At 52.5% G+C, this 72089-nt stretch overlaps 1 long non-coding RNA gene across 1 annotated transcript; it reads right to left on the bottom strand.

The window, feature by feature from the left end:
* Positions 1–43158: 43158 nt before the first annotated feature.
* Positions 43159–71321, bottom strand: LOC307181184. The gene is made up of 4 exons (XR_013826085.1): positions 71240–71321; positions 69656–69741; positions 47896–47960; positions 43159–44331 (listed from the first exon to the last, which is right to left on the bottom strand). It is a non-coding gene; the product is annotated as an uncharacterized lncRNA (long non-coding RNA).
* Positions 71322–72089: the final 768 nt, after the last annotated feature.

The raw sequence follows: 72089 nt of genomic DNA, 5'->3' as shown, positions 1-72089 counted from the left end.
CGAACCCTGACCCTAACCCTTCCCCGAAGCCTGACCCTCACCCGTCCCCTAATCCTAAGCCATACGCTAACACTAACCCGCGCCCTCACACGCACGCTCCCCCTAAAGCGTTGCCGTACCCTCACCTGGACCCTAAACCGTCCCCGTCCCCTAACCCTAACCCTAGCCCGAACCCTAACCCTAACCCTTCCCCGAAGCCTGACCCTCACCCGTCCCCTAATCCTAAGCCATACGCTAACACTAACGCGCGCCCTCACACGCACGCTCCCCCTAAAGCGTTGCCGTACCCTCACCTGGACCCTAAACCGTCCCCGTCCCCTAACCCTAACCCTAGCCCGAACCCTAACTCTAACCCTTCCCCGAAGCCTCACCCTCACCCGTCCCCTAATCCTAACCCGTACGCTAACACTAACCCGCGCCCTCACACGCACGCTCCCCCTAAAGCGTTGCCGTACCCTCACCTGGACCCTAAACCGTCCCCGTCCCCTAACCCTAACCCTAGCCCGAACCCTAACCCTAACCCTTCCCCGAAGCCTGACCCTCACCCGTCCCCTAATCCTAACCCGTACGCTAACACTAACCCGCGCCCTCACACGCACGCTCCCCCTAAAGCGTTGCCGTACCCTCACCTGGACCCGAAACCGTCCCCGTCCCCTAACCCTAACCCTAGCCCGAACCCTAACCCTAACCCTTCCCCGAAGCCTGACGCTCACCCGTCCCCTAATCTTAACCCGTACGCTAACACTAACCTGCGCCCTCACACGCACGCTCCCCCTAAAGCGTTGCCGTACCCTCACCTGGACCCTAAACCGTCCCCGTCCCCTAACCCTAACCCTAGCCCGAACCCTAACCCAAACCCATCCCCGAAGCCTGACCCTCACCCGTCCCCTAATCCTAACCCGTACGCTAACACTAACCCGCGCCCTCACACGCACGCTCCCCGTAAAGCGTTGCCGTACCCTCAGCTGGACCCGAAACCGTCCCCGTCCCCTAACCCTAACCCTAGCCCGAACCCTAACCCTAACCCTTCCCCGAAGCCGGACCCTCACCCGTCCCCTAATCCTAACCCGTACGCTAACACTAACCCGTGCCCTCACACGCACGCTCCCCCTAAAGCGTTGCCGTACCCTCACCTGGACCCTAAACCGTCCCCGTCCCCTAACCCTAACCCTAGCCCGAACCCTAACCCTAACCCTTCCCCGAAGCCTGACCCTCACCCGTCCCCTAATCCTAACCCGTACGCTAACACTAACCCGCGCCCTCACATGCACGCTCCACCTAAAGCGTTGCCGTACCCTCACCTGGACCCTAAACCGTCCCCATACCCTTACTCTAACCCTAGCCCGAACCCTAACCCTAACCCTTCCCCGAAGCCTGACCCTCACCCGTCCCCTAATCCTAAGCCGTACGCTACCACTAACCCGCGCCCTCACACGCACGCTCCCCCTAAAGCGTTGCCGTACCCTCACCTGGACCCTAAACCGTCCCCGTCCCCTAACCCTAACCCTAGCCCGAACCCTAACCCTAACCCTTCCCCGAAGCCTGACCCTCACCCGTCCCCTAATCCTAACCCGTACGCTAACACTAACCCGCGCCCTCACACGCACGCTCGCCCTAAAGCGTTGCCGTACCCTCACCTGGACCCGAAACCGTCCCCGTCCCCTAACCCTAACCCTAGCCCGAACCCTAACCCTAACCCTTCCCCGAAGCCTGACCCTCACCCGTCCCCTAATCCTAAGCCGTACGCTAACACTAACCCGCACCCTCACACGCACGCTCCCCCTAAAGCGTTGCCGTACCCTCACCTGGACCCGAAACTGTCCCCGTCCCCTAACCCTAACCCTAGCCCGAACCCTAATCCTAACCCTTCCCCGAAGCCTGACCCTCACCCGTCCCCTAATCCTAACCCGTACGCTAACACTAACCCGCGCCCTCACACATACGCTCCCCCTAAAGCGTTGCCGTACCCTCACCTGGACCCTAAACCGTCCCCGTTCCCTAACCCTAACCCTAGCCCGAACCCTAACCCTAACCCTTCCCAGAAGCCTGACCCTCACCCGTCCCCTAATCCTAACCCGTACGCTAACACTAACCCGCGCCCTCACACGCACGCTCCCCCTAAAGCGTTGCCGTACCCTCACCTGGACCCGAAACCGTCCCCGTCCCCTAACCCTAACCCTAGCCCGAACCCTAACCCTAACCCTTCCCCGAAGCCTGACCCTCACCCGTCTCCTAATCCTAACCCGTACGCTAACACTAACCCGCGCCCTCACACACACGCTCCCCCTAAAGCGTTGCCGTACCCTCACCTGGACCCGAAACCGTCCCCGTCCCCTAACCCTAACCCTAGCCCGAACCCTAACCCTAACCCTTCCCCGAAGCCTGACCCTCACCCGTCCCCTAATCCTAAGCCGGACGCTAACACTAACCCGCGCCCTCACACGCACGCTCCCCCTAAAGCGTTGCCGTACCCTCACCTGGACCCTAAACCGTCCCCGTCCCCTAACCCTAACCCTAGCCCGAACCCTAACCCTAACCCTTCCCCGAAGCCTGACCCTCACCCGTCCCCTAATCCTAAGCCGTACGCTAACACTAACCCGCGCCCTCACACGCACGCTCCCCCTAAAGCGTTGCCGTACCCTCACCTGGACCCTAAACCGTCCCCATCCCCTAACCCTAACCCTAGCCCGAACCCTAACCCTAACCCTTCCCAGAAGCCTGACCCTCACCCGTCCCCTAATCCTAACCCGTACGCTAACACTAACCCGCGCCCTCACACGCACGCTCCCCCTAAAGCGTTGCCGTACCCTCACCTGGACCCTAAACCGTCCCCGTCCCCTAACCCTAACCCTAGCCCGAACCCTAACCCTAACCCTTTCCCGAAGCCTGACCCTCACCCGTCCCCTAATCCTAAGCCGTACGCTAACACTAACCCGCGCCCTCACACGCACGCTCCCCCTAAAGCATTGCCGTACCCTCACCTGGACCCTAAACCGTCCCCGTCCCCTAACCCTAACCCTAGCCCGAACCCTAACCCTAACCCTTCCCCGAAGCCTGACCCTCACCCGTCCCCTAATCCTAACCCGTACGCTAACACTAACCCGCGCCCTCACACGCACGCTCCCCCTAAAGCGTTGCCGTACCCTCACCTGGACCCTAAACCATCCCCGTCCCCTAACCCTAACCCTAGCCCGAACCCTAACCCTAACCCTTCTCCGAAGCCTGACCCTCACCCGTCCCCTAATCCTAACCCGTACGCTAACACTAACCCGCGCCCTCACACGCACGCTCCCCGTAAAGCGTTGCCGTACCCTCACCTGGACCCGAAACCGTCCCCGTCCCCTAACCCTAACCCTAGCCCGAACCCTAACCCTAACCCTTCCCCGAAGCCTGACCCTCACCCGTCCCCTAATCCTAAGCCGTACGCTAACACTAACCCGCACCCTCACACGCACGCTCCCCCTAAAGCGTTGCTGTACCCTCACCTGGACCCGAAACCGTCCCCGTCCCCTAACCCTAACCCTAGACCGAACACTAATCCTAACCCTTCCCCGAAGCCTGACCCTCACCCGTCCCCTAATCCTAACCCGTACGCTAACACTAACCCGCGCCCTCACACATACGCTCCCCCTAAAGCGTTGCCGTACCCTCACCTGGACCCTAAACCGTCCCCGTTCCCTAACCCTAACCCTAGCCCGAACCCTAACCCTAACCCTTCCCAGAAGCCTGACCCTCACCCGTCCCCTAATCCTAACCCGTACGCTAACACTAACCCGCGCCCTCACACGCACGCTCCCCCTAAAGCGTTGCCGTACCCTCACCTGGACCCGAAACCGTCCCCGTCCCCTAACCCTAACCCTAGCCCGAACCCTGACCCTAACCCTTCCCCGGAGCCTGACCCTCACCCGTCCCCTAATCCTAAGCCATACGCTAACACTAACCCGCGCCCTCACACGCACGCTCCCCCTAAAGCGTTGCCGTACCCTCACCTGGACCCGAAACCGTCCCCGTCCCCTAACCCTAACCCTAGCCCGAACCCTAATCCTAACCCTTCCCCGAAGCCTGACCCTCACCCGTCCCCTAATCCTAACCCGTACGCTAACACTAACCCGCGCCCTCACACATACGCTCCCCCTAAAGCGTTGCCGTACCCTCACCTGGACCCTAAACCGTCCCCGTTCCCTAACCCTAACCCTAGCCCGAACCCTAACCCTAACCCTTCCCAGAAGCCTGACCCTCACCCGTCCCCTAATCCTAAACCGTACGCTAACACTAACCCGCGCCCTCACACGCACGCTCCCCCTAAAGCGTTGCCGTACCCTCACCTGGACCCTAAACCGTCCCCGTCCCCTAACCCTAACCCTAGCCCGAACCCTAACCCTAACCCTTCCCCGAAGCCTGACCCTCACTCGTCTCCTAATCCTAACCCGTACGCTAACACTAACCCGCGCCCTCACACACACGCTCCCCCTAAAGCGTTGCCGTACCCTCACCTGGACCCGAAACCGTCCCCGTCCCCTAACCCTAACCCTAGCCCGAACCCTAACCCTAACCCTTCCCCGAAGCCTGACCCTCACCCGTCCCCTAATCCTAAGCCGGACGCTAACACTAACCCGCGCCCTCACACGCACGCTCCCCCTAAAGCGTTGCCGTACCCTCACCTGGACCCTAAACCGTCCCCGTCCCCTAACCCTAACCCTAGCCCGAACCCTAACCCTAACCCTTCCCCGAAGCCTGACCCTCACCCGTCCCCTAATCCTAAGCCGTACGCTAACACTAACCCGCGCCCTCACACGCACGCTCCCCCTAAAGCGTTGCCGTACCCTCACCTGGACCCTAAACCGTCCCCGTCCCCTAACCCTAACCCTAGCCCGAACCCTAACCCTAACCCTTCCCCGAAGCCTGACCCTCACCCGTCCCCTAATCCTAAGCCGAACGCTAACACTAACCCGCGCCCTCACACGCACGCTCCCCCTAAAGCGTTGCCGTACCCTCACCTGGACCCTAAACCGTCCCCGTCCCCTAACCCTAACCCTAGCCCGAACCCTAACCCTAACCCTTCCCCGAAGCCTGACCCTCACCCGTCCCCTAATCCTAAGCCGTTCGCTAACACTAACCCGCACCCTCACACGCACGCTCCCCCTAAAGCGTTGCCGTACCCTCACCTGGACCCTAAACCGTCCCCGTCCCCTAACCCTAACCCTAGCCCGAACCCTAACCCTAACCCTTCCCAGAAGCCTGACCCTCACCCGTCCCCTAATCCTAACCCGTACGCTAACACTAACCCGCGCCCTCACACGCACGCTCCCCCTAAAGCGTTGCCGTACCCTCACCTGGACCCTAAACCGTCCCCGTCCCCTAACCCTAACCCTAGCCCGAACCCTAACCCTAACCCTTTCCCGAAGCCTGACCCTCACCCGTCCCCTAATCCTAAGCCGTACGCTAACACTAACCCGCGCCCTCACACGCACGCTCCCCCTAAAGCGTTGCCGTACCCTCACCTGGACCCTAAACCGTCCCCGTCCCCTAACCCTAACCCTAGCCCGAACCCTAACCCTAACCCTTCCCCGAAGCCTGACCCTCACCCGTCCCCTAATCCTAAGCCGTACGCTAACACTAACCCGCGCCCTCACCCGCACGCTCCCCCTAAAGCGTTGCCGTACCCTCACCTGGACCCGAAACCGTCCCCGTCCCCTAACCCTAACCCTAGCCCGAACCCTAACCCTAACCCTTCCCCGAAGCCTGACCCTCACCCGTCCCCTAATCCTAAGCCGTACGCTAACACTAACCCGCACCCTCACACGCACGCTCCCCCTAAAGCGTTGCCGTACCCTCACCTGGACCCGAAACCGTCCCCGTCCCCTAACCCTAACCCTAGACCGAACACTAATCCTAACCCTTCCCCGAAGCCTGACCCTCACCCGTCCCCTAATCCTAACCCGTACGCTAACACTAACCCGCGCCCTCACACATACGCTCCCCCTAAAGCGTTGCCGTACCCTCACCTGGACCCTAAACCGTCCCCGTTCCCTCACCCTAACCCTAGCCCGAACCCTAACCCTAACCCTTCCCAGAAGCCTGACCCTCACCCGTCCCCTAATCCTAACCCGTACGCTAACACTAACCCGCGCCCTCACACGCACGCTCCCCCTAAAGCGTTGCCGTACCCTCACCTGGACCCGAAACCGTCCCCGTCCCCTAACCCTAACCCTAGCCCGAACCCTGACCCTAACCCTTCCCCGAAGCCTGACCCTCACCCGTCCCCTAATCCTAAGCCATACGCTAACACTAACCCGCGCCCTCACACGCACGCTCCCCCTAAAGCGTTGCCGTACCCTCACCTGGACCCTAAACCGTCCCCGTCCCCTAACCCTAACCCTAGCCCGAACCCTAACCCTAACCCTTCCCCGAAGCCTGACCCTCACCCGTCCCCTAATCCTAAGCGATACGCTAACACTAACGCGCGCCCTCACACGCACGCTCCCCCTAAAGCGTTGCCGTACCCTCACCTGGACCCTAAACCGTCCCCGTCCCCTAACCCTAACCCTACCCCGAACCCTAACTCTAACCCTTCCCCGAAGCCTGACCCTCACCCGTCCCCTAATCCTAACCCGTACGCTAACACTAACCCGCGCCCTCACACGCACGCTCCCCCTAAAGCGTTGCCGTACCCTCACCTGGACCCTAAACCGTCCCCGTCCCCTAACCCTAACCCTAGCCCGAAACCTAACCCTAACCCTTCCCCGAAGCCTGACCCTCACCCGTCCCCTAATCCTAACCCGTACGCTAACACTAACCCGCGCCCTCACACGCACGCTCCCCCTAAAGCGTTGCCGTACCCTCACCTGGACCCGAAACCGTCCCCGTCCCCTAACCCTAACCCTAGCCCGAACCCTAACCCTAACCCTTCCCCGAAGCCTGACGCCCACCCGTCCCCTAATCTTAACCCGTACGCTAACACTAACCCGCGCCGTCACACGCACGCTCCCCCTAAAGCGTTGCCGTACCCTCACCTGGACCCTAAACCGTCCCCGTCCCCTAACCCTAACCCTAGCCCGAACCCTAACCCAAACCCATCCCCGAAGCCTGACCCTCACCCGTCCCCTAATCCTAACCCGTACGCTAACACTAACCCGCGCCCTCACACGCACGCTCCCCCTAAAGCGTTGCCGTACCCTCACCTGGACCCTAAACCGTCCCCGTCCCCTAACCCTAACCCTAGCCCGAACCCTAACCCTAACCCTTCCCCGAAGCCGGACCCTCACCCGTCCCCTAATCCTAACCCGTACGCTAACACTAACCCGCGCCCTCACACGCACGCTCCCCCTAAAGCGTTGCCGTACCCTCACCTGGACCCTAAACCGTCCCCATCCCCTAACCCTAACCCTAGCCCGAACCCTAACCCTAACCCTTCCCCGAAGCCTGACCCTCACCCGTCCCCTAATCCTAACCCGTACGCTAACACTAACCCGCGCCCTCACATGCACGCTCCCCCTAAAGCGTTGCCGTACCCTCACCTGGACCCTAAACCGTCCCCATACCCTTACTCTAACCCTAGCCCGAACCCTAACCCTAACCCTTCCCCGAAGCCTGACCCTCACCCGTCCCCTAATCCTAAGCCGTACGCTACCACTAACCCGCGCCCTCACACGCACGCTCCCCCTAAAGCGTTGCCGTACCCTCACCTGGACCCTAAACCGTCCCCGTCCCCTAACCCTAACCCTAGCCCGAACCCTAACCCTAACCCTTCCCCGAAGCCTGACCCTCACCCGTCTCCTAATCCTAACCCGTACGCTAACACTAACCAGCGCCCTCACACACACGCTCGCCCTAAAGCGTTGCCGTACCCTCACCTGGACCCGAAACCGTCCCCGTCCCCTAACCCTAACCCTAGCCCGAACCCTAACCCTAACCCTTCCCCGAAGCCTGACCCTCACCCGTCCCCTAATCCTAAGCCGGACGCTAACACTAACCTGCGCCCTCACACGCACGCTCCCCCTAAAGCGTTGCCGTACCCTCACCTGGACCCTAAACCGTCCCCGTCCCCTAACCCTAACCCTAGCCCGAACCCTAACCCTAACCCTTCCCCGAAGCCTGACCCTCACCCGTCCCCTAATCCTAACCCGTACGCTAACACTAACCCGCGCCCTCACACGCACGCTCCCCCTAAAGCGTTGCCGTACCCTCACCTGGACCCGAAACCGTCCCCGTCCCCTAACCCTAACCCTAGCCCGAACCCTGACCCTAACCCTTCCCCGAAGCCTGACCCTCACCCGTCCCCTAATCCTAAGCCATACGCTAACACTAACCCGCGCCCTCACACGCACGCTCCCCCTAAAGCGTTGCCGTACCCTCACCTGGACCCGAAACCGTCCCCGTCCCCTAACCCTAACCCTAGCCCGAACCCTAACCCTAACCCTTCCCCGAAGCCTGACCCTCTACCGTCCCCTAATCCTAAGCCATACGCTAACACTAACGCGCGCCCTCACACGCACGCTCCCCCTAAAGCGTTGCCGTACCCTCACCTGGACCCTAAACCGTCCCCGTCCCCTAACCCTAACCCTAGCCCGAACCCTAACTCTAACCCTTCCCCGAAGCCTGACCCTCACCCGTCCCCTAATCCTAACCCGTACGCTAACACTAACCCGCGCCCTCACACGCACGCTCCCCCTAAAGCGTTGCCGTACCCTCACCTGGACCCGAAACCGTCCCCGTCCCCTAACCCTAACCCTAGCCCGAACCCTAACCCAAACCCATCCCCGAAGCCTGACCCTCACCCGTCCCCTAATCCTAACCCGTACGCTAACACTAACCCGCGCCCTCACACGCACGCTCCCCCTAAAGCGTTGCCGTACCCTCACCTGGACCCTAAACCGTCCCCGTCCCCTAACCCTAACCCTAGCCCGAACCCTAACCCTAACCCTTCCCCGAAGCCGGACCCTCACCCGTCCCCTAATCCTAACCCGTACGCTAACACTAACCCGCGCCCTCACACGCACGCTCCCCCTAAAGCGTTGCCGTACCCTCACCTGGACCCTAAACCATCCCCGTCCCCTAACCCTAACCCTAGCCCGAACCCTAACCCTAACCCTTCCCCGAAGCCTGACCCTCACCCGTCCCCTAATCCTAACCCGTACGCTAACACTAACCCGCGCCCTCACATGCACGCTCCCCCTAAAGCGTTGCCGTACCCTCACCTGGACCCTAAACCGTCCCCATACCCTTACTCTAACCCTAGCCCGAACCCTAACCCTAACCCTTCCCCGAAGCCTGACCCTCAGCCGTCCCCTAATCCTAAGCCGTACGCTACCACTTACCCGCGCCCTCACACGCACGCTCCCCCTAAAGCGTTGCCGTACCCTCACCTGGACCCGAAACCGTCCCCGTCCCCTAACCCTAACCCTAGCCCGAACCCTAACCCTAACCCTTCCCCGAAGCCTGACCCTCACCCGTCTCCTAATCCTAACCCGTACGCTAACACTAACCCGCGCCCTCACACACACGCTCCCCCTAAAGCGTTGCCGTACCCTCACCTGGACCCTAAACCGTCCCCGTCCCCTAACCCTAACCCTAGCCCGAACCCTAACCCTAACCCTTCCCCGAAGCCTGACCCTCACCCGTCCCCTAATCCTAAGCCGGACGCTAACACTAACCCGCGCCCTCACACGCACGCTCCCCCTAAAGCGTTGCCGTACCCTCACCTGAACCCTAAACCGTCCCCGTCCCCTAACCCTAACCCTAGCCCGAACCCTAACCCTAACCCTTCCCCGAAGCCTGACCCTCACCCGTCCCCTAATCCTAAGCCGAACGCTAACACTAACCCGCGCCCTCACACGCACGCTCCCCCTAAAGCGTTGCCGTACCCTCACCTGGACCCTAAACCGGCCCCGTCCCCTAACCCTAACCCTAGCCCGAACCCTAACCCTAACCCTTCCCCGAAGCCTGACCCTCACCCGTCCCCTAATCGTAAGCCGTTCGCTAACACTAACCCGCACCCTCACACGCACGCTCCCCCTAAAGCGTTGCCGTACCCTCACCTGGACCCTAAACCGTCCCCGTCCCCTAACCCTAACCCTAGCCCGAACCCTAACCCTAACCCTTCCCAGAAACATGACCCTCACCCGTCCCCTAATCCTAACCCGTATGCTAACACTAACCCGCGCCCTCACACGCACGCTCCCCCTAAAGCGTTGCCGTACCCTCACCTGGACCCTAAACTGTCCCCGTCCCCTAACCCTAACCCTAACCCTAGCCCGAACCCTAACCCTAACCCTTTCCCGAAGCCTGACCCTCACCCGTCCCCTAATCCTAAGCCGTACGCTAACACTAACCCGCGCCCTCACACGCACGCTCCCCCTAAAGCGTTGCCGTACCCTCACCTGGACCCTAAACCGTCCCCGTCCCCTAACCCTAACCCTAGCCCGAACCCTAACCCTAACCCTTCCCCGAAGCCTGACCCTTACCCGTCCCCTAATCCTAACCCGTACGCTAACACTAACCCGCGCCCTCACACGCACGCTCCCCCTAAAGCGTTGCCGTACCCTCACCTGGACCCTAAACCATCCCCGTCCCCTAACCCTAACCCTAGCCCGAACCCTAACCCTAACCCTTCCCCGAAGCCTGACCCTCACCCGTCCCCTAATCCTAACACGTATGCTAACACTAACCCGCGCCCTCACACGCACGCTCCCCCTAAAGTGTTGCCGTACCCTCACCTGGACCCGAAACCGTCCCCATCCCCTAACCCTAACCCTAGCCCGAACCCTAACCCTAACCCTTCCCCGAAGCCTGACCCTCACCCGTCCCCTAATCCTAACCCGTACGCTAACACTAACCCGCGCCCTCACACGCACGCTCCCCCTAAAGCGTTGCCGTACCCTCACCTGGACCCTAAACCATCCCCGTCCCCTAACCCTAACCCTAGCCCGAACCCTAACCCTAACCCTTCCCCGAAGCCTGACCCTCACCCGTCCCCTAATCCTAACCCGTACGCTAACACTATCCCACGCCCTCACACGCACGCTCCCCCTAAAGCATTGCCGTACCCTCACCTGGACCCGAAACCGTCCCCGTCCCCTAACCCTAACCCTAGCCCGAACCCTAACCCTAACCCTTCCCCGAAGCCTGACCCTCACCCGTCCCCTAATCCTAAGCCGTACGCTAACACTAACCCGCACCCTCACACGCACGCTCCCCCTAAAGCGTTGCCGTACCCTCACCTGGACCCGAAACCGTCCCCGTCCCCTAACCCTAACCCTAGCCCGAACCCTAACCCTAACCCTTCCCCGAAGCCTGACCCTCACCCGTCCCCTAATCCTAACCCGTACGCTAACACTAACCCGCGCCCTCACACGCACGCTCCCCCTAAAGCATTGCCGTACCCTCACCTGGACCCTAATCCGTCCCCATCCCCTAACCCTAACCCTAGCCCGAACCCTAACCCTAACCCTTCCCCGATGCCTGACCCTCACCCGTCCCCTAATCCTAACCCGTACGCTAACACTAACCCGCGTCCTCACACGCACGCTCCCCCTAAAGCGTTGCCGTACCCTCACCTGGACCCTAAACCGTCCCCGTCCCCTAACCCTAACCCTAGCCCGAACCCTAACCCTAACCCTTCCCCGAAGCCTGAACCTCACCCGTCCCCTAATCCTAAGCCATACGCTAACACTAACGCGCGCCCTCACACGCACGCTCCCCCTAAAGCGTTGCCGTACCCTCACCTGGACCCTAAACCGTCCCCGTCCCCTAACCCTAACCCTAGCCCGAACCCTAACTCTAACCCTTCCCCGAAGCCTGACCCTCACCCGTCCCCTAATCCTAACCCGTACGCTAACACTAACCCGCGCCCTCACACGCACGCTCCCCCTAAAGCGTTGCCGTACCCTCACCTGGACCCTAAACCGTCCCCGTCCCCTAACCCTAACCCTAGCCCGAACCCTAACCCTAACCCTTCCCCGAAGCCTGACCCTCACCCGTCCCCTAATCCTAACCCGTACGCTAACACTAACCCGCGCCCTCACACGCACGCTCCCCCTAAAGCGTTGCCGTACCCTCACCTGGACCCGAAACCGTCCCCGTCCCCTAACCCTAACCCTAGCCCGAACCCTAACCCTAACCCTTCCCCGAAGCCTGACGCTCACCCGTCCCCTAATCTTAACCCGTACGCTAACACTAACCCGCGCCCTCACACGCACGCTCCCCCTAAAGCGTTGCCGTACCCTCACCTGGACCCTAAACCGTCCCCGTCCCCTAACCCTAACCCTAGCCCAAACCCTAACCCAAACCCATCCCCGAAGCCTGACCCTCACCCGTCCCCTAATCCTAACCCGTACGCTAACACTAACCCGCGCCCTCACACGCACGCTCCCCCTAAAGCGTTGCCGTACCCTCACCTGGACCCTAAACCGTCCCCGTCCCCTAACCCTAACCCTAGCCCGAACCCTAACCCTAACCCTTCCCCGAAGCCGGACCCTCACCCGTCCCCTAATCCTAAACCGTACGCTAACACTAACCCGCGCCCTCACACGCACGCTCCCCCTAAAGCGTTGCCGTACCCTCACCTGGACCCTAAACCGTCCCCGTCCCCTAACCCTAACCCTAGCCCGAACCCTAACCCTAACCCTTCCCCGAAGCCTGACCCTCACCCGTCCCCTAATCCTAACCCGTACGCTAACACTAACCCGCGCCCTCACATGCACACTCCCCCTAAAGCATTGCCGTACCCTCACCTGGACCCTAAACCGTCCCCATACCCTTACTCTAACCCTAGCCCGAACCCTAACCCTAACCCTTCCCCGAAGCCTGACCCTCACCCGTCCCTTAATCCTAAGCCGTACGCTAACACTAACCCGCGCCCTCACACGCACGCTCCCCCTAAAGCGTTGCCGTACCCTCACCTGGACCCTAAACCTTCCCCGTCCCCTAACCCTAACCCTAGCCCGAACCCTAACCCTAACACTTCCCCGAAGCCTGACCCTCACCCGTCCCCTAATCCTAAGCCGAACGCTAACACTAACCCGCGCCCTCACACGCACGCTCCCCCTAAAGCGTTGCCGTACCCTCACCTGGACCCTAAACCGTCCCCGTCCCCTAACCCTAACCCTAGCCCGAACCCTAACCCTAACCCTTCCCCGAAGCCTGACCCTCACCCGTCCCCTAATCCTAAGCCGTTCGCTAACACTAACCCGCACCCTCACACGCACGCTCCCCCTAAAGCGTTGCCGTACCCTCACCTGGACCCTAAACCGTCCCCGTCCCCTAACCCTAACCCTAGCCCGAACCCTAACACTAACCCTTCCCAGAAGCCTGACCCTCACCCGTCCCCTAATCCTAACCCGTACGCTAACACTAACCCGCGCCCTCACACGCACGCTCCCCCTAAAGCGTTGCCGTACCCTCACCTGGACCCTAAACCGTCCCCGTCCCTTAACCCTAACCCTAGCCCGAACCCTAACCCTAACCCTTCCCTGAAGCCTGACCCTCACCCGTCCCCTAATCCTAACCCGTACGCTAACACTAACCCGCGCCCTCACACGCACGCTCCCCCTAAAGCGTTGCCGTACCCTCACCTGGACCCGAAACCGTCCCCGTCCCCTAACCCTAACCCTAGCCCGAACCCTAACCCTAACCCTTCCCCGAAGCCTGACCCTCACCCGTCCCCTAATCCTAACCCGTACGCTAACACTAACCCGCACCCTCACACGCACGCTCCCCCTAAAGCGTTGCCGTACCCTCACCTGGACCCGAAACCGTCCCCGTCCCCTAACCCTAACCCTAGCCCGAACCCTAACCCTAACCCTTCCCCGAAGCCTGACCCTCACCCGTCCCCTAATCCTAACCCGTACGCTAACACTAACCCGCGCCCTCACACGCACGCTCCCCCTAAAGCATTGCCGTACCCTCACCTGGACCCTAATCCGTCCCCATCCCCTAACCCTAACCCTAGCCCGAACCCTAACCCTAACCCTTCCCCGATGCCTGACCCTCACCCGTCCCCTAATCCTAACCCGTACGCTAACACTAACCCGCGTCCTCACACGCACGCTCCCCCTAAAGCGTTGCCGTACCCTCACCTGGACCCTAAACCGTCCCCGTCCCCTAACCCTAACCCTAGCCCGAACCCTAACCCTAACCCTTCCCCGAAGCCTGAACCTCACCCGTCCCCTAATCCTAAGCCATACGCTAACACTAACGCGCGCCCTCACACGCACGCTCCCCCTAAAGCGTTGCCGTACCCTCACCTGGACCCTAAACCGTCCCCGTCCCCTAACCCTAACCCTAGCCCGAACCCTAACTCTAACCCTTCCCCGAAGCCTGACCCTCACCCGTCCCATAATCCTAACCCGTACGCTAACACTAACCCGCGCCCTCACACGCACGCTCCCCCTAAAGCGTTGCCGTACCCTCACCTGGACCCTAAACCGTCCCCGTCCCCTAACCCTAACCCTAGCCCGAACCCTAACCCTAACCCTTCCCCGAAGCCTGACCCTCACCCGTCCCCTAATCCTAACCCGTACGCTAACACTAACCCGCGCCCTCACACGCACACTCCCCCTAAAGCGTTGCCGTACCCTCACCTGGACCCGAAACCGTCCCCGTCCCCTAACCCTAACCCTAGCCCGAACCCTAACCCTAACCCTTCCCCGAAGCCTGACGCTCACCCGTCCCCTAATCTTAACCCGTACGCTAACACTAACCCGCGCCCTCACACGCACGCTCCCCCTAAAGCGTTGCCGTACCCTCACCTGGACCCTAAACCGTCCCCGTCCCCTAACCCTAACCCTAGCCCAAACCCTAACCCAAACCCATCCCCGAAGCCTGACCCTCACCCGTCCCCTAATCCTAACCCGTACGCTAACACTAACCCGCGCCCTCACACGCACGCTCCCCCTAAAGCGTTGCCGTACCCTCACCTGGACCCTAAACCGTCCCCGTCCCCTAACCCTAACCCTAGCCCGAACCCTAACCCTAACCCTTCCCCGAAGCCGGACCCTCACCCGTCCCCTAATCCTAACCCGTACGCTAACACTAACCCGCGCCCTCACACGCACGCTCCCCCTAAAGCGTTGCCGTACCCTCACCTGGACCCTAAACCGTCCCCGTCCCCTAACCCTAACCCTAGCCCGAACCCTAACCCTAACCCTTCCCCGAAGCCTGACCCTCACCCGTCCCCTAATCCTAACCCGTACGCTAACACTAACCCGCGCCCTCACATGCACACTCCCCCTAAAGCATTGCCGTACCCTCACCTGGACCCTAAACCGTCCCCATACCCTTACTCTAACCCTAGCCCGAACCCTAACCCTAACCCTTCCCCGAAGCCTGACCCTCACCCGTCCCCTAATCCTAAGCCGTACGCTAACACTAACCCGCGCCCTCACACGCACGCTCCCCCTAAAGCGTTGCCGTACCCTCACCTGGACCCTAAACCGTCCCCGTCCCCTAACCCTAACCCTAGCCCGAACCCTAACCCTAACCCTTCCCCGAAGCCTGACCCTCACCCGTCCCCTAATCCTAAGCCGAACGCTAACACTAACCCGCGCCCTCACACGCACGCTCCCCCTAAAGCGTTGCCGTACCCTCACCTGGACCCTAAACCGTCCCCGTCCCTTAACCCTAACCCTAGCCCGAACCCTAACCCTAACCCTTCCCCGAAGCCTGACCCTCACCCGTCCCCTAATCCTAAGCCGTTCGCTAACACTAACCCGCACCCTCACACGCACGCTCCCCCTAAAGCGTTGCCGTACCTTCACCTGGACCCTAAACCGTCCCCGTCCCCTAACCCTAACCCTAGCCCGAACCCTAACCCTAACCCTTCGCAGAACCCTGACCCTCACCCGTCCCCTAATCCTAAGCCGAACGCTAACACTAACCCGCGCCCTCACACGCACGCTCCCCCTAAAGCGTTGCCGTACCCTCACCTGGACCCTAAACCGTCCCCGTCCCCTAACCCTAACCCTAGCCCGAACCCTAACCCTAACCCTTCCCCGAAGCCTGACCCTCACCCGTCCCCTAATCCTAAGCCGTTCGCTAACACTAACCCGCACCCTCACACGCACGCTCCCCCTAAAGCGTTGCCGTACCCTCACCTGGACCCTAAACCGTCCCCGTCCCCTAACCCTAACCCTAGCCCGAACCCTAACCCTAACCCTTCCCCGAAGCCTGACCCTCACCCGTCCCCTAATCCTAACCCGTACGCTAACACTAACCCGCGCCCTCACACGCACGCTCCCCCTAAAGCGTTGCCGTACCCTCACCTGGACCCTAAACCGTCCCCGTCCCCTAACCCTAACCCTAGCCCGAACCCTAACCCTAACCCTTCCCCGAAGCCTGACCCTCACCCGTCCCCTAATCCTAAGCCGTACGCTAACACTAACCCGCGCCCTCACACGCACGCTCCCCCTAAAGCGTTGCCGTACCCTCACCTGGACCCTAAACCGTCCCCGTCCCCTAACCCTAACCCTAGCCCGAACCCTAACCCTAACCCTTCCCCGAAGCCTGACCCTCACCCGTCCCCTAATCCTAACCCGTACGCTAACACTAACCCGCGCCCTCACACGCACGCTCCCCCTAAAGCGTTGCCGTACCCTCACCTGGACCCTAAACCGTCCCCGTCCCCTAACCCTAACCCTAGCCCGAACCCTAACCCTAACCCTTCCCCGAAGCCTGACCCTCACCCGTCCCCTAATCCTAAGCCGAACGCTAACACTAACCCGCGCCCTCACACGCACGCTCCCCCTATAGCGTTGCCGTACCCTCACCTGGACCCTAAACCGTCCCCGTCCCCTAACCCTAACCCTAGCCCGAACCCTAACCCTAACCCTTCCCCGAAGCCTGACCCTCACCCGTCCCCTAATCCTAAGCCGTTCGCTAACACTAACCCGCACCCTCACACGCACGCTCCCCCTAAAGCGTTGCCGTACCCTCACCTGGACCCTAAACCGTCCCCGTCCCCTAACCCTAACCCTAGCCTGAACCCTAACCCTAACCCTTCCCAGAAGCCTGACCCTCACCCGTCCCCTAATCCTAACCCGTACGCTAACACTAACCCGCGCCCTCACACGCACGCTCCCCCTAAAGCGTTGCCGTACCCTCACCTGGACCCTAAACCGTCCCCGTCCCTTAACCCTAACCCTAGCCCGAACCCTAACCCTAACCCTTCCCTGAAGCCTGACCCTCACCCGTCCCCTAATCCTAACCCGTACGCTAACACTAACCCGCGCCCTCACACGCACGCTCCCCCTAAAGCGTTGCCGTACCCTCACCTGGACCCGAAACCGTCCCCGTCCCCTAACCCTAACCCTAGCCCGAACCCTAACCCTAACCCTTCCCCGAAGCCTGACGCTCACCCGTCCTCTAATCTTAACCCGTACGCTAACACTAACCCGCGCCCTCACACGCACGCTCCCCCTAAAGCGTTGCCGTACCCTCACCTGGACCCTAAACCGTCCCCGTCCCCTAACCCTAACCCTAGCCCGAACCCTAACCCTAACCCTTCCCCGAAGCCTGACCCTCACCCGTCCCCTAATCCTAACCCGTACGCTAACACTAACCCGCGCCCTCACATGCACGCTCCCCCTAAAGCGTTGCCGTACCCTCACCTGGACCCTAAACCGTCCCCATACCCTTACTCTAACCCTAGCCCGAACCCTAACCCTAACCCTTCCCCGAAGCCTGACCCTCACCCGTCCCCTAATCCTAAGCCGTACGCTACCACTAACCCGCGCCCTCACACGCACGCTCCCCCTAAAGCGTTGCCGTACCCTCACCTGGACCCTAAACCGTCCCCGTCCCCTAACCCTAACCCTAGCCCGAACCCTAACCTTAACCCTTCCCCGAAGCCTGACCCTCACCCGTCTCCTAATCCTAACCCGTACGCTAACACTAACCCGCGCCCTCACACACACGCTCCCCCTAAAGCGTTGCCGTACCCTCACCTGGACCCGAAACCGTCCCCGTCCCCTAACCCTAACCCTAGCCCGAACCCTAACCCTAACCCTTCCCCGAAGCCTGACCCTCACCCGTCCCCTAATCCTAAGCCGGACGCTAACACTAACCCGCGCCCTCACACGCACGCTCCCCCTAAAGCGTTGCCGTACCCTCACCTGGACCCTAAACCGTCCCCGTCCCCTAACCCTAACCCTAGCCCGAACCCTAACCCTAACCCTTCCCCGAAGCCTGACCCTCACCCGTCCCCTAATCCTAAGCCGTACGCTAACACTAACCCGCGCCCTCACACGCACGCTCCCCCTAAAGCGTTGCCGTACCCTCACCTGGACCCTAAACCGTCCCCGTCCCCTAACCCTAACCCTAGCCCGAACCCTAACCCTAACCCTTCCCCGAAGCCTGACCCTCACCCGTCCCCTAATCCTAAGCCGAACGCTAACACTAACCCGCGCCCTCACACGCACGCTCCCCCTAAAGCGTTGCCGTACCCTCACCTGGACCCTAAACCGTCCCCGTCCCTTAACCCTAACCCTAGCCCGAACCCTAACCCTAACCCTTCCCCGAAGCCTGACCCTCACCCGTCCCCTAATCCTAAGCCGTTCGCTAACACTAACCCGCACCCTCACACGCACGCTCCCCCTAAAGCGTTGCCGTACCCTCACCTGGACCCTAAACCGTCCCCGTCCCCTAACCCTAACCCTAGCCCGAACCCTAACCCTAACCCTTCCCAGAAGCCTGACCCTCACCCGTCCCCTAATCCTAAGCCGAACGCTAACACTAACCCGCGCCCTCACACGCACGCTCCCCCTAAAGCGTTGCCGTACCCTCACCTGGACCCTAAACCGTCCCCGTCCCCTAACCCTAACCCTAGCCCGAACCCTAACCCTAACCCTTCCCCGAAGCCTGACCCTCACCCGTCCCCTAATCCTAAGCCGTTCGCTAACACTAACCCGCACCCTCACACGCACGCTCCCCCTAAAGCGTTGCCGTACCCTCACCTGGACCCTAAACCGTCCCCGTCCCCTAACCCTAACCCTAGCCCGAACCCTAACCCTAACCCTTCCCCGAAGCCTGACCCTCACCCGTCCCCTAATCCTAACCCGTACGCTAACACTAACCCGCGCCCTCACACGCACGCTCCCCCTAAAGCGTTGCCGTACCCTCACCTGGACCCGAAACCGTCCCCGTCCCCTAACCCTAACCCTAGCCCGAACCCTAACCCTAACCCTTCCCCGAAGCCTGACCCTCACCCGTCCCCTAATCCTAAGCCGTACGCTAACACTAACCCGCGCCCTCACACGCACGCTCCCCCTAAAGCGTTGCCGTACCCTCACCTGGACCCTAAACCGTCCCCGTCCCCGTCCCCTAACCCTAGCCCGAACCCTAACCCTAACCCTTCCCCGAAGCCTGACCCTCACCCGTCCCCTAATCCTAAGCCGAACGCTAACACTAACCCGCGCCCTCACACGCACGCTCCCCCTAAAGCGTTGCCGTACCCTCACCTGGACCCTAAACCGTCCCCGTCCCCTAACCCTAACCCTAGCCCGAACCCTAACCCTAACCCTTCCCCGAAGCCTGACCCTCACCCGTCCCCTAATCCTAAGCCGAACGCTAACACTAACCCGCGCCCTCACACGCACGCTCCCCCTAAAGCGTTGCCGTACCCTCACCTGGACCCTAAACCGTCCCCGTCCCCTAACCCTAACCCTAGCCCGAACCCTAACCCTAACCCTTCCCCGAAGCCTGACCCTCACCCGTCCCCTAATCCTAAGCCGTTCGCTAACACTAACCCGCACCCTCACACGCACGCTCCCCCTAAAGCGTTGCCGTACCCTCACCTGGACCCTAAACCGTCCCCGTCCCCTAACCCTAACCCTAGCCCGAACCCTAACCCTAACCCTTCCCAGAAGCCTGACCCTCACCCGTCCCCTAATCCTAACCCGTACGCTAACACTAACCCGCGCCCTCACACGCACGCTCCCCCTAAAGCGTTGCCGTACCCTCACCTGGACCCTAAACCGTCCCCGTCCCTTAACCCTAACCCTAGCCCGAACCCTAACCCTAACCCTTCCCTGAAGCCTGACCCTCACCCGTCCCCTAATCCTAACCCGTACGCTAACACTAACCCGCGCCCTCACACGCACGCTCCCCCTAAAGCGTTGCCGTACCCTCACCTGGACCCGAAACCGTCCCCGTCCCCTAACCCTAACCCTAGCCCGAACCCTAACCCTAACCCTTCCCCGAAGCCTGACGCTCACCCGTCCCCTAATCTTAACCCGTACGCTAACACTAACCCGCGCCCTCACACGCACGCTCCCCCTAAAGCGTTGCCGTACCCTCACCTGGACCCTAAACCGTCCCCGTCCCCTAACCCTAACCCTAGCCCGAACCCTAACCCTAACCCTTCCCCGAAGCCTGACCCTCACCCGTCCCCTAATCCTAACCCGTACGCTAACACTAACCCGCGCCCTCACATGCACGCTCCCCCTAAAGCGTTGCCGTACCCTCACCTGGACCCTAAACCGTCCCCATACCTTTACTCTAACCCTAGCCCGAACCCTAACCCTAACCCTTCCCCGAAGCCTGACCCTCACCCGTCCCCTAATCCTAAGCCGTACGCTACCACTAACCCGCGCCCTCACACGCACGCTCCCCCTAAAGCGTTGCAGTACCCTCACCTGGACCCTAAACCGTCCCCGTCCCCTAACCCTAACCCTAGCCCGAACCCTAACCCTAACCCTTCCCCGAAGCCTGACACACCCGTCTCCTAATCCTAACCCGTACGCTAACACTAACCCGCGCCCTCACACACACGCTCCCCCTAAAGCGTTGCCGTACCCTCACCTGGACCCGAAACCGTCCCCGTCCCCTAACCCTAACCCTAGCCCGAACCCTAACCCTAACTCTTCCCCGAAGCCTGACCCTCACCCGTCCCCTAATCCTAAGCCGGACGCTAACACTAACCCGCGCCCTCACACGCACGCTCCCCCTAAAGCGTTGCCGTACCCTCACCTGGACCCTAAACCGTCCCCGTCCCCTAACCCTAACCCTAGCCCGAACCCTAACCCTAACCCTTCCCCGAAGCCTGACCCTCACCCGTCCCCTAATCCTAAGCCGTTCGCTAACACTAACCCGCACCCTCACACGCACGCTCCCCCTAAAGCGTTGCCGTACCCTCACCTGGACCCTAAACCGTCCCCGTCCCCTAACCCTAACCCTAGCCCGAACCCTAACCCTAACCCTTCCCCGAAGCCTGACCCTCACCCGTCCCCTAATCCTAAGCCGTTCGCTAACACTAACCCGCGCCCTCACACGCACGCTCCCCCTAAAGCGTTGCCGTACCCTCACCTGGACCCTAAACCGTCCCCGTCCCCTAACCCTAACCGTAGCCCGAACCCTAACCCTAACCCTTTCCCGAAGCCTGACCCTCACCCGTCCCCTAATCCTAAGCCGTACGCTAACACTAACCCGCGCCCTCACACGCACGCTCCCCCTAAAGCGTTGCCGTACCCTCACCTGGACCCTAAACCGTCCCCGTCCCCTAACCCTAACCCTAGCCCGAACCCTAACCCTAACCCTTCCCCGAAGCCTGACCCTCACCCGTCCCCTAATCCTAACCCGTACGCTAACACTAACCCGCGCCCTCACACGCACGCTCCCCCTAAAGCGTTGCCGTACCCTCACCTGGACCCTAAACCGTCCCCGTCCCCTAACCCTAAACCTAGCCCGAACCCTAACCCTAACCCTTCCCCGAAGCCTGACCCTCACCCGTCCCCTAATCCTAACCCGTACGCTAACACTAACCCGCGCCCTCACACGCACGCTCCCCCTAAAGCGTTGCCGTACCCTCACCTGGACCCGAAACCGTCCCCGTCCCCTAACCCTAACCCTAGCCCGAACCCTAACCCTAACCCTTCCCCGAAGCCAGACCCTCACCCGTCCGCTAATCCTAAGCCATACGCTAACACTATCGCGCGCCCTCACACGCACGCTCCCCCTAAAGCGTTGCCGTACCCTCACCTGGACCCTAAACCGTCCCCGTCCCCTAACCCTAACCCTAGCCCGAACCCTAACTCTAACCCTTCCCCGAAGCCTGACCCTCACCCGTCCCCTAATCCTAACCCGTACGCTAACACTAACCCGCGCCCTCACACGCACGCTCCCCCTAAAGCGTTGCCGTACCCTCACCTGGACCCTAAACCGTCCCCATACCCTTACTCTAACCCTAGCCCGAACCCTAACCCTAACCCTTCCCCGAAGCCTGACCCTCACCCGTCCCCTAATCCTAAGCCGTACGCTAACACTAACCCGCGCCCTCACACGCACGCTCCCCCTAAAGCGTTGCCGTACCCTCACCTGGACCCTAAACCTTCCCCGTCCCCTAACCCTAACCCTAGCCCGAACCCTAACCCTAACACTTCCCCGAAGCCTGACCCTCACCCGTCCCCTAATCCTAAGCCGAACGCTAACACTAACCCGCGCCCTCACACGCACGCTCCCCCTAAAGCGTTGCCGTACCCTCACCTGGACCCTAAACCGTCCCCGTCCCCTAACCCTAACCCTAGCCCGAACCCTAACCCTAACCCTTCCCCGAAGCCTGACCCTCACCCGTCCCCTAATCCTAAGCCGTTCGCTAACACTAACCCGCACCCTCACACGCACGCTCCCCCTAAAGCGTTGCCGTACCCTCACCTGGACCCTAAACCGTCCCCGTCCCCTAACCCTAACCCTAGCCCGAACCCTAACACTAACCCTTCCCAGAAGCCTGACCCTCACCCGTCCCCTAATCCTAACCCGTACGCTAACACTAACCCGCGCCCTCACACGCACGCTCCCCCTAAAGCGTTGCCGTACCCTCACCTGGACCCTAAACCGTCCCCGTCCCTTAACCCTAACCCTAGCCCGAACCCTAACCCTAACCCTTCCCTGAAGCCTGACCCTCACCCGTCCCCTAATCCTAACCCGTACGCTAACACTAACCCGCGCCCTCACACGCACGCTCCCCCTAAAGCGTTGCCGTACCCTCACCTGGACCCGAAACCGTCCCCGTCCCCTAACCCTAACCCTAGCCCGAACCCTAACCCTAACCCTTCCCCGAAGCCTGACGCTCACCCGTCCCCTAATCTTAACCCGTACGCTAACACTAACCCGCGCCCTCACACGCACGCTCCTCCTAAAGCGTTGCCGTACCCTCACCTGGACCCTAAACCGTCCCCGTCCCCTAACCCTAACCCTAGCCCGAACCCTAACCCTAACCCTTCCCCGAAGCCTGACCCTCACCCGTCCCCTAATCCTAACCCGTACGCTAACACTAACCCGCGCCCTCACATGCACGCTCCCCCTAAAGCGTTGCCGTACCCTCACCTGGACCCTAAACCGTCCCCATACCCTTACTCTAACCCTAGCCCGAACCCTAACCCTAACCCTTCCCCGAAGCCTGACCCTCACCCGTCCCCTAATCCTAAGCCGTACGCTACCACTAACCCGCGCCCTCACACGCACGCTCCCCCTAAAGCGTTGCCGTACCCTCACCTGGACCCTAAACCGTCCCCGTCACCTAACCCTAACCCTAGCCCGAACCCTAACCCTAACCCTTCCCCGAAGCCTGACCCTCACCCGTCTCCTAATCCTAACCCGTACGCTAACACTAACCCGCGCCCTCACACACACGCTCCCCCTAAAGCGTTGCCGTACCCTCACCTGGACCCGAAACCGTCCCCGTCCCCTAACCCTAACCCTAGCCCGAACCCTAACCCTAACCCTTCCCCGAAGCCTGACCCTCACCCGTCCCCTAATCCTAAGCCGGACGCTAACACTAACCCGCGCCCTCACACGCACGCTCCCCCTAAAGCGTTGCCGTACCCTCACCTGGACCCTAAACCGTCCCCGTTCCCTAACCCTAACCCTAGCCCGAACCCTAACCCTAACCCTTCCCCGAAGCCTGACCCTCACCCGTCCCCTAATCCTAAGCCGTACGCTAACACTAACCCGCGCCCTCACACGCACGCTCCCCCTAAAGCGTTGCCGTACCCTCACCTGGACCCTAAACCGTCCCCGTCCCCTAACCCTAACCCTAGCCCGAACCCTAACCCTAACCCTTCCCCGAAGCCTGACCCTCACCCGTCCCCTAATCCTAAGCCGAACGCTAACACTAACCCGCGCCCTCACACGCACGCTCCCCCTAAAGCGTTGCCGTACCCTCACCTGGACCCTAAACCGTCCCCGTCCCTTAACCCTAACCCTAGCCCGAACCCTAACCCTAACCCTTCCCCGAAGCCTGACCCTCACCCGTCCCCTAATCCTAAGCCGTTCGCTAACACTAACCCGCACCCTCACACGCACGCTCCCCCTAAAGCGTTGCCGTACCTTCACCTGGACCCTAAACCGTCCCCGTCCCCTAACCCTAACCCTAGCCCGAACCCTAACCCTAACCCTTCCCAGAACCCTGACCCTCACCCGTCCCCTAATCCTAAGCCGAACGCTAACACTAACCCGCGCCCTCACACGCACGCTCCCCCTAAAGCGTTGCCGTACCCTCACCTGGACCCTAAACCGTCCCCGTCCCCTAACCCTAACCCTAGCCCGAACCCTAACCCTAACCCTTCCCCGAAGCCTGACCCTCACCCGTCCCCTAATCCTAAGCCGTTCGCTAACACTAACCCGCACCCTCACACGCACGCTCCCCCTAAAGCGTTGCCGTACCCTCACCTGGACCCTAAACCGTCCCCGTCCCCTAACCCTAACCCTAGCCCGAACCCTAACCCTAACCCTTCCCCGAAGCCTGACCCTCACCCGTCCCCTAATCCTAACCCGTACGCTAACACTAACCCGCGCCCTCACACGCACGCTCCCCCTAAAGCGTTGCCGTACCCTCACCTGGACCCTAAACCGTCCCCGTCCCCTAACCCTAACCCTAGCCCGAACCCTAACCCTAACCCTTCCCCGAAGCCTGACCCTCACCCGTCCCCTAATCCTAAGCCGTACGCTAACACTAACCCGCGCCCTCACACGCACGCTCCCCCTAAAGCGTTGCCGTACCCTCACCTGGACCCTAAACCGTCCCCGTCCCCTAACCCTAACCCTAGCCCGAACCCTAACCCTAACCCTTCCCCGAAGCCTGACCCTCACCCGTCCCCTAATCCTAACCCGTACGCTAACACTAACCCGCGCCCTCACACGCACGCTCCCCCTAAAGCGTTGCCGTACCCTCACCTGGACCCTAAACCGTCCCCGTCCCCTAACCCTAACCCTAGCCCGAACCCTAACCCTAACCCTTCCCCGAAGCCTGACCCTCACCCGTCCCCTAATCCTAAGCCGAACGCTAACACTAACCCGCGCCCTCAAACGCACGCTCCCCCTATAGCGTTGCCGTACCCTCACCTGGACCCTAAACCGTCCCCGTCCCCTAACCCTAACCCTAGCCCGAACCCTAACCCTTCCCCGAAGCCTGACCCTCACCCGTCCCCTAATCCTAAGCCGTTCGCTAACACTAACCCGCACCCTCACACGCACGCTCCCCCTAAAGCGTTGCCGTACCCTCACCTGGACCCTAAACCGTCCCCGTCCCCTAACCCTAACCCTAGCCCGAACCCTAACCCTAACCCTTCCCAGAAGCCTGACCCTCACCCGTCCCCTAATCCTAACCCGTACGCTAACACTAACCCGCGCCCTCACACGCACGCTCCCCCTAAAGCGTTGCCGTACCCTCACCTGGACCCTAAACCGTCCCCGTCCCTTAACCCTAACCCTAGCCCGAACCCTAACCCTAACCCTTCCCTGAAGCCTGACCCTCACCCGTCCCCTAATCCTAACCCGTACGCTAACACTAACCCGCGCCCTCACACGCACGCTCCCCCTAAAGCGTTGCCGTACCCTCACCTGGACCCGAAACCGTCCCCGTCCCCTAACCCTAATCCTAGCCCGAACCCTAACCCTAACCCTTCCCCAAAGCCTGACGCTCACCCGTCCTCTAATCTTAACCCGTACGCTAACACTAACCCGCGCCCTCACACGCACGCTCCCCCTAAAGCGTTGCCGTACCCTCACCTGGACCCTAAACCGTCCCCGTCCCCTAACCCTAACCCTAGCCCGAACCCTAACCCTAACCCTTCCCCGAAGCCTGACCCTCACCCGTCCCCTAATCCTAACCCGTACGCTAACACTAACCCGCGCCCTCACATGCACGCTCCCCCTAAAGCGTTGCCGTACCCTCACCTGGACCCTAAACCGTCCCCATACCCTTACTCTAACCCTAGCCCGAACCCTAACCCTAACCCTTCCCCGAAGCCTGACCCTCACCCGTCCCCTAATCCTAAGCCGTACGCTACCACTAACCCGCGCCCTCACACGCACGCTCCCCCTAAAGCGTTGCCGTACCCTCACCTGGACCCTAAACCGTCCCCGTCCCCTAACCCTAACCCTAGCCCGAACCCTAACCCTAACCCTTCCCCGAAGCCTGACCCTCACCCGTCTCCTAATCCTAACCCGTACGCTAACACTAACCCGCGCCCTCACACACACGCTCCCCCTAAAGCGTTGCCGTACCCTCACCTGGACCCGAAACCGTCCCCGTCCCCTAACCCTAACCCTAGCCCGAACCCTAACCCTAACCCTTCCCCGAAGCCTGACCCTCACCCGTCCCCTAATCCTAAGCCGGACGCTAACACTAACCCGCGCCCTCACACGCACGCTCCCCCTAAAGCGTTGCCGTACCCTCACCTGGACCCTAAACCGTCCCCGTCCCCTAACCCTAACCCTAGCCCGAACCCTAACCCTAACCCTTCCCCGAAGCCTGACCCTCACCCGTCCCCTAATCCTAAGCCGTACGCTAACACTAACCCGCGCCCTCACACGCACGCTCCCCCTAAAGCGTTGCCGTACCCTCACCTGGACCCTAAACCGTCCCCGTCCCCTAACCCTAACCCTAGCCCGAACCCTAACCCTAACCCTTCCCCGAAGCCTGACCCTCACCCGTCCCCTAATCCTAAGCCGAACGCTAACACTAACCCGCGCCCTCACACGCACGCTCCCCCTAAAGCGTTGCCGTACCCTCACCTGGACCCTAAACCGTCCCCGTCCCTTAACCCTAACCCTAGCCCGAACCCTAACCCTAACCCTTCCCCGAAGCCTGACCCTCACCCGTCCCCTAATCCTAAGCCGTTCGCTAACACTAACCCGCACCCTCACACGCACGCTCCCCCTAAAGCGTTGCCGTACCCTCACCTGGACCCTAAACCGTCCCCGTCCCCTAACCCTAACCCTAGCCCGAACCCTAACCCTAACCCTTCCCAGAAGCCTGACCCTCATCCGTCCCCTAATCCTAAGCCGAACGCTAACACTAACCCGCGCCCTCACACGCACGCTCCCCCTAAAGCGTTGCCGTACCCTCACCTGGACCCTAAACCGTCCCCGTCCCCTAACCCTAACCCTAGCCCGAACCCTAACCCTAACCCTTCCCCGAAGCCTGACCCTCACCCGTCCCCTAATCCTAAGCCGTTCGCTAACACTAACCCGCACCCTCACACGCACGCTCCCCCTAAAGCGTTGCCGTACCCTCACCTGGACCCTAAACCGTCCCCGTCCCCTAACCCTAACCCTAGCCCGAACCCTAACCCTAACCCTTCCCCGAAGCCTGACCCTCACCCGTCCCCTAATCCTAACCCGTACGCTAACACTAACCCGCGCCCTCACACGCACGCTCCCCCTAAAGCGTTGCCGTACCCTCACCTGGACCCGAAACCGTCCCCGTCCCCTAACCCTAACCCTAGCCCGAACCCTAACCCTAACCCTTCCCCGAAGCCTGACCCTCACCCGTCCCCTAATCCTAAGCCGTACGCTAACACTAACCCGCGCCCTCACACGCACGCTCCCCCTAAAGCGTTGCCGTACCCTCACCTGGACCCTAAACCGTCCCCGTCCCCTAACCCTAACCCTAGCCCGAACCCTAACCCTAACCCTTCCCCGAAGCCTGACCCTCACCCGTCCCCTAATCCTAACCCGTACGCTAACACTAACCCGCGCCCTCACACGCACGCTCCCCCTAAAGCGTTGCCGTACCCTCACCTGGACCCTAAACCGTCCCCGTCCCCTAACCCTAACCCTAGCCCGAACCCTAACCCTAACCCTTCCCCGAAGCCTGACCCTCACCCGTCCCCTAATCCTAAGCCGAACGCTAACACTAACCCGCGCCCTCACACGCACGCTCCCCCTAAAGCGTTGCCGTACCCTCACCTGGACCCTAAACCGTCCCCGTCCCCTAACCCTAACCCTAGCCCGAACCCTAACCCTAACCCTTCCCCGAAGCCTGACCCTCACCCGTCCCCTAATCCTAAGCCGTTCGCTAACACTAACCCGCACCCTCACACGCACGCTCCCCCTAAAGCGTTGCCGTACCCTCACCTGGACCCTAAACCGTCCCCGTCCCCTAACCCTAACCCTAGCCCAAACCCTAACCCTAACCCTTCCCAGAAGCCTGACCCTCACCCGTCCCCTAATCCTAACCCGTACGCTAACACTAACCCGCGCCCTCACACGCACGCTCCCCCTAAAGCGTTGCCGTACCCTCACCTGGACCCTAAACCGTCCCCGTCCCTTAACCCTAACCCTAGCCCGAACCCTAACCCTAACCCTTCCCTGAAGCCTGACCCTCACCCGTCCCCTAATCCTAACCCGTACGCTAACACTAACCCGCGCCCTCACACGCACGCTCCCCCTAAAGCGTTGCCGTACCCTCACCTGGACCCGAAACCGTCCCCGTCCCCTAACCCTAACCCTAGCCCGAACCCTAACCCTAACCCTTCCCCGAAGCCTGACGCTCACCCGTCCCCTAATCTTAACCCGTACGCTAACACTAACCCGCGCCCTCACACGCACGCTCCCCCTAAAGCGTTGCCGTACCCTCACCTGGACCCTAAACCGTCCCCGTCCCCTAACCCTAACCCTAGCCCGAACCCTAACCCTAACCCTTCCCCGAAGCCTGACCCTCACCCGTCCCCTAATCCTAACCCGTACGCTAACACTAACCCGCGCCCTCACATGCACGCTCCCCCTAAAGCGTTGCCGTACCCTCACCTGGACCCTAAACCGTCCCCATACCCTTACTCTAACCCTAGCCCGAACCCTAACCCTAACCCTTCCCCGAAGCCTGACCCTCACCCGTCCCCTAATCCTAAGCCGTACGCTACCACTAACCCGCGCCCTCACACGCACGCTCCCCCTAAAGCGTTGCAGTACCCTCACCTGGACCCTAAACCGTCCCCGTCCCCTAACCCTAACCCTAGCCCGAACCCTAACCCTAACCCTTCCCCGAAGCCTGACACACCCGTCTCCTAATCCTAACCCGTACGCTAACACTAACCCGCGCCCTCACACACACGCTCCCCCTAAAGCGTTGCCGTACCCTCACCTGGACCCGAAACCGTCCCCGTCCCCTAACCCTAACCCTAGCCCGAACCCTAACCCTAACCCTTCCCCGAAGCCTGACCCTCACCCGTCCCCTAATCCTAAGCCGGACGCTAACACTAACCCGCGCCCTCACACGCACGCTCCCCCTAAAGCGTTGCCGTACCCTCACCTGGACCCTAAACCGTCCCCGTCCCCTAACCCTAACCCTAGCCCGAACCCTAACCCTAACCCTTCCCCGAAGCCTGACCCTCACCCGTCCCCTAATCCTAAGCCGTTCGCTAACACTAACCCGCACCCTCACACGCACGCTCCCCCTACAGCGTTGCCGTACCCTCACCTGGACCCTAAACCGTCCCCGTCCCCTAACCCTAACCCTAGCCCGAACCCTAACCCTAACCCTTCCCCGAAGCCTGACCCTCACCCGTCCCCTAATCCTAAGCCGTTCGCTAACACTAACCCGCGCCCTCACACGCACGCTCCCCCTAAAGCGTTGCCGTACCCTCACCTGGACCCTAAACCGTCCCCGTCCCCTAACCCTAACCGTAGCCCGAACCCTAACCCTAACCCTTTCCCGAAGCCTGACCCTCACCCGTCCCCTAATCCTAAGCCGTACGCTAACACTAACCCGCGCCCTCACACGCACGCTCCCCCTAAAGCGTTGCCGTACCCTCACCTGGACCCTAAACCGTCCCCGTCCCCTAACCCTAACCCTAGCCCGAACCCTAACCCTAACCCTTCCCCGAAGCCTGACCCTCACCCGTCCCCTAATCCTAACCCGTACGCTAACACTAACCCGCGCCCTCACACGCACGCTCCCCCTAAAGCGTTGCCGTACCCTCACCTGGACCCTAAACCGTCCCCGTCCCCTAACCCTAAACCTAGCCCGAACCCTAACCCTAACCCTTCCCCGAAGCCTGACCCTCACCCGTCCCCTAATCCTAACCCGTACGCTAACACTAACCCGCGCCCTCACACGCACGCTCCCCCTAAAGCGTTGCCGTACCCTCACCTGGACCCGAAACCGTCCCCGTCCCCTAACCCTAACCCTAGCCCGAACCCTAACCCTAACCCTTCCCCGAAGCCAGACCCTCACCCGTCCGCTAATCCTAAGCCATACGCTAACACTATCGCGCGCCCTCACACGCACGCTCCCCCTAAAGCGTTGCCGTACCCTCACCTGGACCCTAAACCGTCCCCGTCCCCTAACCCTAACCCTAGCCCGAACCCTAACTCTAACCCTTCCCCGAAGCCTGACCCTCACCCGTCCCCTAATCCTAACCCGTACGCTAACACTGACCCGCGCCCTCACACGCACGCTCCCCCTAAAGCGTTGCCGTACCCTCACCTGGACCCTAAACCGTCCCCGTCCCCTAACCCTAACCCTAGCCCGAACCCTAACCCTAACCCTTCCCCGAAGCCTGACCCTCACCCGTCCCCTAATCCTAACCCGTACGCTAACACTAACCCGCGCCCTCACACACACGCTCCCCCTAAAGCATTGCCGTACCCTCACCTGGACCCGAAACCGTCCCCGTCCCCTAACCCTAACCCTAGCCCGAACCCTAACCCTAACCCTTCCCCGAAGCCTGACGCTCACCCGTCCCCTAATCTTAACCCGTACGCTAACACTAACCCGCGCCCTCACATGCACGCTCCCCCTAAAGCGTTGCCGTACCCTCACCTGGACCCTAAACCGTCCCCGTCCCCTAACCCTAACCCTAGCCCGAACCCTAACCCAAACCCATCCCCGAAGCCTGACCCTCACCCGTCCCCTAATCCTAACCCGTACGCTAACACTAACCCGCGCCCTCACACGCACGCTCCCCCTAAAGCGTTGCCGTACCCTCACCTGGACCCTAAACCGTCCCCGTCCCCTAACCCTAACCCTAGCCCGAACCCTAACCCTAACCCTTCCCCGAAGCCGGACCCTCACCCGTCCCCTAATCCTAACCCGTACGCTAACACTAACCCGCGCCCTCACACGCACGCTCCCCCTAAAGCGTTGCCGTACCCTCACCTGGACCCTAAACCGTCCCCGTCCCCTAACCCTAACCCTAGCCCGAACCCTAACCCTAACACTTCCCCGAAGCCTGACCCTCACCCGTCCCCTAATCCTAACCCGTACGCTAACACTAACCCGCACCCTCACATGCACGCTCCCCCTAAAGCGTTGCCGTACCCTCACCTGGACCCTAAACCGTCCCCATACCCTTACTCCAACCCTAGCCCGAACCCTAACCCTAACCCTTCCCCGAAGCCTGACCCTCACCCGTCCCCTAATCCTAAGCCGTACGCTAACACTAACCCGCGCCCTCACACGCACGCTCCCCCTAAAGTGTTGCCGTACCCTCACCTGGACCCTAAACCGTCCCCGTCCCCTAACCCTAACCCTAGCCCGAACCCTAACCCTAACCCTTCCCCGAAGCCTGACCCTCACCCGTCTCCTAATCCTAACCCGTACGCTAACACTAACCCGCGCCCTCACACACACGCTCCCCCTAAAGCGTTGCCGTACCCTCACCTGGACCCGAAACCGTCCCCGTCCCCTAACCCTAACCCTAGCCCGAACGCTAACCCTAACCCTTCCCCGAAGCCTGACCCTCACCCGTCCCCTAATCCTAAGCCGGACGCTAACACTAACCCGCGCCCTCACACACACGCTCCCCCTAAAGCGTTGCCGTACCCTCACCTGGACCCTAAACCGTCCCCGTCCCCTAACCCTAACCCTAGCCCGAACCCTAACCCTAACCCTTCCCCGAAGCCTGACCCTCACCCGTCCCCTAATCCTAACCCGTACGCTAACACTAACCCGCGCCCTCACACGCACGCTCCCCCTAAAGCGTTGCCGTACCCTCACCTGGACCCTAAACCGTCCCCGTCCCCTAACCCTAACCCTAGCCCGAACCCTAACCCTAACACTTCCCCGAAGCCTGACCCTCACCCGTCCCCTAATCCTAAGCCGGACGCTAACACTAACCCGCGCCCTCACACGCACGCTCCCCCTAAAGCGTTGCCGTACCCTCACCTGGACCCTAAACCGTCCCCGTCCCCTAACCCTAACCCTAGCCCGAACCCTAACCCTAACCCTTCCCCGAAGCCTGACCCTCACCCGTCCCCTAATCCTAACCCGTACGCTAACACTAACCCGCGCCCTCACACGCACGCTCCCCCTAAAGCGTTGCCGTACCCTCACCTGGACCCGAAACCGTCCCCGTCCCCTAACCCTAACCCTAGCCGAACCCTAACCCTAACCCTTCCCCGAAGCCTGACCCTCACCCGTCCCCTAATCCTAAGCCGTACGCTAACACTAACCCGCACCCTCACACGCACGCTCCCCCTAAAGCGTTGCCGTACCCTCACCTGGACCCGAAACCGTCCCCGTCCCCTAACCCTAACCCTAGCCCGAACCCTAACCCTAACCCTTCCCCGAAGCCTGACCCTCACCCGTCCCCTAATCCTAACCCGTACGCTAACACTAACCCGCGCCCTCACACGCACGCTCCCCCTAAAGCATTGCCGTACCCTCACCTGGACCCTAATCCGTCCCCGTCCCCTAACCCTAACCCTAGCCCGAACCCTAACCCTAACCCTTCCCCGATGCCTGACCCTCACCCGTCCCCTAATCCTAACCCGTACGCTAACACTAACCCGCGTCCTCACACGCACGCTCCCCCTAAAGCGTTGCCGTACCCTCACCTGGACCCTAAACCGTCCCCGTCCCCTAACCCTAACCCTAGCCCGAACCCTAACCCTAACCCTTCCCCGAAGCCTGACCCTCACCCGTCCCCTAATCCTAACCCGTAGGCTAACACTAACACACACCCTCACACGCACGCTCCCCCTAAAGCGTTGCCGTACCCTCACCTGGACCCTAAACCGTCCCCGTCCCCTAACCCTAACCCTAGCCCGAACCCTAACCCTAACCCTTCCCCGAAGCCTGACCCTCTCCCGTCCCCTAATCCTAACCCGTACGCTAACACTAACCCGCGCCCTCACACGCACGCTCCCCCTAAAGCGTTGCCGTACCCTCACCTGGACCCTAAACCGTCCCCGTCCCCTAACCCTAACCCTAGCCCGAACCCTAACACTAACACTTCCCCGAAGCCTGACCCTCACCCGTCCCCTAATCCTAACCCGTACGCTAACACTAACCCGCGCCCTCACACGCACGCTCCCCCTAAAGCGTTGCCGTACCCTCACCTGGACCCTAAACCGTCCCAGTCCCCTAACCCTAACCCTAGCCCGAACCCTAACCCTAACCGTTCCCCGAAGCCTGACCCTCACCCGTCCCCTAATCCTAACCCGTACGCTAACACTAACCCGCGTCCTCACACGCACGCTCCCCCTAAAGCGTTGCCGTACCCTCACCTGGACCCTAAACCGTGCCCGTCCCTTAACCCTTACCCTAGCCCGAACCCTAACCCTAACCCTTCCCCGAAGCCTGACCCTCACCCGTCCCCTAATCCTAACCCGTACGCTAACACTAACCCGCGCCCTCACACGCACGCTCCCCCTAAAGCGTTGCCGTACCCTCACCTGGACCCTAAACCGTCCCCGTCCCCTAACCCTAACCCTAGCCCGAACCCTAACCCTAACCCTTCCCCGAAGCCTGACCCTCAACCGTCCCCTAATCCTAACCCGTACGCTAACACTAACCCGCGACCTCACACCCACGCTCCCCCTAAACCGTTGCCGTACCCTCACCTGGACCCTAATCCGTCCCCGTCCCCTAACCCTAACCCTAGCCCGAACCCTAACCCTAACCCTTCCCCGATGCCTGACCCTCACCCGTCCCCTAATCCTAACCCGTACGCTAACACTAACCCGCGTCCTCACACGCACGCTCCCCCTAAAGCGTTGCCGTACCCTCACCTGGACCCTAAACCGTCCCCGTCCCCTAACCCTAACCCTAGCCCGAACCCTAACCCTAACCCTTCCCCGAAGCCTGACCCTCACCCGTCCCCTAATCCTAACCCGTAGGCTAACACTAACACACGCCCTCACACGCACGCTCCCCCTAAAGCGTTGCCGTACCCTCACCTGGACCCTAAACCGTCCCCGTCCCCTAACCCTAACCCTAGCCCGAACCCTAACCCTAACCCTTCCCCGAAGCCTGACCCTCTCCCGTCCCCTAATCCTAACCCGTACGCTAACACTAACCCGCGCCCTCACACGCACGCTCCCCCTAAAGCGTTGCCGTACCCTCACCTGGACCCTAAACCGTCCCCGTCCCCTAACCCTAACCCTAGCCCGAACCCTAACACTAACACTTCCCCGAAGCCTGACCCTCACCCGTCCCCTAATCCTAACCCGTACGCTAACACTAACCCGCGCCCTCACACGCACGCTCCCCCTAAAGCGTTGCCGTACCCTCACCTGGACCCGAAACCGTCCCAGTCCCCTAACCCTAACCCTAGCCCGAACCCTAACCCTAACCGTTCCCCGAAGCCTGACCCTCACCCGTCCCCTAATCCTAACCCGTACGCTAACACTAACCCGCGTCCTCACACGCACGCTCCCCCTAAAGCGTTGCCGTACCCTCACCTGGACCCTAAACCGTGCCCGTCCCTTAACCCTTACCCTAGCCCGAACCCTAACCCTAACCCTTCCCCGAAGCCTGACCCTCACCCGTCCCCTAATCCTAACCCGTACGCTAACACTAACCCGCGCCCTCACACGCACGCTCCCCCTAAAGCGTTGCCGTACCCTCACCTGGACCCTAAACCGTCCCCGTCCCCTAACCCTAACCCTAGCCCGAACCCTAACCCTAACCCTTCCCCGAAGCCTGACCCTCAACCGTCCCCTAATCCTAACCCGTACGCTAACACTAACCCGCGACCTCACACCCACGCTCCCCCTAAACCGTTGCCGTACCCTCACCTGGACCCTAAACCGTCCCCGTGCCCTAACCCTAACCCTAGCCCGAACCCTAACCCTAACCCTTCCCCGAAGCCTGACCCTCACCCGTCCCCTAATCCTAACCCGTACGCTAACACTAACCCGCGCCCTCACAGGCACGCTCCCCCTAAAGAGTTGCCGTACCCTAACCTGGACCCTAAACCGTCCCCGTCCCCTAACCCTAACCCTAGCCCGAACCCTAACCCTAACCCTTCCCCGAAGCCTGACCCTCACCCGTCCCCTAATCCTAACCCGTAGGCTAACACTAACCCACGCCCTCACACGCACGCTCCCCCTAAAGCGTTGCCGTACCCTCACCTGGACCCTAAACCGTCCCCGTCCCCTTACCCTAACCCTAGCCCGAACCCTAACCCTAACCCTTCCCCGAAGCCTGACCCTCTCCCGTCCCCTAATCCTAACCCGTACGCTAACACTAACCCGCGCCCTCACACGCACGCTCCCCCTAAAGCGTTGCCGTACCCTCACCTGGACCCTAAACCGTCCCCGTCCCCTAACCCTAATCCTAGCCCGAACCCTAACACTAACACTTCCCCGAAGCCTGACCCTCACCCGTCCCCTAATCCTAACCCGTACGCTAACACTAACCCGCGCCCTCACACGCACGCTCCCCCTAAAGCGTTGCCGTACCCTCACCTGGACCCTAAACCGTCCCAGTCCCCTAACCCTAACCCTAGCCCGAACCCTAACCCTAACCGTTCCCCGAAGCCTGACCCTCACCCGTCCCCTAATCCTAACCCGTACGCTAACACTAACCCGCGCCCTCACACGCACGCTCCCCCTAAAGCGTTGCCGTAACCTCACCTGGACCCTAAATCGTCCCCGTCCCCTAACCCTAACCCTAGCCCGAACCCTATCCCTAACCCTTCCCCGAAGCCTGACCCTCACCTGTACCCTAATCCTAACCCGTACGCTAACACTAACCCGCGCCCTCACACCCACGCTCCCCCTAAAGCGTTGCCGTACCCTCACCTGGACCCTAAACCGTCCCCGTCCCCTAACCCTAACCCTAGCCCGAACCCTAACCCTAACCCTTCCCCGAAGCCTGACCCTCACCCGTCCCCTAATCCTAAGCCGTTCGCTAACACTAACCCGCACCCTCACACGCACGCTCCCCCTAAAGCGTTGCCGTACCCTCACCTGGACCCTAAACCGTCCCCGTCCCCTAACCCTAACCCTAGCCCGAACCCTAACCCTAACCCTTCCCAGAAACATGACCCTCACCCGTCCCCTAATCCTAACCCGTATGCTAACACTAACCCGCGCCCTCACACGCACGCTCCCCCTAAAGCGTTGCCGTACCCTCACCTGGACCCTAAACCGTCCCCGTCCCCTAACCCTAACCCTAGCCCGAACCCTAACCCTAACCCTTTCCCGAAGCCTGACCCTCACCCGTCCCCTAATCCTAAGCCGTACGCTAACACTAACCCGCGCCCTCACACGCACGCTCCCCCTAAAGCGTTGCCGTACCCTCACCTGGACCCTAAACCGTCCCCATCCCCTAACCCTAACCCTAGCCCGAACCCTAACCCTAACCCTTCCCCGAAGCCTGACCCTTACCCGTCCCCTAATCCTAACCCGTACGCTAACACTAACCCGCGCCCTCACACGCACGCTCCCCCTAACGCGTTGCCGTACCCTCACCTGGACCCTAAACCATCCCCGTCCCCTAACCCTAACCCTAGCCCGAACCCTAACCCTAACCCTTCCCCGAAGCCTGACCCTCACCCGTCCCCTAATCCTAACCCGTACGCTAACACTAACCCGCGCCCTCACACGCACGCTCCCCCTAAAGTGTTGCCGTACCCTCACTTGGACCCGAAACCGTCCCCGTCCCCTAACCCTAACCCTAGCCCGAACCCTAACCCTAACCCTTCCCCGAAGCCTGACCCTCACCCGTCCCCTAATCCTAACCCGTACGCTAACACTAACCCGCGCCCTCACACGCACGCTCCCCCTAAAGCGTTGCCGTACCCTCACCTGGACCCTAAACCATCCCCGTCCCCTAACCCTAACCCTAGCCCGAACCCTAACCCTAACCCTTCCCCGAAGCCTGACCCTCACCCGTCCCCTAATCCTAACCCGTACGCTAACACTAACCCGCGCCCTCACACGCACGCTCCCCCTAAAGCGTTGCCGTACCCTCACCTGGACCCGAAACCGTCCCCGTCCCCTAACCCTAACCCTAGCCCGAACCCTAACCCTAACCCTTCCCCGAAGCCTGACCCTCACCCGTCCCCTAATCCTAAGCCGTACGCTAACACTAACCCGCACCCTCACACGCACGCTCCCCCTAAAGCGTTGCCGTACCCTCACCTGGACCCGAAACCGTCCCCGTCCCCTAACCCTAACCCTAGCCCGAACCCTAACCCTAACCCTTCCCCGAAGCCTGACCCTCACCCGTCCCCTAATCCTAACCCGAACGCTAACACTAACTCGCGCCCTCACACGCACGCTCCCCCTAAAGCGTTGCCGTACCCTCACCTGGACCCTAAACCGTCCCCGTCCCCTAACCCTAACCCTAGCCCGAACCCTAACCCTAACCCTTCCCCGAAGCCTGACCCTCACCCGTCCCCTAATCCTAACCCGTACGCTAACACTAACCCGCGACCTCACACCCACGCTCCCCCTAAACCGTTGCCGTACCCTCACCTGGACCCTAAACCGTCCCCGTGCCCTAACCCTAACCCTAGCCCGAACCCTAACCCTAACCCTTCCCCGAAGCCTGACCCTCACCCGTCCCCTAATCCTAACCCGTACGCTAACACTAACCCGCGCCCTCACAGGCACGCTCCACCTAAAGAGTTGCTGTACCCTAACCTGGACCCTAAACCGTCCCCGTCCCCTAACCCTAACCCTAGCCCGAACCCTAACCCTAACCCTTCCCCGAAGCCTGACCCTCACCCGTCCCCTAATCCTAACCCGTAGGCTAACACTAACCCACGCCCTCACACGCACGCTCCCCCTAAAGCGTTGCCGTACCCTCACCTGGACCCTAAACCGTCCCCGTCCCCTAACCCTAACCCTAGCCCGAACCCTAACCCTAACCCTTCCCCGAAGCCTGACCCTCTCCCGTCCCCTAATCCTAACCCGTACGCTAACACTAACCCACGCCCTCACACGCACGCTCCCCCTAAAGCATTGCCGTACCCTCACCTGGACCCTAAACCGTCCCCGTCCCCTAACCCTAACCCTAGCCCGAACCCTAACCCTAACCCTTCCCCGAAGCCTGACCCTCACCCGTCCCCTAATCCTAACCCGTACGCTAACACTAACCCGCGCCCTCACACGCACGCTCCCCCTAAAGTGTTGCCGTACCCTCACCTGGACCCTAAACCGTCCCAGTCCCCTAACCCTAACCCTAGCCCGAACCCTAACCCTAACCGTTCCCCGAAGCCTGACCCTCACCCGTCCCCTAATCCTAACCCGTACGCTAACACTAACCCGCGCCCTCACACGCACGCTCCCCCTAAAGCGTTGCCGTAACCTCACGTGGACCCTAAATCGTCCCCGTCCCCTAACCCTAACCCTAGCCCGAACCCTATCCCTAACCCTTCCCCGAAGCCTGACCCTCACCTGTACCCTAATCCTAACCCGTACGCTAACACTAACCCACGCCCTCACACGCATGCTCCCCCTAAAGCGTTGCCGTACCCTCACCTGGACCCTAAACCGTCCCCGTCCCCTAACCCTAACCCTAGCCCGAACCCTAACCCTAACCCTTCCCCGAAGCCTGACCCTCACCCGTCCCCTAATCCTAACCCGTACGCTAACACTAACCCGCGCCCTCACACGCACGCTCCCCCTAAAGCGTTGCCGTACCCTCACCTGGACCCTAAACCGTCCCCTAACCCTAACCCTAGCCCGAAACCTAACCCTAATCCTTCCCCGAAGCCTGACCCTCACCCGTCCCCTAATCCTAACCCGTACGCTAACACTAACCCGCGCCCTCACACGCACGCTCCCCCTAAAGCGTTGCCGTACCCTCACCTGGACCCTAAACCGTCCCCGTCTCCTAACCGTAACCCTAGCCCGAACCCTAACCCTAACCCTTCCCCGAAGCCTGACCCTCACCCGTCCCCTAATCCTAACCCGTACGCTAACACTAACCCGCGCCCTCACACGCACGCTCCCCCTAAAGCGTTGCCGTACCCTCACCTGGACCCTAAACCGTCCCCGTCCCCTAACCCTAACCCTAGCCCGAACCCTAACCCTAACCCTTCCCCGAAGCCTGACCCTCACCTGTCCCCTAATCCTAACCCGTACGCTAACACTAACCCGTGCCCTCACACGCATGCTCCCCCTAAAGCGTTGCCGTACCCTCACCTGGACCCTAAACCGTCCCCGGCCCCTAACCCTAACCCTAGCCCGAACCCTAACCCTAACCCTTCCCCGAAGCCTGACCCTCACCCGTCCCCTAATCCTAACCCGTACGCTAACACTAACCCGCGCCCTCACACGCACGCTCCCCCTAAAGCGTTGCCGTACCCTCACCTGGACCCTAAACCGTCCCCGTCCCCTAACCCTAGCCCGAACCCTAACCCTAACCCTTCCCTGAAGCCTGACCCTCACCCGTCCCCTAATCCTAACCCGTACGCTAACACTAACCCGCGCCCTCACACGCACGCTCCCCCTAAAGCGTTGCCGTACCCTCACCTGGACCCTAAACCGTCCCCGTCCCCTAACCCTAACCCTAGCCCGAACCCTAACCCTAACCCTTCCCCGAAGCCTGACCCTCACCCGTCCCCTAATCCTAACCCGTACGCTAACACTAACCCGCGCCCTCACACGCACGCTCCCCCTAAAGCGTTGCCGTACCCTCACCTGGACCCTAAACCGTCCCCGTCCCCTAACCCTAACCCTAGCCCGAACCCTAACCCTAACCCTTCCCCGAAGCCTGACCCTCACCCGTCCCCTAATCCTAACCCGTACGCTAACACTAACCCGCGCCCTCACACGCACGCTCCCCCTAAAGCGTTGCCGTACCCTCACCTGGACCCTAAACCGTCCCCGTCCCCTAACCCTAACCCTAGCCCGAACCCTAACCCTAACCCTTCCCCGAAGCCTGACCCTCACCCGTCCCCTAATCCTTACCCGTACGCTAACACTAAATCTTACCCTACATGTACGCTATCCCTAAACTGTTGTCGTACCCTAACCTGTACCCTAAACCGTCCCCGTTCCCTAACTGTAACCCTAACCCGAAGCATTACCCTAACACTTACCCTAATCCTAAACGGTACACTAACACTGACCTGTACCCTAACACTTTCGCTCACCCTAAACCATTGTCGCATCCTAAACCATACCCGTTCCCTAATGCTAACCTTAACCCTACCCTAAACCCACTTATTGCACTATAGCTCAGGAAAATTAAAATAACAAGAAACAACCCCCGCAAAGTTTAGGGCTGCTCTGTTTACAAGAGCCTCGACTACGGTACAAATTAAATATCCTTGACAGAGAGAAATGGATAAAGAAGTTTTCGTACTTACGTACAATGGAATATCACTCAATAATGAAATCAATGTCGTCAGGCCCGTACAAGCATAATGAATGGATTTAGGTACGATGATTCAAAGGAAATAAGTCACACAGAAAAAGAAACTTATCATAAGATATCACTTATAGAGGGAATGTAAACTTGGCTACACATGAACTGAATTACAAAACAGAACAGAGTCTCACATTTAGAAAACAAACTTATGCTTTCTTAAGGGGAATGGTGAGTTGGGGTGCTGCGTAAAACCAGAGATTGAAATGAGCACAGATACTATTCCATAAGCCAAATATATAATAGACAAGATATACTCCTTGCTCAACGAATTAGACTCAACACCACCTATTCACCGCAGAGGAATATATCTGACAATAAGAATATTAAAACATATGTATCTATATGTCTCTGTAAGAGAATCAAGTGTGTGTAGAGCAGTATACACAGCCGTGAAAAATCAACTAAACCCCATTATTAAAATAAATTTCAAAAACAAAGACAGTGAAGGAGAGAAAGTTCTTAAATAATTCGTTCAGGGCTTGTGATGAAACTTGGATTTACCACATCTACACCCACAGCTGGGTGAGACATAAGGCAGGACATTTGGGGCTGAGAGGATTGGTGAGGTTCGGTGAGCAAATGCAGACCCTTTGAAGTAATACTGTATGCTACCCATTCCCTGGGTCCCAACTCTCCTGGTTTAAGGGATTCTTCCTACAGCTAAAACATGCATGGGAAACCCAGAGGATTGTACACCATGTGATCGGGCAACGTTTCTAAAACCCATCTCATTTTTTGTCCCCTGGTACACGGGTTCGCCATTCCAGACGCTTTACTAAACATCTCCCCACGTGGAGAGTCAGTGCCTTAAAACTCCTGTTTGGCACAGTTAGCAATTTCTGCGGAGGTTGAACGGGAATCGGGAGAACCAATGAGAGACTAGCTGTAGGTGTTTGGACGGTCACATTTCACTCTAATTTCCCACCAGGAAGAGGAATTAACAAAAGGCTCAGCGTGCCGTGATGAAACAAGATTAGGGCCTGAAGCAATCCTGCAGTTCTGCGGCCAGCGCACAAGAAAGCGAGTTGAAGAAAGGACCTCAGGGGCACTGTAATTCATAAACCTGCAGAGTTATAAATGACAGCTATCGTCCAAAAATATATTGAGGTAAGGCTGCGAAGAGGACTTGAAAGCATGGCACAATTGCAGGAAATATATTTCAGGAGGTAGATGGAAACTGCATTTAAAGCATATGAAAAGCGGCAGAACTTTGACAATGATGCACTTGGCCAAAAAGGGCGTATGCGTTTTTTTCCTGAATACATGCAGGAAAAAACGCATATGCTCTTTTTGTCCAAATAAGCAAGCCTGCAACGGAGATCTGCACTACAATGAAGTCTCACTTCCCACCGGTCAAAAGGGCCATCTGAAAAAAGTGTAAAAACCAGAAAGGCAGGACAGGCCATGGAGAACTGGGAGCCTTGTTATGCTGATGGGCGGGATGTAAATTGCCAACAGCCACTCTGGAGAAGTGTATGGTGTTTCCTGAAACCTCTAAAAAACAAAGCTACAGAGCCTAGGTTGCTTCCACTTATGGTCCTATAGCTTAGGAAAATTAAAATCAACAAGACACAGCCACCCCAAAGTTTAGGGCTGCTGTGTTTACAAGAACCTCAACTATGGTACAATTTAAATATCCCAGAAAGAGGAAAAGGGATAAAGAAGTTGTGGTACTTATGTACAATGAAATATCACTCAGCAATGAAATCAATATCATCAGGCCCGTAGGAGCATAATGAGTGAATTTAGGTACGATGATTCTAAGGAAATAAGTCACACAGATAAAGAAACTTATCATAAGATATCACTTATAGAGGGAATGTAAACTTGGCTACACATGAACTGAATTACAAAACAGAACAGAGTCTCACATTTAGAAAACAAACATGTTTGCTTAAGGGGAAAGGTGAGTTGGGGTGCTGCATAAATCCAGAGATTGAAATGAGCACAGATACCGTTCCATAAGCCAAATATGTAATAGACAAGACCTACTCCTTGCTCAGCGAAGTGGACTCAACACCCCCTATTCACCGCAGAGGAATATATCTGACTAGTAAGAATCTTAAAATCTATGTATTTATATGTCTCCGTAAGAGAATCAAGTGTGTGTACAGACGCATAAACACAGCAGTGAAAATTAGCTCAACCCCATTATAAAAATAAACTTCAAAAACAAAACAGAAAGACAGTGAAAGAGAGAGAAATTCTTAAATAATTCGTTCAGGCTTGTGATGAAACCTGGATTTACCACATCTACACCCACAGCTGGGTGAGACATAAGGCTGGACACTTGGGGCTGAGAGAATTGGTGAGATTCAGTGAGCAAATGCAGGCTCTTTGAAGTAGTACTGCGTGCTACCCATTCCATGGGTCCCAACTCTCCAGGTTTAAGGGATTCTTCCTACACCTAAAACATGCGTGGGAAACCCAGAGGATGGTCCACAGTGTGATCGGGCAAGGTTTCTAAAACGCATCTCATTATTCGTCCTCTGGTACTCGGGTTCGCCATTCCAGACGCTTTAGTAACAATCTCCCCACTTGGAGAGTCAGTGCTTGTAACCTCCTGTTTGGCACACTCTGCAATTTCTGCGGAGGATGAACGGGAATAGGGAGAACCAATGAGAGACTAGCTGTAGTTGTTTGGACGGGCACATTTCACTCTAATTTCCCACCAAGAAGAAGAATTAACCGAAGGCTCAGCGTGCCACGCTGGAACCAGATTAGGGCCTGAAGCAATCCTGCCGTTTTGCGTCCAGCTCACAAAAAAGCGAGTTGGAAAAAGGAGCTCAGGGTCACTGCAATTCACAAACTTGCAGAGTTATAAAGGACAACTATCGTCCAAAAATATATTGAGGTAAGGTTGTGAAGAGGACTTGAAAGCAAGGCACAATTGCAGGAAACAGATTTCAGGAGGTAGATTGGAATTGCATTTAAAGCACATGAAAAGCGGCAGAACTTCGACAATGATGCACTTGGCCAAAAAATGCATATGCGTTTTTTCCTGAATATATCCAGGAAAAAACGCATACGGCCATTTTTGCCAACCAAGGAAGCGTGCAATGGAAATCCGCACTACAATGAAGTCTCACTTCCCACCGGTTAAATGGGCCATCTGAAAAAAGTGTAAAATCCAGAAAGGCAGGACAGGCCATGGAGAACTGGGAGCCTTGTTATGCTGATGGGCGGGATGTAAATGGCCAACAGCCACTCTGGAGAAGTGTATGGTGTTTCCTGAAACATCTAAAAAACAAAGCTACAGAGACTCGGGCACTTCCACTTATGGTCCTATAGCTTAGGGAAATTAAAATAAAAAAGACACAGCCACCCCAAAGTTTAGGGCTGCTGTGTTTACAAGAACCTCGACAACGGAACAACTTAAATATCCCAGAAAGAGAAAAATGGATAAAGAAGTTGTGGTACTTACATACAATGGAATATCACTCCGCAATGAAATCAATGTCATCAGGCCCGTAGCAGCATAATGAGTGGATTTAGGTTCGATGATTCTGAGTGAAATAAGTCACACAGAAAAAGAAACTAGTCATAAGATAACACTTATAGAGGGAATGTAAACTTGGCTACACATGAACTGAATTACAAAACAGAACAGAGTCTCACATTTAGAAAACCAACTTATGCTTGCTTAAGGGGAAAGGTGAGTTGGGGTGCTGCATAAATCCAGAGATTGAAATGAGCACAGATACCGTTCCATAAGCCAGTAATAGACAAGATATACTCCTTGTTCAACGAAGTGGACTCAACACCCCCTATTCACCGCAGAGGAATATATCTGAGTAGTAAGAATCTTAAAACCTATGTATTTATATGTCTCCGTAAGAGAATCAAGTGTGCATCGAGCGGCATAAACACAGCAGTGCAAATCAGCTAAACCCCATTATAAAAATAAATTTCAAAATCAAAACACAAAGACAGTGAAAGAGAGAGAAATTCTTAAATAACTCGTTCAGGCTTGTGATGAAACCTGGATTTACCACATCTACACCCACAGCTGAGTGAGGCATAAGGCTGGACACTTGGGGCTGTGAGGATTGGTGAGGTTCGGTGAGCAAATGCAGACCCTTTGAAGTAGTACTGCGTGCTACCCATTCCATGGGTCCCAACCCTCCAGGTTTAAGGGATTCTTCCTACAGCTAAAACATGCGTGGGAAACCCAGAGGATGGTCCACAGTGTGATCGGGCAAGGTTTCTAAAACGCATCTCATTATTCGTCCTCTGGTACTCGGGTTCGCCATTCCAGACGCTTTACTAACAATCTCCCCACTTGGAGAGTCAGTGCTTGTAACCTCCTGTTTGGCACATCGTTTGGCAGCGATGCACTTGGCCAAAAAGGGCGTATACGTTTTTTCCTGAGTATATTCAGGATAAAATGCATACACACTTTTTGGCCCACCAAGCAAGCGGGAAATTCAAATCTGCACTACAAAGAAGTCTCATCCTAACACGTACACTATCCCTATCCCGCTACCATACCCTAACCTGTACCTGAGACCGTACCCGTTCCCTAACCCTAACCCTTACCCTAAGCTGTACACGAACACTAACCCGTACGCTAACATGTACCCTAACAGTAACACATAGCCATACACTAAACTTTATCCTAACCCTACCCCGTATCCTAACCCTTTCCCTAAACCGTACCATAACCCGTATCCTAATCCTAACCCATCCCCTAACACTAACCCATAACCTAACCCGTACCCTAATCCTAACCCATACACTAACACGTACCCTAACCTTAACCCGTTGTCATACCCTAACCTGCAACCTAATCTGTACCCATTCCCTAACCCTAACCCTTACACTATCCCGTACCATAATCCTAACCTGTACACTAACACTAAACCGTACCCTAACACTTACCCTACTCCTAACCCGTGGTCATACCCTAAACTGTACCCCAAACCATACCCGTCCCCTAACCCTAACTCTAAACCTTACCCTAAACCGTACCCTAATCCTAACCCGTACACTAACACTAAACTGTACCCTAACACGTACCCTAACCCTAACCCTTTGTTGTTCCCTATCCTGTACCCTAAACTCTACCCCTTCCTTAACACTAAACCTAACCCTAACCCGTACCTAACACTAACCCATACACTAAACCTAACCATAACCCTGAACATAAACCGTACCTGAATCCTAACCCATACCCTAACACTAACCCATACCTTAACCCGTACCCTAACACTAAACCATAGCCATACCCTAAACTGTACCCTAACACTAACCCGTACCATAACCATAACCCTAAACCATACTCTAAGCCATACAATAATCCTAACCCGTACCCTAACCCTAAATCTTACCCTAAACCCTAATCCTTACCCTTAGCTTAATTTTGTTTTTTTGTATTTAAAAAAATATTTTCTTGGGTTAAAACAAACTAGCAGAACAACAAAATAGAGGGCTTCGCTGGTGGTGCGGTGGTTAGAATCTGCCTGCTAATGCAGGGGACACAGGTTCGAGCCCTGGTCTGGGAGGATCCCACATGCCATGGAGCAACTAGGCCCATAAGCCACAACCAGTGAGCCCTCGCATCTGGAGCCTGTGCTCTGCAACAAGAGAGGCCGCAATAGTGAGAGGCCTGCGCACCGAGATCAAGAGTGGCCCCCCACTTGCCACAACTAGAGAAAGCCCTCACACGGAAACTCAGACCCAACACAACAAAAATAAATAAATAAATAATAAACTCCTACCCCCCCCCCAAAAAAAGAACAACAAAATAAAACAGAAAGTAACCTGAGTGTCCCTCAAAAAGCTAAGTCTGAAATAGTTGGTACTTCTGTTCTATGGAATGTTATGTAGCCTATAAAAAGTGTGAGAGCTAAATCTGTTTTTCTACAGTGAGAAGCATGATATTCCAGATGTATAGAACACCTGGATAAAATGAGAAATCTACACATTATGCTGGTCGTTTCAGTAAATGGGAAAGGATGGCAAGTGGTAAAATATTATCTTTTCCTTTAATTTTTTAAATTTCACTTGTTACAAAGAACTTCAATTATAATTGTACTTTAAAAAAGTAACAATGGAAATTTAAAAGAAAAAATATATATTGTGTGTTCAGTTACGTTTCATAGAATTATGAAATGCTCCACCCTCTGGCCATTACCTGAAAAAACAGCTTTAAAACCTATGCTAATTGTCACTTCATATGAACAAGTCCTGCAGGGCTGTAAAGGAAACCTGCCTTCATCATGTCTTGCGGGAGGTAAAGGCCAAAGTATTTCAAAATGTGGCACATATTTCAAGAAAACCATTTGAAGAACTAAGCTGTAATAACCGTTTGAAAAATAAAAGGACATGCCTGAAAGCTCAGTTTCAAAGGATTATGAGACACATGCAAATCCAACCACACAGAGGTATCAGCTCACACCATTCAGAATAACCATCAGGAAAGAAACTACAAACGATCAATGCTGAAGAGGTTGTGGAGAAATGCATACCCTTAATTTGAAGTGGGACGTAACCTGGTAAGAGTCACTAATGGGAACAGGGTGGAGGTGCCTTTAAAAGGTAAATATTGAGCTATTATATGATCCAGCAGGCCCACTCCTGGGCCTATAACATAAGAAGACAGAATTGGAAAGACACAGGCAGGCAAATCTGCACTGCAGCAGTATTACAATAGCCAAGACATGGAAGCAACCAAAAGTCCATCAACAGATGAGTGGACAAAGAGGAACTGTTACATGTAGAGATGGAATATTAGCTCGGGAAAAAAGTGAAACAATGCCATTTGCAGCACCATAGATGAGTCTAGAGGTAACCATGCAACTTGTAGTAAGTGAGAAAGCGAAAGACACCTAACGTATATCACTTATAGGTGTTACCTGAAAATTGATAACAATGAAGATATTTCCACAGAGAAAGGCAATCACAGATTCATTGAACAAACTTATGGTTCCCCAAATCGAAAGGTGTGAGGATTGGATACATTACGATATTGGAGTTAACATAGATATAGAAACACATGTGAAATATATAATCACCAAAGACCTACGGAATACCAAGAGAAGACTACTCAACATTGTGTCATAACCTACCTGGGAAAAGGTTCTGAAGAAGAATAGATATATGTATGTGTGTGAAAGAACCACATCTTGCACACCTAGAACAAAAAAAAAAAACATTGTAATCAAATTTGCTGCGATAAAAAATAAAAATTAAATTAAAAATATGAACAAGAAATAATGAGACATAAACTGAAAGGAATTTTTCCTGGCACATCCCATTCTAATTTTCAACCTAGAACAGGACTTCCATTAAGGCTCTGTTGCCCTGGTAACCAGATTTGGTAAAGGAGAAATGCTGCCGCCTTGTGACTGTTTCACACAACAGCAGCTTTAAACCAAGAGGTAATGGTCACTTAATATTCAAAATATGTGCAGCACTGTAAAGGACACCGGGCCTCAAAAATGTCCTGGGGTCGTAATCGACCAGAAAATTCAAAAGACGTCAACATTTCAAGAAGACAATGTCAAGAGGCATATTTTACGCACATTTTGTCTTTTCTTTTTTTTCTCTTTAAAATAAAAGGGAATTGAAAAATGCGCAACATCAGCAATGAATAAAGCCATGCAAATCCAATTACAGAAATGTTCACCTCACAGCCGTCAGAATGTTCTTCAGCAAAAAGTCTACAAAGAATAAATGCTGAAGGGGTTTCAGAGAACTGTGTACCCTCCAGCTGCTGGGGGGGATGTAAACTGGTAACAGCCAGTAGTGAGAACATAATGGAGGTGCGTTTAAGGGTAAAAATTGAGCTACCATGTGATCTGGTAGGTCCTTTGATGTGCCTATCACCTGAGCAGAGCAGAATGGAAAAGACACAGACTGGCAATCCTGCACTGCAGGAATATTTAACATAGCCAAGACTTGGAAGAAACCAAAATGTCCATCAACAGAAAAATGCACAAAGAGGAAGTGGTCCATGTAAACAATGGAATATAAGCCATGGAAAACAATGAAACAGTGCCGTTTGCACCACCATATAAGGACCTAGAGATAATCACTCAAATTAAAGAAAGAAAGTGAAAGACAGATATCCTATGACATCACTTCTAGGTGTTACCTAAAAGTTGATACTCATGAACTTATTTCCAAGAGAAGGAAAAGCATGGATTAAGAAAAAAAAATTATGTTTAACCAATGGAAAAGTGTAAGGAATGTGTGAATTAGGATATGAGGGTTAACAGACATGTACTAATACATATGAAATATATAATCACAAAATACCTATGGAATACCAAGAGAGGTCTAGGCAACACTCTGTAATAACCTACATGGTAAAGAATGCAAAGATAAATGACAGATACATTGATATAATGAACGAGATTCTGTACACCTAGGAGAAACAAAATATTTTTATCAAGTTTGCTCTGATAATTAATAAAAATTAAATTTATAAAACAAACAAGAAGTAAGGAGATATAAGCTCTTGGGGATGTGCTCTGGCACATTCCACTCTAATTTGCAGCCTACTAACACGATTTCCAGGAAGGCTCTGCTGCCCAAAAACCCAGAGTTGGAAATGTAGAAATTCTGCTGCCTTGTGGCCGTTTTCCGCAAGAGCGGCGTTAAGCCCACAGCTAATGTTCTCTTAACATTCACAAGGACTCAGGGCTGCAAAGGACACCTGCCCTAAACAACTGTGCTGAGGTAGGGAATGGACAATAAAATTCAAAACTGGCAAATTTTTCAAGACGATAGTATGAAGAGGTAAGTTTGACTCACTCTCTTGTTTAAAAAAAGGAAAATGGGTGAAAGCTCAACCTCAGGAATTATTAGACTCATGCAAATCTAATGTACAAAAAGGTTTCAACTCACACCAGTCGACTGACCATCAGCAAAAGGTCTACAAACAATAAATTCTGAAGGGGTTTTAGAGAACTGTGTACCCTCTAGCTGCTGGTGAGATGTAACGTGGTAAGAGCCAATAATGAGAACAGAAAGGAGCTACGATTAAAAGTAAAAGTTGAGGTACCATTCGATGCAGCAGTCACACCACTGGGCCTCTCACCTGAGAAGACCAGAATCGAGAAGACGCGGGCTGCAAAAGCTGCACTGCAGCCTTATTCACAATAGCCAAGACAGTGAAGCCACCAAAATGTCCATCAACAGATGTATGGATGAAGAAGAAGTGGTCCACGTTCACAATAGAATATTAGCCATGGAAAACAATGAAACACTGCTATTTGAGGTGCCATAGATGAGCTTGGAGATAATCACAGAATATGAGGTAAGTCAGAAAGCAAAAGACCTATATCCTATGATATCACTGATAGGCGTTATCTAATAACTAACACAAATGAACATATTTCCACAGAGAAAGACACTCACAGACTTAGAAATTAAGTATGCTTATCTAAAAGGAAAGGTGGGCAGAATGGATAAATTAAGATTAACGTTACCATACGTATACAAATACATATAATAAACATATATCAAAAAGACGGACCATATAGCAAGGGAGGTCTATGGAACACTGTAATATTTTACATGGGAAGAGGATCTGAACATGAATAGACATATATATTGTACAAATGAACCAGATTGTGTACATCTGGACAAACAATATCTAATCATTACCCCGATTAAATAAATTTTAAAAACCAAGATGTAATGAGACATAAACTTATGGGCGTTCCTCCTGGCACATTCCATTCTAACTTAAAACCTAGGACCACGACTTCCAGAAAGGCTCTGCTGCCCTAGTACCCAGATTTGGGAAAGGACAAATGCTGCCTCCTTGTGGCCGTTTCCCACAACAGCAGCTTTAAACCCAGTGCTAATGGTCACTAAATATTCACCAAACTTGCAGTTCTGTAATGACATCTGCCCTCCAAAAAAATCCTGGGGTCGAATATCCACCAAAAATTCAAAAGAGGGCAACCTTCCAAGAAGACAGCTTCAAGAGATAGATTGTACTCACACTTGATTTTTAACAGAAAGGAAAAAGGCGTGGAAAATGATGAATTTTAGGAATTTTTAAAGTCATGCAAACCCAAATTACAAAAACCTATCAGGTCACAACAGTCAGATTGGCCATTAGCAAAAATGCTGCAAACTATAAATGCTGAAGGGATTGTGGAGAAGTTCGTACCCTCGGCTCTAAGGGAGACATGGTAAGAGCCACTAATGAAAACACAATGGAGGTGCTTTGAAAAGGTAAACATTGAGCTACTAGTCAATCAGTCATACCCACTGCTGGGACTATCACCTGAGAAAATGAGAATCAAAAAGTCACAAGCTGGCAATCTTGCACTCCAGCAATATTTAATATAGCCAACACTTGGAAGCAACGAAAATGTCCCTCAACAGAGCAATGCACCAAGAAGTGGTCCATATACAAAATGGAATATTATTCCGATAAAAATATAAATTAAATTTAAAAAACAAACAAAAGTAAGGAGACATCAGCCTTTGGGGGTTTATCCGGGCACATTCCACTCTAATTTATAACCGAGGAAGACCACCGGCCGGAAGCTCTGTTTCCCTAGTACCAGCATGGGGAACAAAGAAAGGCTGCCGCAATCTGGCCGTTACCTGCAAAAGCAGCTTTAAAGCCTGTGCTAATGGTCACTTCATGTGAACAAGTACTGCAGGGCTGTAAATGAAACCTGCCCTCAAAATGTTTTGAGGGAGGTAATGGCCAATAAATTTCAAAATGTAACACATACTTTAGAAAACACTTTGAAGAGCTAAGCTGTAATCACAGTTTGAAAAATAAAAAGGACATGACTTAAAGCTCAATTTCAAAGGATTATGAGTCATATGCAAATTCAACCACAAAGAGGTATCAGCTCACACCAGTCAGAATATCCATCAGCAAGAAAACTACAAACAATAAATGCTGAAGCCATAAAAAGAAACGAAATTGAGCTATTTGTAATGAGGTGGATAGACCTAGAGTCTGTCATACACAGTGAAGTAAGTCAGAAAGAGAGAGACAAATACCGTATGCTAACACATATACCTGGAATTTAAGGGAAAAAAATGTCATGAAGAACCTAGGGGTAAAACAGGAATAAAGACAGAGATCTACTAGAGAATGGACTTGAGGATATGGGGAGGGGGAAGGGTAAGCTGTGACAAAGGGAGAGAGAGGCATGGACATATATACACTACCAAACGTAAGGTAGATAGCTAGTGGGAAGCAGCAGCATGGCACAGGGAGATCAGCTCGGTGCTTTGTGACCGCCTGGAGGGGAGGGAGGGTGGGAGGGAGGGAGACGCAAGAGGGAAGTGATATGGGAACATATGTATATGTATAACTGATTCATTTTGTTGTAAAGCACAAGCTAGCACACCATTGTAAAGCAATTATACTTCAATAAAGATATTAAAAATAAATAAATAAATAAATGCTGAAGGTGTTGTGGAGAAATGCATACCCTCAACTTTAAGTGGGATGTAACCTGGAAAGAGCCAATAATGAGCACAGAATCGTGGTGCATTTAAACGGTAAACCCCGAGATACCATATGATACAGGATGCCCACTCCTGGGCCTATAACATAAGAAGACAGAATTGTAAAGACACAGGCAGGCAAATGTGCAGTGCAGCAGTATTACAATAGCCAAGACATGGAGGCAACCAAAAAGTCCATCAACAGGTGAGTGGACAAAGAAGAACTGGTACATGTACAGATGGAATATTATCTAGGGAAAAAAATGAAACAATGCCATTTGCAGCACCGTAGATGATTCTAGAGGTAATCAGGCAAATTGTACTAAGTCAGACAGCAAAAGACACATATCCTATAATATCACTTATAGGTGTTAGCTAAAAATTGATACCAATGAAGATATTTCCACAGAGAAAGGCAATCACAGATTCATTAAACAAAGTTATGGTTCACCAAATGGAAAGGTGTGAGGACTGGATACATTAGGATATTGGGGTTAACATAGATATAGAAACACATGTGAAATATATAATCACCAAAGACCTATGGAATACCAAGAGAAGACTACTCAACATTGTGTCACAAGCTACATGAGAAAACGATCTGAAGAAGTATAGATACATGTATATGTGTAAAAGAACAACATCTTACACACCTAGAACAAACAAAACATTTTAATCAAATTTGCTCTGATAAAAAATAAACATTAAAAAAAGAACAAGAAAAAAAAGAGAGAAAAAAAGGGGAAAAAAAGAACGAGAAGTAATGAGACATACACTTAAGGGGCTTTTTGCTGGCACATTGCATTCTAATTTACAACCAGAACACGACTTCCATTAAAGCTCTGTCATCACTAATAAAGCAGCTTTATAAGCAATGTTGAAGGTAGCTTAAAAGAATTCTCACTAATTATTGACAGTAACAAGAAAACAAACAAAAGTAAAAATCTCACGGCAAAAAGTATACATAGAGTAAGGGTAGTAGATCAAACACTTATTAAACTTCTGTAAAGAATAAAAGACAACAGTAGTATTTTTTTTAAAGAGAGGGGCCAAATAAATCAGAACTGAAAGAGATGATGTTACAAGAGCCACCACAGAAATACAAAGTATCCTAAGATACACACAGGGTAACTCAGGGCTCAGACTGGACAGAGCCCACTCTCCATTCCCCTGTACATGACTTACAGGAGCCTCAGGAACTGAGGAGGGGGTCCTTGAGGAGAGGCACAAGATAGAAGATGTTAGGCATTAACATGACTGCATTCATTTTAAACGTGCCTGAACTACATTCACATGAGATGATTTTGTCCTGTTTGTACATCAGCACCTCTAGTCGGAACTGCAGATCTTTGGTTTCACCACCTCTATGACAGCATTAGCTTCACCTGCTGTGGACTGTCTCCTATAGGATTTCTAGAACCACAAAACATCGAAGCTTCACAGGACCCAGAGTCTGTGCGACTCCACTCAGAGTCTCAACTGCATTCAGAGACTCAGAGTCTCAACAGAGACTCCACTCTTGGAGGACACACACAAAGTAGTGTGCACATCAGGACCCAAGGGAAGGAGCAGTCACCCCGTAGGTGAATGATCATACCTAGCTGCTAGTTTTAGAGGGTCTCCTGCAGAGGTGGGGTGTGGCTGCAGCTCACCATGGGGACAACGACACTGACAGCAGAAGTTCTGGGAAATACTCCTTGGCGTGAACTCTCCCAGAGTCCACCATTAGCCCCACCAAGAGCAAGGTAGGCTCCAGTGCTGGGTCGCCTCAGTCCAAACAACCAACAGGGAGGGAACCCAGCCCCATGCATTAGCAGACAAGTGGATTAAACTTTTTATTAAACTTTTATTTAATCCACAGACAAGCAGATTAAAGCTCTGCCCACCAGAACAACACCCAGCTCTACCCACCACCAGTCCCTCGCATAAGGAAGCTTGCACAAGCCTCTCAGATAGACTCAATCACTGGAGAGCAGACAGCAGAAGCAAGAAGAACTACAATTCTGCAGCCTGTGGAAGGAAAACCACATTCACAGAAAGATAGAGAAAATGAAAAGGCAGAGGACTTTATACCAGATCAAGGAACAAGATAAATCCTCAGAAAAACAACGAAATGAAGTGGGGATAGGTAACCTTCCAGTAAAAGAATTCAGAATAATGATAGTGAAGATGATCCAAAACCTTAGAAAAATAATGGAGGCAAAGATCGAGAAGATGCAAGAAATGCTTAACAAAGACCTAGAAGAATTAAGGAACAAACACCTAGAAGAATTAAAGAACAAACAAACAGAGATGAACAATACAATAACTGAAATGAAAAATACACTAGAAGGAATCAGTAGCAGAATAACTGTGACAGAAGAACGGATAAGTGACCTGGAAGACAGAAAGGTGGAAATCACTGCCATGGAACAAAATAAAGAAAAAGAATGAAAATAAATGAAGACAACCTAAGAGACTTCTGGGACAACATTAAATGCAACAACATTCGCATTATAGGGGTCCCAGATGGAGAACAGAGAGAGAAAGGACTCGAGAAAATATCTGAAGAGATTATAGTTGAAAACTTCCCTAGCATGGGAAAAGAAATAGCCACCGAAGTCCACGAAGCGCAGAGAGTCCCAGGCAGGATAAACCAAAGGAGAAAAATGCCGAGACACACAGTAATCAAATTGAAAAAATTAAAGACAAAGAAAAATTATTGAAAGCAACAAGGGAAAAATGACAACATACAACGGAATTCCCATAAGGTTAACAGCTGATTTCTCAGCAGAAAATCTACAAGCCAGAAGGGAGTGGCATGATAAATTTAACGTGATGAAAGGGAAGAACCTACCACCAAGAGTACTCCACCCAGCAAGTATCTCATTCAGATTTGATGGAGAAATCAAAAGCTTTACAGACAAGCAAAAGCTAAGAGAATTCAGCACCACGAAACCAGCTCTACAACAAATGCTAAAGGAACTTCTCTAAGTGGGAAACACAAGAGAAGAAAAGGACCCACTAAGACAAACCCATAACAATTAAGAAAATAATAATAGGAACATACATATTGATAATTACCTTAAACGTGAATGGATTAAATGCTCCAACCAAATGACACAGGCTCACTGAATGGATACAAAAACAAGATCCATATATATGCTGTCTACAAGAGACCCATTTCAGACCTAGGGACACATACAGACTGAAAGTGAGAGGATGGAAAAATATATTCCATGCAAATGAAAATCAAAAGAAAGCTGGAGTAGCAATACTCATATCAGATAAAATAGATTTTAAAATAAAGAATGTTACAAGAGACAAGGAAGGACACTACATAATGATCAAGGGATCAATCCAAGATATAACAATTATAAATATATATGTACCCAACACAGGAACACCTCAATACATAAGGCAACTGCTAACAGCTATAAAAGAGGAAATCAACAGTAACACAATAATAGCAAGGGACTTTAACACCTCACTTACACCAATGGAGATCATCCAGACAGAAAATTAATAAGGAAACACAAGCTTTAAATGACACAATAGACCAGATAGATTTAATGGATATTTATAGGACATTCCATCCAAAAACAGCAGACTACAAGTTCTTCTCAATGGCACACGGAACATTCTCCGGGATAGATCACATCTTGGGTCACAAATAAAGCCTCAGTAAATTTAAGAAAACTGAAATCATATCAAGCAGCTGTTCCGACCACAATGCTATGAGATTAGAAATCAATTACAGGGAAAGTAACGTAAAAAACAAACACATGGAGGCTAAACAATACATTTCTAAATAACCAAGAGATCACTGAGGAAATCAAAGAGGAAATCAAAAAATACCTAGAGACAAATGACAACAAAAACACGATGATCCAAAACCTATGGGATGCAGCAAAAACAGTTCTAAGAGGGAAGTTTATAGCAATAAAAGCCTACCTCAAGAAACCAGAAAAATCTCAAATAAACAATCTAACCCTACACCTAAAGGAACTAGAGAATGAAGAACAAAACCCAAAGTTAATAGAAGGAAAGAAATCATAAAGATCAGAGCAGAAATAAATGAAATAAAAACAATAACAAAGATCAATAAAACTAAAAGCTGGTTCTTTGAGAAGATAAACAAAAATGATAAACCTTTAGCCAGACTCAAGTAAAAGAGGGAGAGGACTCAAATCAATAAAATTAGAAATGAAACAGGAGAAGTTGTAACAGACACCACAGAAATACAAAGCATCCTAAGAGACCTCTACAAGCAACTCTATGCCAATAAAATGGACAACCTGGAAGAAATGGACAAATTCTTAGAAAGGTATAACCTTCCAAGACTGAACCGGGAAGAAATAGAAAATATGAACAGACCAATCACAAGTAATGAAATTGAAAGTGTGATTAAAAATCTTCCAACAAACAAAAGTCCAGAACGAGATGGCATCAGAAGTGAATTCTATCAAACATTTAGACAAGAGCTAACACCCAATCTTCTCAAACTCTTCAGAACTTTTCAGGGGAAGGAACACTCCCAAACTCATTATATGAGGCCACAATCACCCTGATACCAAAACCAGACAAAGATACTACAGAAAAAGAAAATTAAAGACCAATATCGCTGATTAATATAGATGTAAAAATCCTCAACAAAATACTAGGAAACAGAATTAAACAACACATTAAAAGGATCATGCACCATGATCAGGTGGGGTTTATCCCAGGGATGCAAGAATTCTTCAATATACACAAATCAATCAATGTGATACACCATATTAACAAATTGTAGAATAAAAATATGATCATCCCAATAGATGCAGGAAAAGCTTTTGACAAAATTCAACACCAATTTATGATTAAAAGTCTCCAAAAAGTGGGCATAGAGGGAATCTACCTCAACATAATAAAGGCAGTATATGACAAACCCACAGCAAACATCATTCTCAATAGTGAAAAACTAAAAGCATTTCCTCTAAGATCAGGAACAAGACAAGGATGTCCACTCTCACCACTATTACTCAACATAGTTTTTGGAAGTCCTAGACACAGTAATCAGAGAAGAAAAAGAAATAAAAGGAATACAAATTGGAAAAGAAGAAGTAAAATTGTCACTGTTTGCAAATGACACGATACTACACATAGTGAATCCTAAAGATGCCACCAGAAAACTACCAGAGCTAATCAATGAATTTGGTAAAGTTGCAGGATACAAAATTAATGCACAGAAATCTCTTGCATTCCTATACACTAACAATGAAAGATCAGAAAGAGAAATTAAGGAAACAATCTCATTCACCATTGCAACAAAAAGAATAAAATACGGAGGAATGACCCTACATAAGGAGGTAAAAGACCTGTACTCAGAAAACTATAAGACACTGCTGAAAGAAATCAAAGATGATATAAACATATGGAGGTATAAACCATGTTCTTGGATTAGAAGAATCAATATTGTGAAAATGACTATAGTACCCAAAGCAAGCTACAGATTCAATGCAATCCCTATCAAATACCACTGGCATTTTCTACAGAACTAGAACAAAAAAATCTTAAAATTTGTATGGAGACACAAAAGACCCCGAATAGCCAAAGCAGTCTTGAGGGAAATTAAAAGAGCTGGAGGAATCAGACTTCCTAACTTCAGCCTATACTACAAAGCTACATTAATCAAGACTATATGGTACTGGCACAAAAACAGAAATATAGATCAATTGAACAAGATAGAAAGCCCAGAGATAAACCTACGTACCTATGGCTAACTCATCTATGACAAAGGAGGCAAAGATATACAATGAAGAAAAGACAGTCTCTTCAGTAAGTGGTGCTGGGAAAACTGGACAACTACACGTGAAAGAATGAAATTAGAACACTCCATAACACCATACACAAAAATAAACTCAAAATGAATTAGAGATCTAAATGTTAGACCAGACACTATAAAATTATTAGAGGAAAACATAGGCAGAACACTCTATGACATAAATCACAGCAAGATCCTTTTTGACCCACCTCCTAGAGAAGTGGAAATAAAAACAAAAATAAACAAATGGGACCTAATGAAACTTCAAAGCTTTTGCGCAGCAAAGGAAAACATAAACAAGACGAAAATACAACCCTCAGAATGGGAGAAAATGTTTTCAAATGAAGCAAATGACAAAAGATTAATCTCCAAAATTTACAAGCAGCTTGTGTAGCTCAATATCACAAAAACAAACAACACAATCCAAAAATGGGCAGAAGACCTAAATAGACATTTCTCCAAAGGAGATATACAGATTGCCAATAAACACGTGAAAGGATGCTGAACATCACTAATCATTAGAGAAATGCAAATCAAAACTACAGTGAGGTATCAACTCCCAGCAGTCAGAATGGCAATCATCAAAAAATCTACAAACAATAAATGCTGGAGAGGCATTTACTGGAGAAAAGGGAACGTTCTTGCACTGTTGCTGGGAATGTAAATTGCTATACCCACTAGGGATAACAGTATAGAGGTTCCTGAAAAAACTAAAAATAGAAGTACCATACGACCCAGCAATCCAACTACTGGGCATTTGCCCTGAGAAAACCATAATTCAAAAAGAGTTATATACAACAATGTTCATTGCAGTTCTACTTACAATAGCCAGGACATGGAAGCAACCTAAGTGTCCATCGACAGATAAATGGATAAAGAATATCTGGCACATATATAAATGGAATATTACTCAGCCATAAAAAGAAACAAAACTGAGTTATTTGTAGTGAGGGGGATGGACTTAGAGTCTGTCCTACACAGTGAAGTAAGTCAGAAAGAGAAAAATAAATACCGTGTACTAACAGAGATATATGGAATCTAAAGAAAAAAGTTTATGAAGAACCTAGGGGCAGGACAGGATTAAGGACACAGACATAGAGAAAGGACTTGAGGACACGGGGAGGGGGAAGGGTAAGCTGGGACGAAGTGAGAGAGTGCCATGGACATATATACATTACCAAATGTAACATCGATAGCTACTGGGAAGCAGCCACATAGCACAGGGAGATCAGCTCGGTGCTTTGCGACCACCTAAAGGGGTGGGATGTGGAGGGTGGGAGGGAGATGTAAGAGGGAGGGGATATGGTGATATATGTATATGTATAATTGACTCACTTTGTTATACAGCAGAAACTAACACTCCATTGTAAAGCAATTATACTCCAATAAAGGTGTAAAAGGAAAATAAAAAAGAAAGAAGCCCAGAGATAAACCTACACACCTATGGTCAACTAATCTATGACAAAGTAGGCAAGACTATACAATGGAGAAAAGACAGTGTCTTCAATCAGTGGTGCTGGGAAAAATGGACAGCTACATGTAAAAGAATGAAATTAGAACACCCCCTAACACCATACACAAAAATAAATTCAAAATGGATTAGAGACCTTAATGTAAGACCGGACAGTATAAAACTCTTAGAGGAAAACATAGGAAGAATACTCTAACATAAATCACAGCAAGATCTTTTTTGATCCACCTCCTAGAGTAATGACATAAAAAAGAAAACTAAACAAATGGGACCTAATGAAACGTAAAAGCTTTTGCAAAGCAATGGAAACTACAAACACAAAAAGACAACCCTCAGAATGGGAGAATATATTTGCAACTGAATCAATGGACAAAGGATTAATCTCCAATATATATAAACAGCTGATGCAGCTCAATATTAAAAAAACAAACAACCCAATACAAAAATGGGCAGAAGATCTAAATAGACATTTCTTCCAAAAAGATGTAGAGATGGCCAAGGAGCACATGAAAAGCTGCTCTACATCACTAATTATTAGAGAAATGCAAATCAAAACTACAATGAGGTATCACCTCACACCTGTTAGAATGGGCATCATCAGAAAATCTACAAACAACAAATGCTGGAGAGGGTGTGGAGAAAAGGAACCCTCTTCCACGATTGGTGGGAATGTAAATTGATAGTCACTATGGAGAACAGTATGGAGGTTCCTTAAAAAACTAAAAATAGAATTACCATATGATCCAGCAACCCACTACTGGGCATATACCCAGAGAAAACCATAAATCAAAAAGACACATTCACCACAATGTTCATTGCAGCACTATTTACAATAGCCAGGTAATGGAAGCAACCTAAATGCCCACAGACAGACGAATGGATAAAGATGTGGTACATATATAAAATGGACTATTAGCCATAAAAAGGAATGAAATTGTGTCATTTGTAGAGACGTCGATGGATCTAGAGACTGTCATACAGAGTGGAGTAAGTCAGAGAGAGAAAAACAAATATTGTATATTAACGCATATATGTGGAACCTAGAAAAATGGTACAGATGAACCAGTTTGAAGGGCAGAAATAGAGACACAGATGTAGAGAACAAATGTATGGACACAAAGAGGGGAAAACCATGGGGGGGGTGGCGGTGGGAGGAGTTGGGAGATTGGGATTGACATGTATACATTTATATGTATAAAATAGATAACCAATAAGAACCTGCTGTATAAAAATAAATAAAATAAAATGAAAAATAAAATTTTTTAAAAAACGGAAAAAAGTTATTCCCTTCACATACATGTATTTATATGAATGAATTATTTCCATGCTTACATCCATAAGTACAAAAAAGAGGAATAAAACCTACCTTGAAACAAAAAAGAAAAAACAAAACAGAACCCACCAGTTATACAGATGAAAACCCTATCAGGGCACTTGCTTCAGTGGTAGACAATTCTGAAGTTGGTCAGAGGTGGGGAATCATCTCGCATGCAGCCAGCAGCCCCCCCCGCAAGGAGTGTCCTCATTACAAGCCTGGGGGACTGTGCCGAGGCATCTGTGAGTAAACGTGAGATGAGCCCCAGGCCAGCTGCTGCTGAACTGTTCCCAACCTTCCCAGGTAAAACACCTGAATATGTACAAGGACTTGAAAGCCTAGAGGAAGGGCCATGGAGCCACACGAGTGACAGCATGCCAGCCGACTTGGTGCCTGCAGGCCAGCCAGGATGGTACTGGCCCTGGGTGCTCTTCTGGAAGATTTCCATTTCCCTGCCTGAGATACCCGTCCTGTCCCTGCCCCCACTGTTTTTTTCCTTCCTCACCTCTGCCCAGGGAGAAATTCCAGCAGCAGGTATGGGTGACACATCCTCTTCCTTAGCAGGTGGCAGCCTGGCAACTGCTGCAGAAAGTCCAACAGAGCCCCACTCACACTGGGCCACCCACAAAGCTGTGGCCTCTCACTCCCTCCCACCAGCCCAGCCCCGAGACTGCTGACAGGGCAGAGAAAATGGCGTCAGGCACGGCTGCAGGGGCTCTTGCTGCCTGGAGTGGTATTTATATTGATCTCAACCCAGGCACACCTGGGGAGGGCTGGCCGGCACGGTAAGGCTGCCCAGCTCAGCCAATCATCACCCCTCAGGGGCTCACAGTTGCAGAAAATGGAACTTGCTGAACCGGCCAGGTCCAAGGAACAGGTGTGGGCTCCTGAGAGTCAAGATAGACAAGGGGCTGCAGCTTTGGCTTGTTTTCTAATCATTTTATCTGGCCCATGAGTGGGAGACAACTTCAAGAAAACACTCTCCTAATGAGAGGAACCCAGGAGTCAGGGAGAGGAGGGGTGGGTGGTGGTTGGAGACAGAGGCCTGGTGCCCCGGGTGCAGTGGAAGTCTCTGGAAGACCAGGTGGAGGGAGGCCGTACAGAGTGATGACCAGGGTCACAGACCTGTCGCAGCTGCTGTTTGTTAGTTCAAGTCCTGCTCTGAGGTGCTCTGTGTCAGCTCTGAGTGACAGGTGAGCTGGGGGTGCTCTGCAATGAGGGCTATGTGCATGGTTCCTGTGTGCCCAGCCCTGCCACGGTACCTGCAAGGGTAGCTCTGTATCCGGGGATTGGTCTGACCACGAGAGCCCCATGGGCTGCTGGGGACCTGGTAAAGAATGTCAGGACAGTCAGTGAAGCCACCGAGGATATACCTCCAGCTGCTCCTAATTCCTACACCCTGCTGGTCATTCTACCAACCACCAGGACATGGTATTCTGTATTAGTCTTCAATGATGCCTTCTTTTGTATTCCATTAGTCCCAGAGTCACAAGAAATTTTGGCTTGTGAGTGGCAGGACTCAACATACAACTAAAACAATACTTCCGGGCCGTCTTGCCCCAAGGGTGCAAAAATTCCCACACCGTCTTTGGGGAAAGCTTAGGTAAAGACCTAAAAGTTCTACCTCTGGAAAAGGAAACCCTCCTTCAATACGCAGATGACATTCTGATCGCCAGCCCTACTAAGGAGGCCTCTGAACTACCAAGCCAATAAAGGATAGAAGTCGTCCAAAAAGAAGCTCAAATATCACAGACTGCGGTGACCTGCCTGGGCTTCATTCTCACAGAAGGTCAGAGAAGCCCATCCCAGGAAAGGGAAGAAACCATTTTCAGCCTTACCCCTTTCTAAAACTAGAAGACAGCTTAGGGGTTCCTGGGGAGGCCAGGGTTTGCTGCTTCTGGATCCCTAACTACAGTCTACTAGCTGGGCCTCTATATGAAACACTGAAAGGAAAAGATGATGATCCTTTTGAATAGAATCCAGAAGTGGCCTTTCAAGAATGGAAAGAGCAGTCAATTCAGACCCTTGCCCTGGAACTCCCTAATTTAGCTAAACCCTTTGACCTTTACATTCCCGGTGAAAGGTGAATCGCCATTGGAGAATTAGTGCAAAAACTGGGACCACTTGAAATGGAACAATGCAAGAATGCCATCCAGGTAGGATAAACTATGGTCACCAAGGGGCTTGACCCACTGCCACATCTGGCCAAGATACTGGCGGTATCTAAAAACCTGGAAATCAGCAGCCCAAAAGGCCACCTCCCTCCTAAGGGAAAAGGACCCCACGTGGTGATCCTAACCACCAACCATGCCCTGAAGTTGCAGGGTTCGTTCCGTTGGCACACCGACCTCGAGTGAGGAGGCCTTCCAACTCCAACATCCAGAGAGATAACCGGGGGCAACAGGGCACCATGACGACTCGTGTGAACATCACTTGACCTGGAGTTTTTCTCATAAAACAACAAGAGTGTGTCCCAAAACAGTAGACTACTGCTTGCAGGACTTACTGCACCCAGAGGGGAGCTAATAATCTTGGCGGGGGAACCGTATATCACACTGTCACTATAGAAAAGCCTACAGACACCGTGATGATGGTGGCCAATAAGACCGGCTGGACTCCTGTTTACTTCAAAAGGCTGTTGACTCAGTGGCCATCATGGTCCTTGATCACCACTGACCCTGGACTGTCTGGGAGTTGAGTGGGCAGGGCTCTGACACCTGGTGCTGTTTGTACGTTAATTCAGGGGCCTAATTGAAGAAAGCACAGACTACTGGTCAGAGCATCTAGGCTGGCAGAAACGGTCAGCCTAAGGTGGCCGAACAAATGTGGGGCGGGGTGAAACCGGCCCCCACAACGTCTCTGCACATCTCTTTCCTGGACCCTTAAAGGTCATTAGAATCTATAACACTTCCAATGCTGGTGTTCAGGTGGACGAGCAAGGAGGCAGGGGGCCTGGGGAAAATCAACGTCACCTGGAGGCTGCTGGGGAGAAGCTCTGACCCTCGCCCCAGGGTATGAGGGCTCCCAACTCAGCACTCAGCAGTTACAGAAGAAGGGTCTGCACCCTCAGAACTCCAAGAATGAGGAACGGGACAAAAGGCAGAGGAGGGGTTTGTCCCCAGCAAAGCCCATTAAAAATCCCTGGGAGATAAAAATAGAATCTGTTCAATAAAGTCAAGTCTAACTTTTTTATCCTTTGTGCTTTGTCTAATTTCACGTACTCCTAGGGTCTCGCATGCAGAGGCTCCACACCCGCCACTTCAGACCAGATTTCCTAGTGCAGAATGGCTGGGTCGACACCTCAGCTCCTGGGGCCCAGTGCAGACTCCACGATATAGAGCCTGAGCTGCAGCCAACCCAGCCCTTGAAAGCTCTGTCCCCTCCCTCCCAATGACTCTGACAGGATCTCTACACAGCAGCCCAGCCCACAGCCCACGGGGTAGTGCATGCTCTCACCTCTCCATTCTCTGATCAAAATATAAAGTTTCCTTTGCTTGTGAACCAAACTCAGTCTCGATCTGTTGGCCCCAATGACACTGGGCAGGGGAACACTTGTTGGGGTCCACTCTGGAGGATCAGTAACAGAAATTGAGACTATTGTAACCTCAATGAACAGATGTGTGAGCCAAACTGTAGTTAACATAGAACAGTGTATAAGGCTCGGGTAAAATAAGATGTTTCTAACACTTCCATTTGATATTTCCATCACTTTTTATAAGCAAGTTCAGTGAAAGGGTTTGTCTTATTTGTCAGGTCAATATTAGAGAAACGAAGTGATTTCTTTCCAAGGATGTACATCTAATAATCTTGGTTAAACCTTCAATCTTGTTTTAAATGCTTTTCCATTGAAAATGATACCTCTCTTTCAGCTCCCCCATTTCTGAGAAGTATAAAATCTTATAATTTATTATTACCAAAGGGGAAAGGTGGGAGGAGGGATAAATTAACAGTTTGGGATTAACACATACACACTGCTATGTATAAAATAGATCATCAACAAGGAACTACTGTATAGCACAGGGAACTACACTCAACATTTTGCAATAACCTATAAGGGGAAATAATCTGAAAAAGAATAGATATTTTTATTGACATCATCTATCAATGACAGTTAAAGTGTAGCCTAAGGGAAGCTGGTGGTGAGTGCTTCTGACCCTGAAGACTTCAATCATCTAAAGTTTGGACTCTGCCTACTTCCCAAGGCCCTTAATGAACATATGTGTAGCCGTAGCTTAAAAAATTCCCCAGTTTGGGTTTCGGGGAGACACTGATTTTGAAAAAGCCCTGGTGTTCTCCTTACATGAATGGGACTCTTCCTACTGCTAAAACATGTCTGTCACACCCAGAGGATAGTATACCGTCTGATCGGGAAGAGTTTGGAAAAGGCATCTCATCTCCTCATCTCCTGGTGCTCGGGTTCACCCCTCCAGCGTCTTTACTAACAGTCTCCCCACTTGGAGATGTCAGCACTGTCAACATCCTGTTGCGTACAGTTTGGAATTTGTCCAGAGGATGAAGCGGAAGGATGAGGAACAATGAGAGACAAGTCCTAGGTGTTCAGACAGGCACATGTCACTCTAATTTCCAATCAGGAAGACGAATTGACCAAAGGCTAGGGTTGCCCATGGAAACAGTATAGGGCTTGAGGAAATCCTGCTGCTTTGTGGCCAGTTCCCATAAACACAAGTTGAACAATGGAACTCAGGGGCAGTAAAATTCACGAAACTGCAGAGTTGAAAATATCCATCACTGAAAAATGTCTTGAGGAAAGTCAGAGAAAAGGACTTGTAAGCAAGGGAGAATGGCAGGAAAGGGATTTGAGGAGGTAGAAAGGACTCGCCATTAAGCACAAGAAAAGGAGCTGAACATTGCCAACATTGCAGTTGGCCAAAAAGGGTGTATGCGTTTTTTTCTGTATATATTCAAGAAAAGGGCATACACTTTTTTAGCCAACCAAACAGGTGGGCACTGGAAGTCAATACTACAAAAGATATCACTTCGCATCAGTCACAAGAGCCATCCTCATAAAGCGTAAACAACAGAAATGCAGGACAGGGCAATGAGAAGAGGGAGCCCTGTGAGACTTATAGTGGAAATGTATATTGCCAACGGCCATTCTGGAGAAGTATATTGTGTTTACTAAAGCATCTAAAAAATGAGCTACAGAGCATAGGGCACTTGCACTCATGGGCGTATATCTTGGGAAAAACAAAAATCGAGAGGACACAGGCACCCCAATGTTTACCCCCTCTCTGTTTAAAAGATCCTCGACTAGGATATAACTTAAATGTCTCTGGAGGGAAAAAATGGATAGAGATGAGGTACTTATGTAGAGTGGAATATTACTCAGCCTGGAAATCAATGAAATATGGCCAGTTGTAACAACTCTGGAGGAGTTACGTATGATCATTCTAAGTGACAGAATTCAAAAAGAAAAAGACACATATCATAAGATATCACTTAAAGGTGGAATCCAAAATAGCTACACATGAAATAAATTACAAAACAAAAACATAGTCAAATATGTAGAAAACACGCATAAGGCTGCTAAACGGGAAAGGTGGGGAGGGGTGAGGCATCATCCAGGAGGTTGAAATTAGCAAAGATACCATTCCAAATACCAAACTGATAATCAACAAGGCCTACACGGTAGCTAAAAGAACTACACTCAGCACACTCAAGTCACCGGAAAAGAATATATACGACTGGTAAGAATCTGAAAAAGAATTTACTGATGTCTCTCTGTACGTGAATCAAGTGGATGTACAGCAGCAAGAAACAGAGCTTTGAAAATCAGCTGTAACCAATATAGTAATAAATTGAAAAAAATAAACGACAGAGAGACAGAGAAAACCTCTTACAACTTTTCCTCAGGGACGGTGATGCAACATGGATTGAACACGTCTAGACCCACAGCAGGATGAGACATAAGGCTGGAAACTGTTCGCGCTAAGAGAAATGTGAGCTTGGGTGAGGAAATGCACACCCTTTAAAGTAATACTACCTGGTGCCCATTCAATGGGTCCCAAATCTGCAGGTTCAAGGGATCTTCCTACAGCTAAAACATGCATGGAAAACCCAGAGGACTGTACACCATGTGATCGGGAGATGTGTCTAAAATGCAGCTCATTTATCCTCTCCTGGTGCTCCTGTTCACCATTCCAGCCACATTACTTAGAATCTCCCCACTTGGAGAATCAGCACATTTCAACTTCTGTTTCACACATTTTGCAAATTGTGAGGAGGATGAACGGGAAGAGGGGGAACCAATGAGAGAATAGTTGTAGGGGTTTGGACGGGCACATATCACTCTAATTTCCCATTAAGAATAAGAATTAAAAAAAGGCTCAGCCCACCTCGCTGGAGCCAAAATATGGCCTGAAGCAATCCTGCGGGTTTGAGGCCAGCTCACAAAAGAGCAACTTAAAAAATGGAGCTCAGGGTCACTGCAATTCACAAACCTGCAGAGTTATAAATGAAAACTAACGTCCAAAATTATGTTGAGGTAAGGCAAAGAAGAGGATCTGAATGCAAGACAGAATTGCAAGAAACAGATTTCAAGAGATAGATTGGACTCGTCTTTAAAGCACATGAAAAGCGGCAGAATTTCGACAATGATGCAGTTGGCCCAAAAGGGCGTATGCGTTTTTTCCTGATTATATCCAGGAAAAAACGCATATGCACCTTATGGGCAAGGAACCAAGCAAGCAATGCAAATGTGCACAACAAAGAAGTCTCACTTCCCACCGGTCAAAAGGGCCATCCTAAAAAATTGTAAAAACCAGAAATGCAGGACAGGCCATGGAGAACAGGGAGCCTTTATACGCTGATGGGCAGTGTGTGAACTGCCGAGAGCCACTCTGGAGGAGTGTATGGTGGTTCCTAAATCATCTAAAAAACAGAGCTACAGAGCATAGGACACTTCCAATCATGGGAGTATATCTAGGGAAGTCTAAAAATCAACAAGACACAAGCACACCACAGTTTAGGGCTACTCTGTTTACAAGAACCTCAACTTCAGTACACCTTAAATATCCCAGGAAAGAGAACAATGGATAAAGAAGATGTGGTACTTATGTACAATGGAATATCTCTTCACCATGAAATCAATGTAATAAGGCTAGTAGAAGGATAAAGAGTGGATTTAGGTCCGATAATACTACTTGAAATAAGTCAAACAGAAAAAGAAACATATCATAAGATATCACTTATAGAGGGAGGGTAAATATGGCTGCACAAGAAATGAATTACAGAACAGAACAGTGTCTCACACTTAGAAAACACACTTATGTCAGCTTAAGGGGAAAGGAGAGGTGGGGTGATGCATAAAACCAGAGTTTGAAATTAGCACAGATACCGTTCAATAAACCAAATAGGTATTAGACAAGATCTACACCTTGCTCAATGAACTGGCCTCAACACACCCTATACACCGCAGAGAAATATATCTGAGTAATAAGAATCTTAAAACCCATGTATTGATATATCTCCATAAGGGAATCAAGTGTGTGCAGAGCGGCACAAACACAGCAGTGAAGATGAGCTAAACCCCATTATAGAAATAAATTTTAAAAACAAAACGCAGAAACAATGAAAGAGAGAAAAATTCTTACAAAATTCGCTCAGGGGCTGTGATGCAACCTGGATTGACCACATATAAACCCACAGCTGGATAAGACATAAGGCTGGACACTTGGGGCTGAGAGGATTGGTGAGCTTTGGTGAGCAACTGCCAAAAGTTTAATGCAATACTTCATGCTACTCATTCCAAGGGTCCCAACACTCCAGGTTGAAGGGAATCTTCCTACAGCTAAACCATGCTTGGGAAACCCAGCGACTGGTATACCATATGATCAGGAAAGGTTTCTAAAACACACCTCATTGTTCCTCTCCTGGGGCTCCGGATCGACATTCCAGCCGCTTTACTAACAACAACCTCACATGGAGAGTCAATGCCTTTAAGTCCCAGTATCGCACAGTCTGCAGATAGTGCGGAGGATGAATGGGTTAGGGGGAACCAGTGAGAAACTAATGTAGTGGTTTCAATGGGCACATGTCACTCTAATTTCACATCAGTAAGAAGAATTAACCAAAGGCACAGCAAGGTGTCCCACAAGAACAATAGGGCCTGAAGGAATCCTGCGGTTATGAGGCAAGATCACAAAAATAAGAGCTGAAAAATGGAGCTCAGGGCCACTGCAATTCAAAAACGTGCAGAGTTATAAAGGCCAACAATTTTCAAAAAGGATATTGAGGAAAGGCTATGAAGAGGCATTGAAAGAAAGGCAGAATTGCAGGAAACCGATTTCAGGAGGTAGACTGGAATTGCATTTAAAGCATAGGAAATGAGGCAGAACGTCGACAATGATGCACTTGGCCAAAAAGGGCGTATGTGTTTTTTCCTGAATATATTCAGGAAAAAACGCATACGCGCTTTTTGTACAACCAAGCAAGCTTGCAAAGGAAATCTGCACTACAATGAAGTCTCACTTCCCACTGGTTAAAAGGGCCATCTGAGAAAAGTGTAAAATCCAGAAAGGCAGGACAGGCCATGGAGAACTGGGAGCCTTGTTATGCTGATGGGCGGGATGTAAATTGCCAACAGCCACTCGGGGAGAACTGTATGGTGTTTCCTGAAACATCTAAAAAACAAAGCAACAGAGCCTAGGGCACTTCCACTTATGGTCCTATAGCTTAGGGAAATTAAAATCAAAAAGACACAGCCACCCCAAAGTTTGGGACAGCTCTGTTTACAAGAACCTCATTTACGGTAAAAGTTCAACATCGTAGAAAGTGAAAAATGGATAAAGAAGTTGTGGTACTTACGTAGAATGCAATATCACTCAACAATGAAATCTATGTCATCAGGCCCGTAGCAGCATAATGAGTGGATTCAGGTATGATAATTCTAACTGAAATAAGTCACACAGAAAAAGAAACATCATAAGATATCACTAATACACGGAATGGAAACTTGGCTACACAGGAACTGGATTGCAAAACAGAACAGGGTCTCAAATTTAGAAAACCAACTTATGCTTGCTTAAGAGGAAAGGTGAGTTGGGGTGCTGCATAAAACCAGGGATTGAAATGAGCACAGATAAATTTCCTTAAGCCAAATATGGAATGGACAAGAGCTACTCCTTGCTCAACGAAATAGACTCAACACCCCATATTAAACGCCTAAGAATGTACCTGACTAGTAAGTATCTGAAAACCTATGGATTGCTATGTCTCCGAAAGAGAATCAAGCGTGTGTACAGGGGCATAAACGCAGCAGTGATAGGATTGGAGAGGTTCGGTGAGCAAATGAAGACCCTTTGAAGTCATATTGCATGGTACCCATTCCACGGGTCTCAACTCTCCAGGTTTAAGGGATTCTTCCTTCAGCAAAAACATGCATGTGGAACCCAGAGTATCATCAACCGTGTGATCGGGAGACGTGTTCAAATATGTCTCAGTTTTCGTACCCTGGTAATCGGGTGCAACATTCCAGACGCTTTACTAACACTCTCCCATCTTGGAGAGTCAGTGCCTTTAACCTCCTGTTTGGCCCAGTTTGCAATTTCTGCGGAAGATGAACAGGAATAGGGAGACCCAATGAGAGACTAGCTGGAGGTGTCTGGACGGGCAAATTTAACTCTCATTTCCCACCAGGAAGAGGAAATAAACAAAGGCTCAGTGTGCCGTGCCGGAAGCAGATTAGCGCCTGAAGCCATCCTGCAGTGTTGCGGCCAGCTCAAAAGAAAGCGAGTTGAAGAAAGGAGCTCAGGGGCACTGTAATTCACAAACCTTCAGAGTTATAAATGACAGCTATCGTCCAAAAATATACTGAAGTAAGGCTGCCAAGAGGACTTGAAAGCGGGGCAGAATTGCAGGAAACCGATTTCAGGAGGTAGACTGGAATTGCATTGAAAGCATAGGAAAAGAGGCAGAACGTCCACAATGATGCACTTGGCCAAAAAGGGCGTATGCGTTTTTTCCTGAATATATTCAGGAAAAAACGCATACGCCCTTTTTGGCCAACCAAGCAAGCTTGCAAAGGAAATCTGCACTACAATGAAGTCTCACTTCGCCCCAGTCAAAAGGGCCATCTGAAAAAAGTGTAAAATCCAGAAAGGCAGGACAGGCCATGGAGAACTGGGAGCCTTGTTGTGCTGATGGGTGGGATGTAAATTGCCAACAGACACTCGGGAGAAGTGTATGGTGTTTCCTGAAACATCTAAAAAACAAAGCAACAGACCCTAGAGCACTTCCACTTATGGTCCTATAGCTTAGGGAAATTAAAATCGAAAAGACACAGCCACCCCAAAGTTTAGGACGCCTATGTTTACAAGAACCTCATTTACAGTACAAGTTCAACATCGCAGAAAGTGAAAAATGGATAAAGAAGTTGTGGTATTTACTTACGAAGCAATATCACTCAGCAATGAAGTCTATGTCATCAGGCCCTTAGCAGCACAATGAGTGGATTCAGGTATGATGATTCTAACTGAAATAAGTCACACAGAAAAAGAAACATCATAAGATATCACTAATACATGGAATGTAAACTTGGCTACACAGGAAGTGAATTACAGAACAGAACAGGGTCTCAAATTTAGAAAACCAACTTATGCTTGCTTAAGGGGAAAGGTGAGTTGGGGTGCTGCATAAAACCAGAGATTGAAATGAGCACAGATAAAGTTCCTTAAGCCAAATATGGAATAGACAAGAGCTACTCCTTGCTCAACGAAATGAACTCAACACCGCATATTAAACGCCTATGAATGTACCTGACTAGTGAGTATCTTAAAACCTATGGATTGCTATGTCTCTGAAAGAGAATCAAGCATGTGTACAGGGGCATAAACGCAGCAGTGATAGGATTGGAGAGGTTCAGTGAGCAAATGAAGACCCTTTGAAGTCGTATTGCATGGTACCCATTCCACGGGTTTCAACTACCAAGGTTTAAGGTATTCTTCCTTCAGCTAAAACATGCATGTGGAACCTAGAGTATGATCAACCATGTGATCGGGAGACGTGTTCAAATATGTCTCAGTTTTCGTACCCTGGTACTCGGGTGCAACATTCCAGACGCTTTACTAACACTCTCCCGACTTGGAGAGTCAGTCCCTTTAACCTCCTGTTTGGCCCAGTTTGCAATTTCTGCGGAAGATGAACAGGAATAGCGAGAACCAATGAGAGACTAGCTGGAGGTGTCTGGACGGGCAAATTTAACTCTCATTTCCCACCAGGAAGAGGAATTAACCAAAGGCTT

Source organism: Stenella coeruleoalba (genome assembly GCF_951394435.1).
Source record: "Stenella coeruleoalba genome assembly, contig: scaffold_140, whole genome shotgun sequence".
NCBI classification, from domain to species: Eukaryota; Metazoa; Chordata; class Mammalia; order Artiodactyla; family Delphinidae; genus Stenella; species Stenella coeruleoalba.
The sequence above is the reverse complement of the archived record's forward strand: the minus strand, read 5'-3'. Positions and strand labels throughout refer to the sequence as shown.